We start from the raw sequence: 72,089 nt of genomic DNA on the forward strand, positions 1-72,089 counted from the left end.
TGTGACATCAAAGAATTTTAAAATCTAAATCTTTATCTGGATGAACTGGATGAAGTGAGGGGAATTGATGCATACAGGAACCTGCCTGAAAGGTAAGTGTTCAAGTACAAAGGAGTAAGGGAGATTCAGTGGCCACTTCACAGGATTCTTCAAGAGAGCCAAGCTGTGCTGATTAAAGTTTATTCATCCTTCAAGAAAAACTTTGGTTCAATGTAACTGCAAGAAGACTAGTATTGAAGAAGATTGAAGAACTAAGGAGTGTTAGAGCTAAAGATGCACTCCCAAAGACTCTAATCATCCCATACACATGGAGAAGAGTGCATCTAAGGCCCTACTGGCTGATGGAGTTTATGGATGACAAGGGTGTGAGAAGATTCTTCATATTAGAAGACCAACTGAGTATCTCTAGCAATGAGACTCTCTTGGAAATGCAAGAAAAGCTAGATCTCTCAGAATCTGATGAACTGGAATTCCACATGCAGCTCCAGAATCAAATTGAGGAAAATAACAGAAAGCTTGGAAGAAGATCCAGACCTTCAAGGAACTAGAAAAATCTGCTCAGGCTAGAGGAGCATCTTGAATTGACTGTGAGCCAAACCTTGTACATTTTGTTTAATTGAAGCACTTTCAGTTTATCTACTTATCTTTAAAGATGTATGTTCAGGATGTTTTGTTATCATCAAATATCTCTTAATTTATGGCTACAATTCCAGTAGACATAAATTCGGGAAGATTGTTGTGCATATGTTGTGTACGTGATGATTTCATAAACATAACATCTAAGTAGATTTTACTTAGTGAAATTATGTAGCACTCGACGGATAAGAATTATAGTCCCGACGGATAACTCATTATAGTCCCGACGGATGATTAACTTATTATCCATCGAGTGAGTAGCTTATGTAATAATAAGTTTGTAGCACATTTATGTATGCACCTTTGTATAGAATCTGTAGTAGCATATAAGTCATGTTGACTTTAACTAGATATGCAGAATAGGTTGATTAATTGTACATAAATGATGTCTTGTAATTCTGCATAAGTGAAATAGAGTCAAGTGCCAAAATAGCTACCGACAGATGATTAACAAAGCCATCGACGGATGATCAAATGACTATCAACGGATGTTTAATATAGCAGTCGACGGATGATCAATTAAACCATCAACGGATGTTCGGAAAGTCGACAGATGATCATATGAAGAATTCAAACAGCAGTTGAACAGTGAAAGCTGACACACAGTCGTCGAGATGTATACAAACACACTGTGGAAGCCCATTAACTGGGTAATAGAGGACGAAAAGCAGCAAAGCTTAAGACTGATAGTTTTTATATTTGTTCAGTCTTTTTGACTTTGTAATCTTGGTATTATATAAACCAAGAGTGTAGCAAATAGAAAAATAACTGAGATAGCTGAAAAATACAAAAACAGAGAAATCTTTGTAAGCAGAATCATTAGCATTTCATGTATTCTCAGTAGTTCCATTTGTAAGCAGCTGTGAGCATTCCTGCACACAGAGTCCTCTCGATATATTATATATATCTCTGGTGGAATTGTTTAAATCCACCAGAAAGTTTTTAAAGACTTTTGTTTTTAATTACTTATGTTTTGATTCAATTAAGTTTCTATTCCGCATTGTGCTAATCAAAATATTATATCTATATTCGAGTTGAACATTTTTATTTCGAGAAAAAGGTTCAAGAATTCCATTCAACCCCCTTCTGTAATTCTTGCTATATTGTTAAGGGAATAACAAAAAAGGGTGTTAAGATACTTGCACGGCACCAGTGATTATAGAATTTGTTATAAGCCAGTTTCTGACTTGAAATTTCACGGATATTTACTGAGTAACAAAGTTGGTGATGATTCAAAGTTATATGGCTACACAGATAATGATTGGGCAGGAACAGAAGATGACATGAAAAGCACTTCTGGTTATGCATTCATGCTTGGATCTGGTATTTTTTCATGGGCATCAAAGAAGCAAGAAACAGTTGCATAATCATCAGCCAAAGCTGAATATGTGGGTGCAGCAAGCGCTGCTAATCAAGCTATTTGGCTAAAATGAATACTTGGAGACATAGGCGAAAATCAAGGTGAAGCTGTACAATTATTCTGCGACAACAAGTCAGCAATTGACATATGACAAAAAATCCAGTTTATCACAGCAGAACAAAACACATAGCGATCAAGCATCACTTTATTTGAGAAGCATCAATAAATGGAGAAATTGAGGTGATTTACTGCAAAACAGAGGAATAAATGGCTGACATATTTACTAAAGCGCTATCAAGGACATGGTTTGAATATCTCCGAGATATGCTTGGAGTTGCATGGAAATGCATTAAGGAGGGGTGTTGAAATTACTAATGTATTTCCAGATAATCTAGAATTTTCCTATATAATAAATAAGGATGAATGTTCATTATTCAGAATACTCTAGAATGAATTTAGAGTTCCTAGAGATATTTATAAATATATCCTTGTATTCAATCATTTGCATTAACGAGAAAACCTTACAAATTCTTTAAAACTTGTTCTCCTTCTATCTAGACTAACAACCCTCTCACCTTCACAATACTTCTGGTTATTATCAGACTAACAGTCATATAGGAGTAATGGATTTAACCATTTAAATAATATGTAAGACCCTTAGGCTAGACTGGAAATCTAGGTTATGATTTTATAGGCAGCCAAGTGAAATAGGGACCAAGCGTCACTAGGCGGCGACACAGACTAGTCGCCAGGCGGCGACACTAATTGGGCGCCAGGAGGCGAAACGGACAAGTCGCCAGGCGTGGACTCAGATTGGGAGCTATGGCGACTCGGGTTAAAAATTGGTTGGCTGATTTATGTATGGGCTACAGTGAGCTGGTGTTAGGACAAAAACACGTGCTAATATTCACGCAAGTATACACGATCGCAAGTAATATAGAATTAATTCTAGTTCGTTCCCACAGAGACTGGTTTAGGTAAATTCAACTTATGCACTTATGTAAAAATGTTATGATTATTATTCAATGCTAAGATGATCATAATTTGAGATTGTTTATAACTACGATTAACAAAGAAATTATACTAACTAACATTAAGTAAGAGAATTAAAGGTTTGATTAACTATATGACACAAACATGGGACTCTAACTTCATTACTACTTTATTCAATAGCCTTTTCGTTCTTAACCTTAGCATGCAATGGTGATGACACTAATCAGATAACACAAAATTAGTAAACGCCAACTTTTGTTGTACGAATACCCTACTACCAGACATCCACAAAAGAGATAGAAGCTGAATAGACACCAATTATATTGAGACCTTATATGGCTATAGAATTTGACAACATAATGGTTTAATGCGCAATTTATCTATCATGATTACATAGGGTAAGTAAGATGGTTAAAATTACCTACAAATCATGCATAACAAATACATGAACCTATGCTAGCATGACAAGTTCTAAACCCCTAAATTCACTTTCGCTTCGATAGGGATTAACACCTTATCTTATAAGTTTGCGACGCTCATAAGACGAATAAGAACAACCAATACTAGGATATCATACAATCACCACACACTAAGGTATCATAATAATTAACTAAAGAAATCCATAAGTAAATCCGTTAGAACCCCACGATAACGATTAGCCCGTAACCGAACTCATCATCACCGTGGGTTCCGATGAAAGCATGGTATAATAACTAAGTTTTTATAAATACGAATATTAAAACCAAGTACGTTAACAAGAGTATAGGTTCACCAAGATTACAACTTAAAACAAAGAATCACAAGAATAAACTAGATCCTCTTCGCCTTGGTTGAATTGTGCTATACGATCTTCTTACGTCTTCTCCTTAAGCTCTGATATGTCTCTTTTTGAAAAACTATCTTAAGTTATCAATATATAGCATCCCTGATCAGCAGAGAAGTCTAGAAATCAAAATTGTAGTAGAAACAGGATTCTTGAAACCTGACCTGGCGCAGCCGCGCGCTTCACCAACACGGGCATGATTTCAATCTGTTCACCCGGCGCGGTCACGCGCTACTACAGCGCGGGCGCGCTGACCTTCTGGAAAAAGTTCTGATTTCTATTTTTCTGGCTGGTTTGAAATGGCAATCCACGAGCTTTTAATCAAGACACCTTCCTAACACCAAATTAGCACCAAAACAATGTTAAATCTCCTGATTCCTCCAACTATGCCTGAAATGCAAAAACACTACAAAAACACATCAAAAACATAAATAAGTCGAGTACAGAACACCAATTCAAGCCTTTATAGAGCATACTAAGTGGACATAAATGCCACTTAACACACCCCCAAACTTGATCCGATGATTGTCCTCAAGCATAAACAAGCTCAAAGAACAAGAAATAAAAAAAATGCATGAATGTAACTAATATGAATGCAATGATCCCCTCAGATTAACTAAACCAACCGATGAGCAACATCTCAAAAAATGCAGTTATTCGCACAAAGATCAATCAAATCTCACAAATCACTCACAAACGAGAAACGTGCGTGTATGCAAACGCTTATAGATATATTATTGCAACCAGATCAATAATCAAGACTCACTACTCATCAAGGAAATCACAAGGTTATAAATAGAATAAAAGCTAAACTCAAAATGACTGACAGTACTTCAATTCCTATATCGTAGTTATACATGGATTCATACTTTTATTCATAACACATAAACAACATAAATATGCTTATTTGACCGTGTAATGAGTGAGGTCCACAAAAGACTTATACAATAGTACCCATGTAGCGAGTGTTAGGTTAGTGGATCCCAGATTATGAAAGCCTTAGGTCACTAGGCACAAAGTCCCCTAAGAACTTAATAAATCGAGTATTAAAGAGTCCACTCGTGATCAATTATGCATAAACACATTTTTATTTCTTTTTTTTATTTCTCTTTTTTTTCACAAGATTTCTGAACGAGTGCGTTTCGCTCTATCTCGCTTAACCCTAGACTACTAGCCATTTGACACCTAGCCGCAACAACAAGCAATGAAATCTAATTTTTTTCTCCAATTTCTAAATATCCATGTTATTTTATCATTAAGAGAATATTCTAAATTCTAAATATAAACAAGTGATTAAACCTTGATAAACAAACAAACCATGACCATGATCTAGCCCTCAAGCAACCTATAAGACTTAGTGAAATTTATTGCTTCTAGCATGCAAATCAACTCGATAAAACTTAACATCACTCTATATGACATCACTACACTAGCATCAATATCACAAATCAGTTGAAAAAGTAAACTTAAGGGATCATGTTATAATGCAAATGCATGAACTATATGCAACAAATATTTGCAACTATATGAACTAAACTAACATGAATATGCAAACTATATGAGACTCACACATAACATATATTCCATAACTACTACCGCAAACTTAAAATATTCACTGTCCTCAGTGAAATCAGGGTCATCACCCTCACGGGGTGGTGTGTCGGGAGTGTCTGGAGGCAAGTACACAGAGTCCTCACCGAATACTGGCCACTGGATATCAACTCCTGTAGCTCTGAATGTAGTCCCAAATGCCTGGGTGAGGTCCTGTGTGAACCGACTATGGATGTCATGCATCGCATCCATCCTCATCATGAAGCACTTATACTGCGCTGAACTCAAACCAGCACTGCCCTGTGCTTCCTTCTGCTGCTGCTGCTGCGACCGTGAAGGACCAGCCTCACCCAACTCAGCTCTCCAAGCTGCTCTGCTCGCCTGAGTCGTCCTTCCAGCATTTCCCTGAGGTGTTGGATGTCCATCTGGTAAATGCTCATAAGAATAGCCAAGCCCCTTTGGATTAGGCTTACCACCGTACCACTTCTGCATACTCAACAACATCGAACTATCAATCAGGGCACTAGTAAGCTGCAGCTGCTCGTGTGCGGGCCAATGAACTCCAACCGCCACACATTACTTCGTCACAATAGACGCATATGGAATAGAACCCATAGTACTACTTTGTAGAAACCTCAATATACCCTGATAAATCACCATACCGAGATCCACATAATCTCCCTGAAGAATCCCCTACAATAACCGTCCACGCTCCACAGTAACATCATGCACGTGAGAAGATAGCTTGATGTTGGCACAAATAAAAGAATTCCATGCACGTGCAAACCTGTTCATGCACGAGCCAAGTAAAGTGGCATACTCGTTCGTGCCCTTCTTGAACTTCCAGTAAGTCTCTGGCACAGACAAAGAAGAAACTATCAAATCCAAGTCAAAATCATCACCGGTCTTCACATTCCATTCCTCCTGCTCTGGCTATCTCTCGGGCTGATTTATCACCCGACGAATGGCCTCCGCACTGGAATCCACAGTCAACCCCCTCACCACAGTAAAACCGTTCTTATTCGTCTTTGCATTCGCGTAAAACTCGTGAACCACACTCATAGGTACCGCAGCGGGTGCCTCACAAAAATTAATCCAACCCATCTCCACAATCATCTCCAGCAACTTACCATCCCTTCCCGATGGCAGAAAACCTCGCTCCTTGACTATGGGCTTCGAAAGCAGCCTCGTATACTCCGTCTCAGCCTCCGGAGTTGAAAACCTAGGCCTCACACCACCAACACTAGAAGAATCAGTAGTGTTGCAGCTAACTTGGGTTCGTTGTCTTTTGGGTGCCATTGAAAGTGAATTAGAGATAATAAGAGATGTGTGTATAAGAGAGATTTATGTTTGAGAATTTGAGAAGTGATGGAGAAGTTTGTGTATAAGTGTGTGTGTATATATAGGAATTTTAGAATAGAATTAGTTTTGGAAAAGAATTGGGAATTGATTATGGGAATAATGGGAGTAATGGGGTTGATTGAAATTGATTTGGAGAGGGAAATATGGGAGATGGTAGAGTAAAATTCGGTTACAAGCTGTTTTGTCTTTGATTTTTGATTTTTCCAATTTTTTTCAGCATCAGGGAGCCAACGCGGCCGCGCGCTACTCAGCGCGGGCGCGCTGTGCTTCTGTAGTTGGCACTAAATTTTTTTATTTTTTTGTGTTTTTCTCCTTGTTTTCTTCTTTCTCTATCTACTAATGTACAACAAACTTGGGTTGCCTCCCAAGAAGCGCTTGCTTAACGTTGTTAGCTTGACGTAGAATCCCGAGATCGAGTGGACAATAAAATGACACTAACCACCTCATAGTTTGCCATATCCCCATAGCAATGCTTCAACTTTTGTCCATTCACTTTGAACGCTTGGCCTGGATCATTTTAAAAAATCTCCACCGCTCCATGTGAAAACACAGTTTTGATAACAAACGACCCTGACCACCTCGATTTCAACTTTCCAGGAAAAAGACGGAGATGAGAGTTGAACAAAAGAACTTGTTGCTCCGGTATAAATGATTTGAGAACGAGACGTCTGTCGTGTCACCTCTTGACTTTCTCCTTCTACATTTTATTGTTCTCATACGCTTGAATCCGAAACTCATCGAGTTCATTTAATTGAAGCATCCTCTTCTTACCAGCTGCATCCAAATCAAGGTTTAACTTCTTTAAAGCCCAATATGCTTTGTGCTCTAGCTCCACAGGCAAATGACACCCCTTACCATAAACCAACTGAAACAGTGACATGCTTTGAAGAGTCTTATAAGCTGTTCAATACGTCAAAACAGCTTCATCTAGCTTCAAAGACCAATCCTTCCTCAATGGACACAACTTTCTCTAGAATACGCTTGATCTCTCTGTTAGATACCTCATCTTGACCATTAGTCTGAGGATGGTAGGCTATAGCAATGCGATAATTCATATTATACCGCTGCATCATAGCAATGAATTTGCGATTGCAGAAATGCGATCCCTCGTTGCTAATTATGACTCTTGGAGTCCAAAATCTTGTGAATATCTGCTTATGAAGAAAATTTAGCACTACCTTCACATCATTTGTCGGCAAAGCCTTGACTCCCACCCATTTCGACACATAATCAACCGCTAACCAGATATACTGATTATTACAAGATGAGACAAATGGCCCCATAAAGTCAATTCCCCAAACGTCGAAGACTTCAACCTCGAGAAACACATTAAGAGGCATCTCATCCCTCTTGGACATATTACCCACACGCTGGAAGTGATCACACTTTAAAACAAACTGATGCGCATCCTTAAACAATATAGGCCAGAAGAATCCCGGTTGAAGGATACGAGCTGTTGCCTTCTCTCCACCATAGTGGCCTCCATAAACAGTCGAATGACAGTCTCGTAAGATCCCCCCCGGTTTCGCTGTACGGAATACAGCTTCTGATAATCTGGTCAGCTCCTTGCCTAAATAAAAATGGTTCATCCCACATGTACCACTTCACCTCATGAAGAAACTTCTTCCTTTGAGCAGAAGACAAGTCTGGAGGCATAATATTACTCACAAGTTAGTTCACAATGTCTGCGAACCACGATTCTTCTTCTTGCACCCCAAACAACTGCTCATCGGAAAAAGACTCATTTATCAATATCTTATCCTGTGAAGTTATACTTGGATCTTCCAAATGAGAGTGATGATCAACAACTTGATTCTCGGTACCTTTCCTGTCCTTGATCTCTAAATCAAATTCCTGAAGTAAAAGAACCCATCGAATCAATCTAGGCTTCAAGTCCTTCTTCGAGACAAGATAGCGAATAACAGCGTGATCAGTGAAAACTGTCACCTTCGTCATAAGAAAATAAGATCGAAACTTCTCAAAACCGTAGACAATGGCTAAGAGTTCTTTCTCAGTAGGAGTATAGTTCAGTTGAGCACCATTAAGGGTCTTACGAGCATAGTAGACCACATGAAATATGTTGTTCTTTCTCTGCCCAAGAACTGCTCCAACTGCATAGTCACTTGCATCGCACATCATCTCAAAAGGCTCATTCCAATCAGGTGCGGTTATGACAGGTGCCGTGAATAAATTCTTCTTTATGATCTCAAAAGCAGCTCAACACTCATCATCAAACTTGAAAGGAACATCTTTCTCTAGAAGATTGCACAAACTTTAGAGATTATAGAGAAGTCCTTGATGAACCGCCTATAGAAACCCGCGTGACCAAGAAAGCTGCGGACTCCCTTAACAGAAATTGGCGGAGGAAGATTTTTAATTACCCCCACCTTGGCTTTGTCCACCTTAAGACCTTTACTAGAGATCTTGTGCCCCAGAATAATGCCCTGTTGTAATATCCCGTATTTTTAGAATTATTATAATTATTATTTGATTATATATATGTGCTTTTATGGTTTAGAAGGGATAAAATGGTGGAGATTTTATTCCTGTTTGAAGAGTTGGTTTGTTATTAAATGGTAATGTGCAAATTATTAAGTGTTATATTGATCCTTATTAATTTCTGAAAATATTTATTTAAATGTATTATTTTTTAAAAAAGTTATTGAAAGCCGATCTTATTGATATCGGTAAATTAAATTATTTTGTAATATCCGGGAAATATCATGCAATTATTTTTATTAATAAATAATTTTTTGTGATTATTGTGGGAGTTTTGGTGAATTATCTGATGATTGATATTTATATTTGGGTGTTTATATGTGATATAGTGTAAGTATTTTATTTTAATATGTCCAGAATAAAGTATAGATAATTATGGTATTTTTCTGGTAATTTTTGGATTGTTAAATGATTTTATTAGGATTTATAAATTTAATAATTATTTTTAGAGTAATTATAAAACTATTTTATAAAGCCGGGAATCATTCAACTTCAATCGTTTTTGCATTTTTACAACCCGAAACTCTTCGGAAAACTCCTTCCAAACCTAATTTGATAATTCCGGACATTTTTCGTGTTTTAACTTTTTCGATCCGGATTATGATTTCACCTGTGCGCGTCCCGGCGCAAAATTTTCGATACGATAATAATTTCGGTAGATCAATAAACCCGTATTCTCGGGAGACGATATATTTTTACATTATTTTCTCATAGGGTGTTTTATAAGAAGCCGGGTTTTAATAATTATCCAAATATGGTATTAAATTGTATCATTTTTATAGTTACTTAGCGGCTAAGTAATCTATTTTTGGATCCGATATACAAGTAAAAATTCAGTATTAATTTCTAGAATGTTCAAAAATCGTGAAACTTATATTTTATTAGTATTTGAATATTTCGAGAATTTTAAAATTATTTCAGAAATTTTTTGGGTTTTATTTACCCGCACGTTTGTTCGTTAAATCGTAAAATGCGGATATGACGCACGATTTATAAATGTTTTAAAAATTATGAAAATTTTATTTTATTAGTTTTTAAATATTCCGAGAATTTTAGAAATATTTCGGTAATTTTTTGAGTTAGTTTCACTCACAAGTGTGTTAGTAAATCACGAAATGCGGGTTTGATGTTAAATTCAAAAATATTTGAAAAATTATAAAAAAAATTATTTTACTAGTTTTTAATTATTCTGGGAATTTTAGAATTATTTCGATAATTTTCAGATTTATATCTACTCGTAAATTATATCATTAAAATCAGATTTCGGGTTAAATCTAGGGCTGCAAATGGGGGAAATGACGCGTGGCAGCTATTTAGCTTGCCTGCCACGCGTGGCTGTTAAAAGAAAACAAACAAAAAAAACATCACAAAAAAAAACCCACCCCCCACCTGCCAAACCCCCCTCCCGGTTTTCTCATTCACTCTCTCTTCCCCCTGTCTCTTATGTCTCTCTCTCTCGTATATATTTTTATATTTTTAATTTTCAAAAAATCATATCTTCTCAACCGTTCATCCAAATTTCAATTATCATATATATGAACGATCAGCGCTTCGATACCTACGCATAGGTATATATATTGCGATATTTTGAGAAGAAAATTTGCGGATCATATTTTCCGTTTTAATTTATTTTCGAGGCGCAGAAAAAGAGTTTGGAGGCGGTGATTACTCCACATGGCATTTCAGCGTGTGTACGTTTAAGGCTATTCATTTCGCATTTTTCTGGAGATATTTTCCGGACATCATATTTTCTCTTCGGGTTGATCAGAATTTATTTTGGGTAACGATTTCGAAATTTCGCTTTCGTACTTGCGTATGTTATAGCATGTTAGTGTTTATATATTTATTTCATAATTTTCAGAAGTTGTTGTAGAAGTCGCTTTTGGCTGTATTTTTCGTTTCTGGGGTGTTTATACGTGCAAATATAAATTATTGTGTGTTTTAAATTTATTGATTTTATTAGAGTACAGTTGGATTATGTTGTCTGGGATTGATTTTGAGGGGTATGACCCCGGGAAAAGTCCGTTTTACAAAGACGTTATTTCAAAAAAAAATTAAAATATTTATTTCAATTTAAAATTATTATCTTTTATTATTTTCAAAAATCATAATTTGATTCAATTACTTATAATTTGTTTTGATTTATTCTTATTTTATTCATAATAAATAGACCGATTGTCCGTTTAATACGAAAAGAACGCGTCTAGACTCAAAAAAATATTACGCTTTCAATAAAATACTTTCGAGACCCAAATTCTTTTGTTTCGAAAGGTCTCTTGTTTTGCAAGTTATTCTGAGTCGATTGTTGATCGATAAATCATATTTTTGTCCCGATTTCAGTTTTAAACATACCGAGTCCAACCTTTTGACACACCGAGTCTTTTGTTATATGAATATGTGATATGTGGATTATGTGTTTACGTGTTATATGAATTAAGTGTGTAAGTAGGTCAATGGTCTTGTGTTTGTCTATTTTCTTTATGTGCGGGCTATCGTATGGGTAGACAATAGGGTTTTGACATGCAGTTCGTCGAGTAATTATCGTTTAGACGATTAAAGTTGTATCTTTTATTTATAGATACATATCGTTCGAGTGATCAGGACAAGACGTTGGATAAAGAGTGAAATGGAATGGTGTGGGTAATCAAGCTTCTAGCAATCGCAGGAGCAGTGAATTGATGAAATAAAAAGACGGTGATGTCTTGAGATGCCAGAGTGAGATGTTTATGTTACTACGAGTGTGACTAACTGCTAAATACCAAAGGTAAGTATCCCTATCATCACTTATTGTTCAAGTGATATTTATTTTGAATCTAATTATGCTAGTATTGTTTTTCCTATTCTCAGTTCAGAATAGGTAAATGTTTTACATATCGCTGAATTACATGCTTACTGTGCAAATACTCTTCTGCTACTCTATGTTCAGAATAGCTAAGTGATTTTAATTATCAAATGAATGGATTTATAAATGTTTTGGGTTTTTAGAAAATGAGTTGGTTTTGCGAGTATTCCTGCCCAAGTAAATGGGGGAATAAAAGTTTATAAGGGTGTCGAGTATTATGACCCCTTTCAATAAAATGTTTTAAGATTGGATGATTGCGTAAGAGGCCGTGGCGGCGGTCCAACGGAGATTTAGGTATTATACAGGATATAATACCTTTAGGCTGATATGTGCCTTGGATGCCTCATTTGTTTAGTTGGATATGCTTCGGCATACCGGTGTTGCTCCGCGGCTGATCACCAGCGGCAACACACCGTCGTTCGAGGATTCCAATCTAAATTATCATATTGTTTTTGATAATCATAGAATAAATGATTTATCAACTGTTTCTGTTTTGGATTAAAGGCGAAATGCAGTTTTGATTCAGTTTCTGATTTTGTGGATACTTAGTTTGTTGTTAAATATCAAAGGTGGTATTCGTACAGATGATTGGTGTTGACTTCAGTATGGAATGTTGTGAGCATCAAAGTTCGTAGTTATATCTAATTTGATATGACAACAAGATAAGTATTAATATCAAGAGTTCGGTTTTGAATAAAGTTTATGATTCAATCAATAATCATTGCTTCTTGTTATTGTGGTTTACGATATTTCCGTATACACGGTTTTACGAGTTTTATTCTTGTCGAGATTCAAAGTATTGCTGAAGCATTTTCGCTCGAAAATATCAAAAGGATTTTAAATACATTTAAGGAACCAATTATGGGATTCCTTTACTAAAACTTTTTTTTGTTCAACAATTATGATTTAAAATGTTCTGCTCTAGTGCAGATGTCGGTTTTATATCAAAAAGACCATATATATGCTATAATGAACTTGCTGAGCAATTCTTCCGCTCATACTTTCCTGTTTTTAAATTTAACCACCAGTGAGGATTAGCTTGCGCTGTTTAGCCGCGTAATTCGGGGAAGCAAAGAAAAAGCTCTTGGAAGGTGGTTGGTCCAGGGTTTGCGGGCTAGTGTAAGTTCTGTTATGAAAAGTTGTTTATATTATATTATATTATAATTGTGTTATTTTATAGTTAGGCCCAGTATATTTGTTTTCGAAGTCATACTAGTGGGTTAGTATTGAATTGGAATTTGTTGAAAAGAGTTTTAAAAGGAAGTGAATTATTTATGGAATTTGGAATTCGTGTTTCTAGAACTGTAACCTTAAAATATCTTAGAATAGTTTGGGGTCATAGATGGTAAATATCTTCCGCTGGCATTTGCATTTTGATTTAATAGGTTATTTGGATTGAGGATTTATAGTAACGACCAAAACCTCTGACCCCGGATTTGGGGGCGTTACAGGTTGGTATCATAGCTGAGGTTATAGTAAACTAGAAACGAGAGTGTGTAGGAGTGTGTATAGCTATGTGAGGACGTTTGAGCTCATATCGAGTTCCTGTTGGACTATTGGATATAGCACCAACGAGTAAGCTAAGATAGACACATTCGTTTGAGATGATTGTGTTGAGCTGGATAGAACTCCGGGAAACTGCAAACTTCTATCGTGGAATCTTCCGAGGCTACTATAATTCGACGACGACAAAATTATCGATATCCTTAAAACATGAAGAAGTGTCTAGAGTTGGATGACGAGTCAACTGAAGAGTTCAAATAGAAGATAAGTATTAAGACCTTGGCAATACCTTCTTTTTCTATAACTCCTTTTGACATCTCTCAAAAAGAAGTAATTGTTAGATGATACATTCCCTAACACTCATTTTCAATCATATCTGTGTTTCAAATGTGTTAGAGGCTGTCATGAAGCCTATTTTTCAGGTTTTGATAGCTCTGCCAAGTTATGATAATTTAACTTCCACTTTTCTTATATGGTGGATGGTTTATTGGTGATGTGACACCGCTTGCTCATTTGGAGTCATAATTTTGTTCTCTGGATTTTATTTCCTTCAGAATTATCAGCTTTGAAATCTTTTCTATTTTATTCACTTGATTTTGAATTCCTTTTATATTCTTTTATTCTGACTGAGATGAACAACCCTGACTATAGGAGACACAAGGTATACCTGTCTGTGTGATAGGAGTTGGATGGGACGCCATCACTTATGTGTGTTGTGACTACAAGGAGGTTAACAACCTTTAGTAGTGTCTTAATTTGGACACGCAACACCATGTTCGTTTGATCATATTGATCTCTCAGTTATTCTTTCATTTCAACAACACTTTCTTACAAATTCAGATTTTGGTAACCACAATCGTGAGACATCCGTTATGATACAAAATTCTTTTCTCTTTGAAATTTCATAATTTTATCATCTGAAATATACGAAGTTATGGCAATCAAGTTGAGCTGAGTTATCTTGGTCAAGTCAAAGTAAGGCTATGTGATGGGATTACGAATAACAATAGCAGATTGCGATGCGATTAAAATATCAGTGGCGTATAACAAAGTCAATCTGTTTCTTTATTTCTCTCTCTATTTATCTCTATCTCTCTTTCTTTTTCTTTTTCTTTATCTTCCTCTCTATTCTTCTTTCCCTCTATCAGTAAAAGTGATTCTATTGAGAAATTGGTCAAAGGATGTGGATGGAACAATGTTGTAGAGTGAAGCTCCCATGGTAACTGTGTGGTATATGGAATCGCAGTATTATTGGAAATTTTGAGAAAAGTTACATATGCAAGACTGGGAAGTTGGTTAGAAGACCCTTAGTGCTTTCTTCTGCTGATTCCGAGGACGAAATCCTTATAAGGGGGGTAGATTGTAATATCCCATATTTTTAGAATTATTATAATTATTATTTGATTATATATATATATATATGTGCTTTTATGGTTTAGAAGAAATAAAATGGTGGATATTTTATTCCTATTTGACGAGTTGGTGTTATTAATTGGTAATGTGCTAATTGTTAAGTGTTATATCGATCCTTTTTAATTCTTGAAAATATTTATTTAAATGTATTATTTTTTTAAAAGTTATTGAAAGCCGATCTTATTGATATCGGTAAATTGAATTATTTTGTAATATCCGGGAAATATCATGCAATTATTTTTATTAATAAATAATTTTTTTGTGATTATTGTGGGAGTTTTGGTGAATTATCTGATGATTGATATTTATATTTGGGTGTTTATATGTGATATAGTGTAAGTATTTTATTTTAATATGTTGAGAATAAAGTATAGATAATTATGGTATTTTTCTGGTAATTTTTGGATTGTTATATGATTTTATTAGGATTTATAAATTTAAAAATTATTTTCAGAGTAATTATAAAACTATTTTATAAAGCCGGGAATCATCCAACTTCAATCGTTTTTGCATTTTTACAACCCGAAACTCTTCGGAAAACTCCTTCCAAACCTAATTTGATAATTCCGGACATTTTTCGTGTTTTAACTTTTTCGTGTTTTAACTTTTTCGATCCGGATTATGGTTTGACCTGTGCGCGTCCCGACGCAAAATTTTCGATACGATAATCATTTCGGTAGATCAATAAAACCCGTATTCTCGGGAGACGAGATATTTTTACATTATATTCTCATAGGGTGTTTTATAAGAAGCTGGATTTTAATAATTATCCAAATATGGTATTAAATTGTATCGTTTTTATAGTTACTTAGCGGCTAAGTAATCTATTTTTGGATCCGATATACAAGTGTAAATTCAGTATTAAATTTCAGAATGTTCAAAAATCGTGAAACTTATATTTTATTAGTATTTAAATATTTCGAGAATTTTAAAATAGTTTCAGAAATTTTTTCGGTTTTATTTACCCGCACGTTTGTTCGTTAAATCGTAAAATGCGGATATGACGCACGATTTATAAATGTTTTAAAAATTATGAAAATTTTATTTTATTAGTTTTTAAATATTCCGAGAATTTTAGAAATATTTCGGTAATTTTTTGAGTTAGTTTCACTCGCAAGTGTGTTAGTAAATCACGAAATGCGGGTTTGATGTTAAATTCAAAAATATTTGAAAAATTATAAAACAAATTATTTTACTAGTTTTTAATTATTCTGGGAATTTTAGAATTATTTCAATAATTTTCAGATTTATTTCTACTCGTAAATTATATCATTAAAATCAGATTTCGGGTTAAATCTAGGGCTGCAAATGGGGGAAAGGACGCGTGGCAGCTATTTAGCTTGCCTGCCACGCATGGCTGTTAAAAGAAAACAAACAAAAAAAACATCACAAAAAAAAACCCACCCCCACCCCCCACCCCCCAAACCCCCCCGTCCCGGTTTTCTCATTCACTCTCTCTTCCCCCTGTCTCTTCTGTCTCTCTCTGGTATATATTTTTATATTTTTAATTTTCAAAAATTCATATCTTCTCAACCGTTCATCCAAATTTCAATTATCATATATATGAACGATCAGCGCTTCGATACCTACGCATAGGTATATATATTGCGATATTTTGAGAAGAAAATTTGCGGAGCATATTTTCCGTTTTAATTTATTTTCGGGGCGTAGAAAAAGAGTTTGGAGGCAGTGATTACTCCACATGGCATTTCAGCGTGTGTACGTTTAAGGCTATTCATTTCAGATTTTTCTGGAGATATTTTCCGGACATCATATTTTCTCTTCGGGTTGATCAGAATTTATTTTGGGTAACGATTTCGAAATTTCGCTTTCGTACTTGCGTATATTATAGCATGTTAGTGTTTATATATTTATTTCATAATTTTCAGAAGTTGTTGTAGAAGTCGCTTTTGGCTGTATTTTTCGTTTCTGGGGTGTTTATACATGCAAATATAAATTATTGTGTGTTTTAAATTTATTGATTTTATTAGAGTACAGTTGGATTGTGTTGTCTGGGATTGATTTTGAGGTGTATGACCCCGGGAAAAGTCCATTTTACAAAGACGTTATTTCAAAAAAAAATTAAAATATTTATTTCAATTTAAAATTATTATCTTTTATTATTTTCGAAAATCATAATTTGATTCAATTATTTATAATTTGTTTTGATTTATTCTTATTTTATTCATAATAAATAGACCGATTGTCCGTTTAATACGAAACGAACGCGTCTAGACTCTGAAAAATATTACGCTTTCAATAAAATACTTTCGAGACCCAAATTCTTTTGTTTCGAAAGGTCTCTTGTTTTGCAAGTTATTCTGAGTCGATTGTTGATCGATAAATCATATTTTTGTCCCGATTTCAGTTTTAAACATACCGAGTCCAACCTTTTGACACACCGAGTCTTTTGTTATATGAATATGTGATACGTGGATTATGTGTTTACGTGTTATATGAATTAAGTGTGTAAGTGGGTCAATGGTCTTGTGTTTGTCTATTTTCTTTATGTGCGGGCTATCGTATGGGTAGACAATAGGGTTTTGACATGCAGCTCGTCGAGTAATTATCGTTTAGACGATTAAAGTTGTATCTTTTATTTATAGATACATATCGTTCGAGTGATCAGGACAAGACGTTGGATAAAGAGTGAAATGGAATGGTGTGGGTTATATCAAGCTTCTAGAAATCGCAGGAGCAGTGAATTGATGAAATAAAAAGACGGTGATGTCTTGAGATGTCAGAGTGAGATGTTTATGTTACTGCGAGTGTGACTAACTGCTAAATACCAAAGGTAAGTATCCCTATCATCACTTATTGTTCAAGTGATATTTATTTTGAATCTAATTATGCAAGTATTGTTTTTCCTATTCTCAGTTCAGAATAGGTAAATGTTTTACATATCGCTGAATTACATGCTTACTGTGCATATACTCTCCTGCTACTCTATGTTCAGAATAGCTAAGTGATTTTAATTATCAAATGAATGGATTTATAAATGTTTTGGGTTTTTAGAAAATGAGTTGGTTTTGCGAGTATTCCTGCCCAAGTAAATGGGGGAATAAAAGTTTATAAGGGTGTCGAGTATTATGACCCCTTTCAATAAAATGTTTTAAGATTGGATGATTGCGTAAGAGGCCGTGGCGGCGGTCCAGCGGAGATTTAGGTATTATACAGGATATAATACCTTTAGGCTGATATGTGCCTTGGGTGCCCCATTTTTTTAGTTGGATATGCTTCGGCATACCCGTGTTGCTCCGCGGCTGATCACCTGCGGCAACACACCGTCGTTCGAGGATTCCAATCTAAATTATCATATTATTTTTGATAATCATAGAATAAATGATTTATCAACTGTTTCTGTTTTGGATTAAAGGCGAAATGCAGTTTTGATTCAGTTTCTGATTTTGTGGATACTTAGTTTGTTATTAAATATCAAAGGTGGTATTCGTACAAATGATAAGTGCTGACTTCAGTATGGAATGTTGTGAGCATCAAAGTTCGTGGTTATATCTAATTTGATATGACAACAAGATAAGTATAAATATCAAGAGTTCGGTTTTGAATAAAGTTTATGATTCAATCCATAATCATTGCTTCTTGTTATTGTGGTTTACGATATTTCCGTATACACGGTTTTACGAGTTTTATTCTCGTCGAGATTCAAAGTATTGCTGAAGCATTTTCGCTCGAAAATATCAAAAGGATTATAAAAACATTTAAGGAACCAATTATGGGATTCCTTAACTAAAACTTTTTTTGTTCAGCAATTATGATTTAAAATGTTCTGCTCTAGTGCAGATGTCGGTTTTATATCAAAAAGACCATATATATGCTATAATGAACTTGCTGAGCAATTCTTCCGCTCATACTTTCCTGTTTTTAAATTTAACCACCAGTGAGGATTAGCTTGCGCTGTTTAGCCGCGTAATTCGAGGAAGCAAAGAAGAAGCTCTTGGAAGGTGGTTGGTCCAGGGTTTGCGGACTAGTGTAAGTTCTGTTATGAAAAGTTGTTTATACTATATTATATTATATTATAATTGTGTTATTTTATAGTTGGGCCTAGTATACTTGTTTTCGAAGTCATACTAGCGGGTTAGTATTGAATTGGAATTTGTTGAAAAGAGTTTTAAAAGGAAGTGAAAATTATTTATGGAATTTGGAATTCGTGTTTCTAGAACTGTAACCTTAAAATATCTTGGATTAGTTTGGGGTCATAGATGGTAAATATCTTCCGCTGGCATTTGCATTTTGATTTAATAGGTTATTTGGATTGAGGATTTATAGTAACGACGAAATCCTCTGATCCCGGATTTGGGGGCGTTACAGGTTAGTATCAGAGCTAAAGTTATTGTAAACTAGAAACGAGAGTGTGTAGGAGTGTGTATAGCTATGTGAGGACGTTTGAGCTCATATCGAGTTCCTGTTGGACTATTGGATATAGCACCAACGAGTAAGCTAAGATAGGCGCATTCGTTTGAGATGATTGTGTTGAGCTGGATAGAACTCCGGGAAACTGCAAACTTCTATCGTGGAATCTTCCGAGGCTACTACAATTCGACGACGACAAAATTATCGATATCCTTAAAACATGAAGAAGTGTCTAGAGTTGGATGACGAGTCAACTGAAGAGTTCAAATAGAAGATAAGTATTAAGATCTTGGCAATACCTTCTCTTTCTATAACTCCTTTTGACATCTCTAAAAAAGAAGTAATTGTTAGATGATACATTCCCTAACACTCATTTTTAATCATATCTGAGTTTCAAATGTGCTAGAGGCTGTCATGAAGCCTATTTTTCAGGTTTTGATAGCTCTGCCAAGTTATGATAATTTAACTTCCACTTTTCCTATATGGTGGATGGTTTATTGGTGATGTGACACCGCTTGCTCATTTGGTGTCATAATTTTGTTCTCTGGATTTTATTTCCTTCAGAATTATCAGCTTTGAAATCTTTTCTATTTTATTCACTTGATTTTGAATTCCTTTTATATTCTTTTATTCTGACTGAGATGAACAACCCTGACTATAGGAGACACAAGGTATACCTGTCTGTGTGATAGGAGTTGGATGTGACGCCATCACTTGTGTGTGTTGTGACTACAAGGAGGTTAACAACCTTTAGTAGTGTCTTAATTTGGACACGCAACACCATGTTCGTTTGATCATATTGATCTCTCAGTTATTCTTTCATTTCAACAACACTTTCTTACAAATTCAGATTTTGGTAACCACAATCGTGAGACATCCGTTACGATACAAAATTCTTTTCTCTTTGAAATTTCATAATTTTATCATCTGAAATATACGAAGGTATGGCAATCAAGTTGAGCTGAGTTATCTTGGTCAAGTCAAAGTAAGGCTATGTTATTTCTAGAGAACTAACAATGAGATTTACAGAAGGGGGGTTGAATGTAAATCTCAAAACTTTTTCAAGTTTTGAGCAGTTTATAAAGACTGTGTGGTCAAGATGAACAAGTGTGTGAATTGCTTTAAGCTGATACAGACAGATATATATTCAAACACAAATGTAAAGAACACAATAAACCTTTAAAAAACTTTTCTGGTAGATTTGTTGTTCCACCAGAGATGGTATTTCAGAAATTCTGTGATCTAAGAATTTGATCACAGCTGCATCCTAGTACAAACTAGATAATTTTTCTCTCAAGATTTTTCTAAACAGCTCTGGAAAAATTCTTATCTAATTACTAGCTACTACTTGGTTTATATATCACCAAGTGTACAAGTGAAGACAAAGATAAAAATACAATGATAAAATAAGTTCTCCACTTGTTTCTTCTCCATATCACTCAAGTACTTTGTTGACTATTGCCTCTTTGTACTAGAGTAGAACGGCTGCTTTTTCTGATGTTCCTGAAATTAGGCTGCCACATTTCAGTTATCTCTGTTCACCCACGTGCCTCTGTTTGTAGGTACAACTACCACTTATCAACGGTTAATCAACAGAACATCCGTTGAAGCTTTCATCCGTTGATGCACTCATCCGTTGAAGGATGTTATCCGTTGAAGCTTTAGAGACATCCGTTGAAGCTTAGCTTCTCATCCGTTGAAGGTCTTTAAGTCATCCGTTGATACCACTTCATTTATACAAAATTACAAGGCATGAAATATTTACAATTGGCCTTCCTATCTGCATATCTTCTAGTAGTCAACATGACTCATAGTTTCTCTCAACTTCTAAGAGTTACATCTTAAATACAGAGACTGAAATATGCTACAACACTAGACTTATTTCTAAGTAAAGCTACACCATCAACGGGTAGCCAAAGTGGTCTTATCCGTTGAGGCTACAGACACTGAATTTCTACTTAAGTGTTTTGTTAAACATATCATCAAACTAATGCACATATATTCCTAACAATCTCCCCCTATTTATGTCTATAAGAATTGTAGGCATAAATTCAGGGTTAACTTGATGATAACAAAACACTTAACAGATATATGAATTGAAACTAATTAGAAATTTGAAAATGCTACAAAAATGTATGTACTAGGAGGAAATTGAAGATTTACAGTATTTCCAAGGGTACTCCTTTAGCCTGAGCAAATCATCTTTTTCTTCTTTGTTCCCTGGTTTTCTTTCCTAGCCCTTTGTCATTTTCCTCAATTTGGAGTTGGAGTTGTCTGAAGAATTCAGCTTCATCTTCAACACTGATATCCAACTTAGATTGTATTTCCTTGAGAGTTTCATTGCTGGCAATCTTGAGTTGGTCTTCAAGTCTGAAAAATCTTCTGACTCCTTTATCATCTCTAAATTCCATCAACCAATGAGGTGATTTGTGAATTGTAATTCCCCTTTCTTGAATGAGTAAAGTCCTGGGTAAAGCATTGGGCTCCCTCCAAGTTTTCCTTATATTGGCAATCTTGTTGAGAATTTCAGTCTTGGCAGTTCTGGTAAAGCCAGAATCCTTTTGTATAGCTGAAAAGACTCTAATCAAGGTAGAGTAGCCTTCATTCAGAATCCTGTGGAGAGGCCATGTTCTTTCCCCAGCTCCTTTGTATCTGAACACTAATCTCTCTGGTAGCTGTCTGTAAGCAGCTATTCCTCTTACATCCTCCAGCTCATCCAGATAGAGTTCAATGTCTGAAATTTCTTTTATGTCACAGATGTGAACATAATCATCTTTAGAAATGGATGGCTTAGGCTTAGGCTTTTGTTTTTGAGTGAATTTCTTAGAGGTTGTGGGAGGTGTAGATTTGGGTTTTCTTTTCTGTTTCTTTGGTAGTGGAAGAGTGGTTAGAAAGGTAGGCAATTTGATGGTGTCCCAATCAATAGGTTCCTCTTTTGGAATGATTGGTTCACCATGGATATTTATAGTGGGATTAGCAACAAGAGGTTCAGGTATGGAAGGTAGTGGTTTAGATATGGATTTGGTTACTTCAGTATTATCTTCACTCCTTCTATGTGCCTTGGCCTTTCTTCTGTTTCCCTTCTGCCATTCCTCTCTTTCTTCCATATTCTCACCAAATATACTCCCAAAAACCTCATCTAGGTTTGCAATCTTGTTTTCACCCCTGACTTCAATTCCTTTCTCTTCTTCAACTTGACTTGACTTTAGCTGTTGTTCAAGCTTTGCTTGTGCTCTTTTGTCAGCCTTTAGTTGCTTGACTTCTTCCTTCTTGGCTATTGAGAATTTGGGATGTCCTTGCATCACACATATGCTCTTTCCCTCTCTAGAGATAATAGCCCTATTTTTCCTTACAGCCTCATCCATGGTCTCTTTGAGATAAGCAATACTCCTACCTAAAAGCTTGTTCTCATCAGCTTTTGGAGGAGGAAAGTCCACTTCTTTTAAAGGATTCTTTGTAGAGTCCTTATTGGATCTTTTATTGGGCTTGAGAATTATAGCTTGTAGTTCTTTGGAAGAAGCTTCTCCATCCTTATGTCTCCCTACTGGCTTGAGCTCCATGTAGATTGGTTCAATCTTTGTGCTATATTTCACAGATGTTGATTTATCTTGTGTAGAGCCAAACAACAGTTGCAACCTTTCATCAATTCTCCTCCTTTGCTCTTTCACTTGAATTTCAGCCGCTGCTAGCTGAATCAAATCAATTCCATCAGGCTTTCCTTTGATTTGAATGATTGGAGAAGTAGTGATGGCAGGAACTAGCACTTTAGATATTTTGATTTTTGTAGATGGCTCTCCTTCCCCTTCCCTTTTACTCTCCCCCTTTTTGTTATCATCAAGGAGAGGGGTCAAGCCTTGTGCTTTTGCCAGCTGCATTAGGAGACTGGTTTGAGATTGTTGGTTGTGAAGAATGGTGGCCACAGAATCTTCAATTACTTGAACTCTGTCTTCCAACTTGGCCAGCCTTTTCTCAGTAACTGATTCCTTTTTCAATCTCAAAACCAAGTCCTGCAATGTACCATAGGGCATGACTGAATCCAATTTTTCAGAACTGTAGGATTTCAAGTCAGCAATATCCTTCCTGAGATCATCCATACTCAGATTCTGCTTTACTTGCTGCAACTTCATGAGATGCAGTGAGTCCAGGTAAGCTTGAAGGATAGCCTTGATACTTGCATGTGAAGTGTTCTGAATGGCCTGTTGAATAGTGTTGATTTGTTTGACTAAGGAGACATTGAATTCCCCTGATCTATACTCCTTTGTCAAAGCCCATTCAGGTAGATTTGGAATTGAACTAGGGCCTTCATCTCCCCCTAAGTTCATGCTTCCATCAAAAGAAACAGAGTCATCATCATCAGAATTTACTCCAAATTCCTCAGATGGCTCACCAGCTGTAGAAGGCATCTTGTTAATAGCAGCTTTATCCCTTTGAAGAGATTCTGTTGTGTGTACTAGATGTAGTGTCTTTTCTGCCTCCTCATTGCCCTGAGCAGCCAACATTTGATAGGCTGACACAGGATGAGTAAAAGTGTCAGCATCCAAGGAAATGTTATCAATTACAGCTTTGTAATGTTGCTGAAATTGTCTTTCCTTTTCAGCATCATCCACAATCATTGACTCACTAGCAATGGCTGGTTCCACCCTTATATCTACTGTACCTGCCTTTCTCTCTTTTTCTCTATTTTCTTGCATCAGGGGCTCCTCCTGGCTCACACAACTCACTCCCTCACCTTCACCTACTAAGGTGGTACTCCTCTCACTTACTTTTGCCATGCTGGAAGAAATAGCATGCATTTTTGAGCTCTCAATCTCTCCTTTTGCCTGGGAGCAACCCAGCCTCTCACTCAAATTTTCACTCCCTTCCCTCAATCCTAAGAGTGATTGCACAGTATTCATGTCTTCTTCACTTGGAATTGATTCAGTTATGTGTGGAGAGACTATCAACGGATGTGGAATATCCGTTGAAGGTGAAACTGATGTTATCAACGGATAACTGCTGTTAAGCTTATCCGTTGAAGAGCAACCACTTATCAACGGATGAGTGATATCCGTTGAAGAAGGAAAAGAAGTTGAAATTGAAAGTGATATAACTGTTGAATCTGTGTAGATTGATTTGAGATGTGGTGACACAGATCCTTCAATCATATCTGAAAGAATTTGCGGGTGATCCAACAAATCATCTAAGAGATGATGATCACCTGTATTTGAGTGGGGCTCCTCCCTGAGTTGTAAAGAGGGAGAATCAGGAATTGATGGGAATAACATATCCACATCCAGAGATGGTGATGAAGTGTTTTGGTGATTGATGTGTGATTATTGTGAGAGAATGGGGCTGTAACTCCACATTTATTAGAGCCACATCAAACTGAGTTTGAGAAGGCATAGATACAGATGGATGTATCTGTGCAGTGTGTGCACCCTGTGTAGAAGATTGGGTTCTAGCCTTCTTTCTTCTAATAAAAGCTTTTGTTGGTGAGTGTTTGGCTTCAGTGTCCCTCCCTCGTTTGTTCTGTGTTCCTGGTTGGGAACTATTTTCAATAGTAACATCCTTTTGGGAGGATGCAACTAGGGATGTGCTAGATACCTTTTCAACCACCACAGCTTTTTGAGAAACTGTGGCTTGGCTAGCTTGGGAAGCACTTAACTCTCCTTCCTTATCCTGGGGGTTTCTTTGATGTTCACCCCTCCCCTCACCACTCACACCCTGTTCACTCCCCTCAGGGTTAATGGTTGGTGTTACAACTGTTGTCTTTTGAGAAACAACAGAGGTGGTTTTCTTTGTCTTTGATTTTAAAAGTTTAGTTTTGGTGACCTTGGTAGAAATCTGTTGGGGCATTGTCACAGATTTCATGGCCACACTAGAAGATAAAGAAATAGAGGGGTTGGAAGAAGTAGGAGTTGTAGAAGCAATTACCTCACCTACCTGAGGTGCATTCATGATTGGTAAATATACCAATGGCACACTGCTGTTGAGATCCATTCTCAATAAATCTGCAAGAACTCTTTTCTCTTGTGCCCAGCACTTGAGTTTATTATTCTCATTGATTATGACCAAACCTTCAGCAACATGGTTAGCCAATAACATAAAGAATCTAGCATAATAGATGTTATTAGGTCTATTAGCTTTGTTACCTAATCTAGTACCCAATTCTAGCATCACATAGTTGCTAAAGTTAAAATACCTATCAGAAACAAGCATATAGAGCATATTAACAAGAGATGAAGTTATGGCATCAAAATTACTAATTTTCCCAGAGAAAACCTTTATAAAGGCATCCCCAAGAAAACTCCATTCTTTCCTAAGGCCTTTTCTTCTAATACTCCCTAAACTAGCAGAGTTAAGAGAATAACCTATGGAATCTAACATGCTGGATACATCATTATCAGTGTGTGGTGTCATGGCATTGTTCTCAGGCAATTTAAAACATGCTTGTAAATCATCACAGTTAATACAGTGATTTTTACCTTTGAGAGTGAAGGAGATAGTCATATCTATGGAGTTGAACTCAGCAGTTGTCCAAATCTCCTCAACTACTTCACAGTAAATCGTTGGGGCTTCCAGCATTGCATAGCTAAGTTTACAGTCTTTGATGAAGTCCATCATTTTGTGATAGTCTGAATGGGCTTCATTCTTTTCTACCAAAGCTATGAAATTGTTCTTCTCATAGATGAACCCAGATTGAGACATAATTTTCACGACTGGTGCCATTGTTGTGAGTAGAAATTGCAGAGAATAACTTGAAGGTTTTGCAGAGAGAAAGTGGTAAATGCTTGAAATTTTAAGAAAGCGTAAAGTAAAAATGAAAAATCAGAAGGGCTTATATGCTTTCAAAAAAAAATTTAATAAAAGATTAATCAATAAGTATATGTTAGTGAATTTCAGCCGTTTAAGAATAAACTGTAAGTATTCTAACAACTTACCTTTAAAACCAATACATACAGATGTATGTATGAGTATCAACGGTTAAGAAATTAGAATCAACGGCTGTGAAACACCTGAATTGACTGATGTGACATTTCAACGGATAAGGCAAATTGTCATCCGTTGAAAGGTACTTCAGTTTTATCCGTTGACGGATAAAAATTCCAGAAATGTATTTGTCTTTCAACGGATAATGAATATCCGTTGATAGAGCAATTTTGACTTTCAACGGATAGGAAACATCCGTTGTTGGAATAAACTTTGTTAAAAGTCAAATTTGTTCTAGCAACTAATATATTTCAGGCTTCAATACAAATTGCAATAAGGACATGAATTTTAAGAGTAATTAAGCATACCTAGCTCACTTACTAATCTTGTGAATGTTGATTCATCAAGTGGCTTGGTAAATATGTCTGCAATTTGTTGTTCACTTGGAACAAAATATAGTTCCACTGTACCATTCATGACATGCTCCCTAATGAAGTGGTACTTGATATCAATGTGCTTGGTTCTTGAGTGCTGTACAGGATTCTCTGTTATGGCTATGGCACTTGTGTTGTCACAAAAGATAGGAATTCTATCAACATGAAGTCCATAGTCAAGGAGTTGATTTCTCATCCATAACACTTGAGAGCAGCAACTTCCAGCAGCAATGTATTCAGCCTCAGCTGTAGAAGTAGAGACTGAATTTTGCTTTTTGCTAAACCATGATACAAGCTTGTTTCCCAGGAATTGGCAGGAGCCTGTTGTACTTTTCCTGTCTATTTTGCAACCTGCATAGTCTGCATCTGAATAACCAATTAGATCAAAGCCAGATTCTACCAAATACCTAAATTTGGTGTACCCTTGAGATATCTGAAAATCCTTTTGATAGCTATTAAGTGAGACTCCCTAGGATCAGCTTAAAATCTAGCACACAGACATGTAGCAAACATTATATCTGGTCTGCTAGCAGTTAAATATAAAAGTGAACCAACCATGCCTCTATAACTTGTAATGTCTACAGACCTTTCAGTCTTATTTAATTCAAGTTTGGTGGCAGTGGCCATGGGAGTTTTTGCAGATGAACATTCCATTAAGTCAAACTTCTTTAAAAGATCATGAATATATTTAGTTTGACTAATGAAAATTCCATTACTAACTTGTTTAATTTGTAAACCAAGAAAATAGGTTAGTTCTCCCATAAGGCTCATTTCATAATTACTTTGCATTAGCTTAGCAAACTTTTTACAAAGTTTATCATCTTTAGAACCAAATATTATGTCATCTACATAAATTTGAACAAGTATACTGGAGCCATTAACATTCCTAAAGAAGAGAGTTTTATCAACAGTACCTCTAGTGAAGTGATTCTCCAAAAGAAATTTTGATAAGGTTTCATACCAGGCTCTAGGTGCTTGCTTCAGTCCATAGAGTGCTTTCAACAGATAATATACATAGTCTGGAAAATTTGGATCTTCAAATCCTGGAGGTTGACTTACATAGACTTCTTCCTCTAATTTCCCATTTAGAAATGCACTCTTGACATCCATTTGATAGACTTTGAAATTGGCATGAGCTGCATAGGCTAGAAAAATTCTGATGGCTTCAAGTCTTGCAACAGGAGCATATGTCTCATCAAAATCTATTCCCTCTTGCTGAGAATAGCCTTTAGCAACCAATCTGGCTTTATTCCTTATGATAATGCCATTTTCATCCATCTTGTTTCTGAATACCCATTTTGTGTCAATAGGACTCTTGTTCTTTGGTTTGGGTACCAGCTTCCAAACTTGGTTTCTCTCAAATTGGTTTAGCTCTTCCTGCATAGCTAATATCCAATCTGGATCCAATAAGGCTTCTTCCACTTTCTTAGGTTCCTCCTGAGATAGAAAACTACTATACAGACATTCATCTTGAGTAGCTCTTCTTGTTTGCACTTTAGATGATGCATCACCAATGATCAGTTCAAAGGGATGATTCTTGGTCCATTTCCTTTGAAGTGGAAGATGTGCTCTAGATGAGGTGGCCTCAGTATTGTCATGATGTGAGACAGAGTGTTGACTAGTTGAAACTCCCCCTGAGTTGTTGGTCCTTTGCAGGGAACTTGGAGTTCTATCAACTGATGATGTAAATCGATTATCCGTTGATAAACTATGATCAACGGATGCTTCATTTAGTACTTCAACGGATGATACACCATGTCTTTCAACGGATACTGCATTGCCTCTATCAACGGATGCAGAATTCTGACTTTCAACGGATGCAGTATTTTGTGCATTATCTAAGGGCATGTGTTGAATCCCTTTTGAAGTGTTATCTCCATCAGTCTCCTCTTCACTATCATCACAATATATCTCAATGTTGTCAAATTTGAGTCTCTCATTTTGTCCCTCATCTGTTAGTCCATCAATCTTTTTATCATCAAACACAACATGCACAGATTCCATAACAATGTTGGTTCTTAGATTGTAGACCCTATAAGATTTTCCAGCTGAATAACCAACAAATATCCCTTCATCAGCCTTTGCATCAAACTTCCCTTTATGGTCAGATTGATTCCTTAGTATAAAGCATTTACATCCAAAGACATGAAGAAAGTTTAGAGTTGGTTTTCTTCTCTTGAACAACTGATAAGGAGTCATGCCTTTAGCTTGATTGATCAAAGAGATATTTTGAGTGAAACAGGCACAATTAACAGCTTCAGCCCAGAAATATGTTGGTAACTTTGATTCTTCAAGCATTGTTCTGGCAGCCTCAATTAAAGATCTGTTCTTTCTTTCAACTACCCCATTTTGCTGAGGTGTTCTTGGAGCTGAGAACTCATGCATGATTCCATTTTCTTCACAGAACAGCCTCATTGATAAATTCTTGAACTCAGTTCCATTGTCACTCCTGATATTCCTAACCTTCAGGTCAGGATGATTATTGACTTGCCTAATGTGATTGATAATGATTTCACTTGCTTCATTCTTTGATCCAAGAAAATAGACCCATGAAAACTTTGAGAAATCATCTACAATCACTAAGCAATATCTTTTTCTTGCAATTGACAATACATTGACTGGTCCAAACAAATCCATATGTAGCAGCTGTAATGGTTCATCAATTATTGTTTCAAGCTTCTTTTTGAATGATGCTTTCCTTTGTTTGCCTTTCTGACAAGCATCACACAAACCATCCCTTGAGAATTCAACAAGAGGAATTTCTCTTACTAGGTCCTTTTTGACTAGATCATTCATTGTCTTGAAATTCAAATGGGATAGCTTCTTGTGCCATAGCCAACTCTCAACTGAACTTGCTTTGCTGAAGAGACAAGTAATAGATTCTGCATTTGCGGAGTTGAAGTCAGCTAAGTACACATTTCCTTTTCTAACTCCAGTTAGAACCACTTTGTTGTCTTTCTTACTAGTGACAACACAGGCTTCAGAATTGAAGGAAACTGTATTCCCTTTATCACATAGTTGACTGATGCTCAGTAAGTTATGTTTGAGACCATCAACTAATGCAACTTCATCAATGATGACATTCCTTGTTGAAATCAAGCCATATCCCATAGTAAACCCTTTGCTGTCATCTCCAAAGGTTATGCTAGGGCCAGCTCTTTCCTTAAACTCTGTGAGCAGGGATAAATCTCCTGTCATGTGTCTTGAACAGCCACTGTCCAAGTACCATAGATTTCTTCTATTTCCCTGCACACCATAAAATCAATCAATTTGATTTTGGTACCCAAGTTTCCTTGGGTCCATTCTTGTTAGCCTTTCTCCTAGACTTCATTCCTCCTGCATCTCTAGACTTAGGTAACTTTGAGTCAACCTTGGTCTTGGATGTAGTTGGTTGAGGTGTAGGGTTAGTCACAGAATCATTTAGCACATTTGGAATATGATAAGGCATGGATTGTGCATACATGTTATTCCACATAGGCATATTGTATGGCATTTGAGGCATACTAAATGCAGCAAGATAAGGATTGTTAAAATATGGCATGTTTGCAAAATGTGCATAAGGATTCTGTTGAGACATAGTAGGCATAGCATGTAGAGATGATGCAGACATGTTAGGCATGGAAGAGGGTACAGTTATGGGGGTTTTCTTAATAGATTTGCAATTAGCAGATAGATGATTAACACTACTACAATGCACACAGCTTTTTCTAGGAGCATACCTATCAGGTGTGTAATTGTTATGTTTGTTAACACCTACCTTCCCATTTCTGTTAGATTTTCTTTTAGTTTCCTTTTTATCCTCAACCATCTTGACCCTATTATTTAACTGTTCTAAGGTCATGTGCCCTATATTCACCTTACTGACATCTTTGGATGTGCTTGCTTCTTCTTTAACAAAGTTCTTGGAAGTTGAACCAAACTTTTTGTTGAGTTTCTTTAAATTTTCACTATTAGAAACATCTGCCTGTTTTAATTGAGGAACCTTCAACGGATGTTCATTTTCTTCCTTCAACGGATAACCTTCATCATCCGTTGATTCCACATCCGTTGACAGCCCATCAATTAATACCAGTTTCTTTTTGTTTTTATCCCAGGCAGTTTCACAGAATGATTCAATTCCTTGGACCTTGGCAATTTGAGCACTAACATCCCTAGATGTTTTCCAGGCTTTAATCACCTCTTGCTCTCTCTTTAATTGATTAGAAAGTATTTCTACTTTCTTAATAGATTCAGCTAGTTCATTCTCAACAGATATACAATGCAGCTTGGTTTTCTCTAGGTCAATCAACTTATCTTCTAACATAGCATTTCTATTACTTAAAAACAGATTGTTCTCTTTAATCCTACTATTTTCTTTAGCAAGAGATTTAAGAGACACACGCAAATGATACAATTCAGTAGACATGTCATTAAAAGCATCATTGCACTCTTCTTTAGTAAGTTGTGTTACATCAGTAGTGATTACCTGAGTTGTTACCTGATTGCTTGATGAACTAACTTCATTTTCCTCAGAATCAGCCATGAGAGCTAAGTTGACATACTCCACATCTTCATTCTCTTCCTCTCCATCAGCTGCCCAATCTTTTTCTTGAGTAATGAAAGCCCTTTCCTTTTGCTTGAGCAGATCAAAATATTTCTTCTTGTAATCTACTTGGTCAAATTTCTTCTTTTCAGAAGTTGGCTTTCTGCACTCACTTGCAAAGTGTCCACTTATGCCACAATTGAAACACTTGAACTTTGATTTGTCCACCATGTTCTTATGAGGTTTAGTGGCTCTAGTGTTTTTCTTAAACTTCATCTTTGCAAATCTCCTGGACAGAAATGCAAGATGCTCATCAACACTATCAGAGTCATCTTGACTGGAGTTGTCTTCATTCTCAGCAACTTGCTCTTTTCCTTTGCTTGATTCCTGATATCTTGTACCATCTTTGGAGTTTGATGTAGATCTCACAGTTTCTTGTCTGCATTCCCTCTCATTTTCAGCTACCAATGCAACTGAACTTCCTTTCTTTCTCCCCTTCTCCAATACCTCATCCTGTTCCATCTCTAGTTCATAAGTCTTCAAGATTCCATATAATCTTTCAAGAGTGAAGTCCTTATAATCCTGAGAGTTTCTTAAGGAGACAGTCATGGGTTTCCATTCCTTTGGCAAGGATCTTAAGAATTTAAGATTTGAATCCTTCACCTGGTACACTCTACCATACAGCTTCAATCCATTCAACAGCTTTTGGAATCTGTTAAATGTGTCATTTAAAGATTCATTTTCTTCAAAATGAAAATACTCATACTGTTGAATGAGAAGCTGCATCTTGTTCTCTTTTACTTGTTCTGTACCTTCACACAGCAGCTGAACTGTGTCCCAAACCTCTTTGGCAGTTGAGCAATTTATCACATTATCAAACATATCCTTGTCAAGACCATTAAACAAAATGTTCATAGCCTTCTTATCCTTGTGGACTTCTTCTGTGTCTTCCATTGTCCATTCTGCTCTAGGTTTTGGAATGGATTGACCAACAGCAATTGTGGCCGTAGCAACTGTGGCTACTTTGTGGGGAATGTGAGGACCATTCTCAATACAGTTTACATAACCTTCATCTTGGGAGAGTAGATGAAGGTGCATTTTCACCTTCCAGTGGTGATAACTGTCTCTGTCAAGAACTGGGATTTTTACTCCAATATCCTTCTTACTCATCTTTGTTAGATTCCAAGATCTTTAAACTCTTTGTTTGTCAAGAGCCTGCTCTGATACCAATTGTTATTTCTAGAGAACTAACAATGAGATTTACAGAAGGGGGGTTGAATGTAAATCTCAAAACTTTTTCAAGTTTTGAGCAGTTTATAAAGACTGTGTGTTCAAGATGAACAAGTGTGTGAATTGCTTTAAGCTGATACAGACAGATATATATTCAAACACAAATGTAAAGAACACAATAAACCTTTAAAAAACTTTTCTGGTGGATTTGTTGTTCCACCAGAGATGGTATTTCAGAAATTCTGTGATCTAAGAATTTGATCACAGCTGCATCCTAGTACAAACTAGATAATTTTTCTCTCAAGATTTTTCTAAACAGCTTTGGAAAAATTCTTATCTAATTACTAGCTACTACTTGGTTTATATATCACCAAGTGTACAAGTGAAGACAAAGATAAAAATACAATGATAAAATAAGTTCTCCACTTGTTTCTTCTCCATATCACTCAAGTACTTTGTTGACTATTGCCTCTTTGTACTAGAGTAGAACGACTGCTTTTTCTGATGTTCCTGAAATTAGGCTGCCACATTTCAGTTATCTCTGTTCACCCACGTGCCTCTGTTTGTAGGTACAACTACCACTTATCAACGGTTAATCAACAGAACATCCGTTGAAGCTTTCATCCGTTGATGCACTCATCCGTTGAAGGATGTTATCCGTTGAAGCTTTAGAGACATCCGTTGAAGCTTAGCTTCTCATCCGTTGAAGGTCTTTAAGTCATCCGTTGATACCACTTCATTTATACAAAATTACAAGGCATGAAATATTTACAATTGGCCTTCCTATCTGCATATCTTCTAGTAGTCAACATGACTCATAGTTTCTCTCAACTTCTAAGAGTTACATCTTAAATACAGAGACTGAAATATGCTACAACACTAGACTTATTTCTAAGTAAAGCTACACCATCAACGGATAGCCAAAGTGGTCTTATCCGTTGAGGCTACAGACACTGAATTTCTACTTAAGTGTTTTGTTAAACATATCATCAAACTAATGCACATATATTCCTAATAGGCTATGTGATGGGATTACGGATAGCAATAGCAGATTGCGATGCGATTAAAATATCAGTGGTGTATAACAAAGTCAATCTGTTTCTTTATTTCTCTCTCTATTTATCTCTATCTTTCTTTTTCTTTTTTTCTTTATCTTCCTCTCTATTCTTCTTTCCCTCTATCAGTAAAAGTGATTCTATTGAGAAATTGGTCAAAGGATGTGAATGGAACAATGTTGTAGAGTGAAGCTCCCATGGTAACTGTGTGGTATAAGGAATCGCAGTATTATTGGAAATTTTGAGAAACGTTACATATGCAAGATTGGGAAGTTGGTTAGAAGACCCTTAGTCCTTTCTTCTGCTGATTCCGAGGACGAAATCCTTATAAGGGGGGTAGATTGTAATATCCCATATTTTTAGAATTATTATAATTATTATTTGATTATATATATATATGTGCTTTTATGGTTTAGAAGGAATAAAATGGTGGATATTTTATTCCTGTTTGACGAGTTGTTGTTATTAATTGGTAATGTGCTAATTGTTAAGTGTTATATCGATCCTTTTTAATTTCTGAAAATATTTATTTAAATGTATTATTTTTTTTAAAAGTTATTGAAAGCCGATCTTATTGATATCGGTAAATTGAATTGTTTTGTAATATCCGGGAAATATCATGCAATTATTTTTATTAATAAATATTTTTTTTGTTATTATTATGGGAGTCGGTGGATTATCTGATGGTTGATATTTATATTTGGGTGTTTATATGTGATATAGTGTAAGTATTTTATTTTAATATGTTGAGAATAAAGTATAGATAATTATGGTATTTTTCTGGTAATTTTTGGATTGTTATATGATTTTATAAGGATTTAAAAATTTAATAATTAGTTTCTGAGTAATTATAAAACTATTTTATAAAGTCAGGAATCGTCCAACTTCAATCGTTTTTGCATTTTTACAATCCGAAACTCTTCGGAAAACTCCTTCCTAAACTGATTTGATAATTTCAGATATTTTTCGTGTTTTAACTTTTTCGATCCGGATTACGGTTTGACCTGTGCGCGTCCCGACGCAAAATTTTCGATACGATAATCATTTCGGTAGATCAATAAAACCCGTATTCTCGGGAGAGGAGATATTTTTTCATTATTTTCTCATAGGGTGTTTTATAAGAAGCTGGGTTTTGATAATTATCCAAATCTAGTATTAAATTGTATCATTTTTATAGTTACTTAGCGGCTAAGTAATCTATTTTTGGATCCGATATATAAGTGTAAATTCAGTATTAAATTTCAGAATGTTCAAAAATCATGAAACTTATATTTTATTAGTATTTGAATATTTCGAGAATTTTAAATCCTAAAATGCGGATATGTCGCACGATTTATAAATGTTTTAAAAATTCTGAAAATTTATTTTTATTAGTTTTTAAATATTCCGAGAATTTTAGAAATATTTCGTTAATTGTTTGAGTTAGTTTCACTCGCAAGTGTGTTAGTATATCACGAAATGCGGGTTTGATGTTAAATTCAAAAATATTTGAAAAATTATAAAAAAATTATTTTACTAGTTTTTAATTATTCTGGGAATTTTAGAATTATTTCAGTAATTTTCATATTTATTTCTACTCGTAAATTATATCATTAAAATCAGATTTCAGATTAAATCTAGGGCTGCAAACGTGGAAAAGGACGCGTGACAGCTATTTAGCTTGCCTGCCACGCGTGGCTGTTAAAAGAAAACAAACATAAAAAAACATCACAAAAAAAAACCCACCCCCACCTGCCAAACCCCCCTCCCGGTTTTCTCTTTCACTCTCTGTTCGCCCTGTCTATTCTGTCTCTCTCTCGTATATATTTTTATACTTTTAATTTTCAAAAATTCATATCTTCTCAACCGTTCATCCTAATTTCAATAATTATATATATAAACGATCAGTGCTTCGATACCTACGCATATGTATATATATTGCGAGATTTTGAGAAGAAAATTTGCGGAATATATTTTCCGTTTTAATTTATTTTCGGGGCGTAGAAAAAGAGTTTGGAGGCGGTGATTACTCCACATGGCATTTCAGTGTGTGTACGTTTAAGGCTATTAATTTCGGATTTTTCTGGAGATATTTTCCGGACATCATATTTTCTCTTCGGGTTGATCAGAATTTAACGATTTCGAAATTCCTCTTTCGTACTTGCGTATATTATAGCATGTTAGTGTTTATATATTTATTTCATAATTTTCAGAAGTTGTTGTAGAAGTCGCTTTTGGCTGTATTTTTCGTTTCTGGGGTTTTATACGTGCAAATATAAATTATTGTGTGTTTTAAATTTAATGATTTTATTAGAGTATAGTTGGATTGTGTCGTTTGGGATTGATTTTGAGGGGTATGACCCCGGGAAAAGTCAGTTTTACAAAGACGTTATTTCAAAAAAAAAATTAAAATATTTATTTCAATTTCAATTTAGTATCTTTTATTATTTTAGAAAATCATAATTTGATTCAATTATTTATAATTTGTTTTGATTTATTCTTATATTATTCATAATAAATAGACCTTTTGTCCGTTTAATACGAAATGAATGCGTCTAGACTCAGAAAAATATCACGCTTTCGATAAAAATACTTTCGAGACCCAAATTCTTTTGTTTCGAAAGGTTGCTTGTTTTGCAAGTTATTCTGAGTCGATTGTTGATCGATAAATCGTATTTTTGACCCGATTTCAGTTTTAAACATACCGGGTCGAAACTTTTGATATACCGAGTCATGTGTTATATGAATTGTGTGATACGTGTATTATGTGTTTACGTGTTATATGAATTAAGTGTGTAAGTGGGTCAATGGTCTTGTATTTGTCTGTTTTCTTTATGTGCGGGCTATTGTATGGGTAGACAATAGGGTTTTGACACGCAGTTCGTCGAGTAATTATTGTTTAAACGATTAAAGTTGTATCTTTTAATTATAGATACGGATCGTTCGAGTGATCAGGACAAGAGGTTGGATAAAGAGTGAAATGGAATGGTGTGGGTTATCAAGCTTCTAGCAATCGCAGGAGCAGTATGTCAGTGAATTGAAGAAATAAAAAGACGGTGATGTCTTGAGATGTCAGACTGAGATGTTTATGTTACTGCGAGTGTGACTAACTGCTAAACACCAAAGGCCAGTATCCCTATCATCACTTATTGTTCAAGTGATATTTATTTTGAATCTTATTATGCAAGAATTGCTTTCCCTATTCTCAGTTCAAAATAGGTAAATATTTTACATATCGCTGAATTAAATGTTTATTATGCAAATACTCTTCTGCTATTCTATGTTCAGAATAGCTAAGTGATTTTAATTATCAAATGAATGGATTTATAAATGTTTTGGGTTTTTAGAAAATGAGTTGGTTTTGCGAGTATTCCTGCCCAAGTAAATGGGGGAATAAAAGTTTATAAGGGAGTCGAGTATTATGACCCCTTTCAATAAAATATTTTAAGATTGGATGGTTGCGTTAGAGGTCGTGGCAGCGGTCCAACGGAGATTTAGGTATTATACAGGATATAATACCTTTAGGCTGATATGTGCCTTGGGTGCCCCATTTGTTTAGTTGGATATGCTTCGACATACCGGTGTTGCTCCGCGGCTGATCACCAGCGGCAACACACCGTCGTTCGAGGATTCCAATCTAAATTATCATATTGTTTTTGATAATCATAGAATAAATGATTTATCAACTGTTTCTGTTTTGGATTAAAGGCGAAATGCAGTTTTGATTCAGTTTCTGATTTTGTGGATACTTAGTTTGTTATTAAATATCAAAGGTGGTATTCGTACAGATGATTGGTGTTAACTTCAGTATGGAATATTGTGAGCATCAAAGTTCGTAGTTATATCTAGTTTGATATGACAATATGATAAGTATTAATATCAAGAGTTCGGTTTTGAATAAAGTTTATGATTCAATCCATAATCATTGCTTCTTGTTATTGTGGTTTACGATATTTCCGTATACACTGTTTTACGAGTTTTATTCTCGTCGAGATTAAAAGTATTGCTGAAGCATTTTCGCTCGAAAATATCAAAAGGATTTTAAATACATTTAAGGAACCAATTATGGGATTCCTTAACTAAAACTTTTTTTTGTTCAGCAATTATGATTTAAAATGTTCTGCTCTAGTGCAGATGTCAGTTTTATATCAAAAAGACCATATATATATATGCTATAATGAACTTGCTAAGTAATTCTTCCGCTCATACTTGCCTGTTTTTAAATTTAACCACCAGTGATGATTAGCTTGCACTGTTTAGCCGCGTAATTCGAGGAAGCAAAGAAGAAGCTCTTGGAAGGTGGTTGGTCTAGGGTTTGCGGGCTAGTGTAAGTTCTGTTATGAAAAGTTGTTTATATTATATTATATTATATTATAATTGTGTTATTTTATAGTTGGGCCTAGTATACTTATTTTCGAAGTCATACTAGCGGGTTAGTATTGAATTGGAATTTGTTGAAAAGAGTTTTAAAAGGAAGTGAAAATTATTTATGGAATTTGGAATTCTTGTTTCTAGAACTGTAACCTTAAAAGATCTTGGATTAGTTTGGGGTCATAGATGGTAAATATCTTCCGCTGGCATTTGCATTTTTATTTAATAGGTTAATTTGGATTGAGGATTTATAGTAATGACCAAATTCTCTGACCCCAGATTTGGGAGCATTACACCTTGTCGCACAATAAAGTGACATTTCTCCCAGTTGAGAACCAGATTGGTCTCAACACACCTTTTAAGAACTGCGCCAAGATTTTGCAAGCACTCGTCAAAAGAATCACCGAAGAAAGAGAAATCGTCCATGAACACCTCCATATTCTGAATAATCATGTCAGAGAAGATAACCATCATGCATCTCTGAAATGTGGCAGGTGCACCACACAACCCAAAAGAAACTCTTCTGAAGGGAAAAGTACCAAACGGACAAGTGAAGGTAGTCTTTTCCTGATCTTCTCAAGCGATACAAATCTGATTATAACCCGAATAGCCATCCAGAAGACAATAGTACTCATGCCCAACCAACCTGTCAAGCATCTGATCAATAAAAGGAAGAGGGAAGTGATCATTCCTTGTGGCTTTATTCAACTTCCTGTAATCCATGCAAACTCTCCACCCCATAATTGTTCGAGTAGGAATGAACTCATTCTTCTCATTAGCAACAACTGTGATACCTCATTTCTTCGGCACACACTGAACTGGACTCACCCAAGAACTGTCAGAAATGGGATAGATGATCCCTGCATCTAGCCACTTGAGAATTTTCTTCTTCACAACTTCTTTCATTATCGGATTAATCCTTCTTTGTTGCTCAACCGTTGGCTTTCTACCTTCCTCTAGCAGAATTTTGTGTATGCAATAAGAAGGGCTGATTCCCTTGATATCTGCTATAGTCCATCCAATTGCCGATTTGAACTCTATCAGAATTCTCAAAAGCTTTTCATCATCACTACCTAAAAGGTCAGATGCAATAATAATAGAAAAAGTAGATGCATCACCTAAAAATGCATACCTTAAGTGTTCAGGAAATGATTTAAGCTCGAGTGTAGGAGCTTCCTCAATAGAAGGCTTGAGTCGCCCCTCACCATTTTTCAATTCTGACATTCCAAGAGATTCAAAAGGCATATCCAGCCTTCTCTTCCAAGGAGAAACATTCAGATATTGCAACTGCTCATCACCTTCGTCATCTTCGCTAACTGAATTCCCCAACAAGGCCTTCTCTAAGGCATCAGACCTTAGCATTTGATCAAGTTCTGAAGTAACCACAGAATCGAACAACTCCACTATTAAGCACTTCTCGTTTTCAGTAGGGAATTTCATGGCATTGAACATATTGAAAGTCACATCCTGATCCAGTACTCGCATGGTAAGCTCACCCTTCTGCACATCTATCAAGGTTCAACCGGTAGCCAAGAATGGCCTTCCCAAGATTATGGGAATATTCTTATCCTCCTCAAAATCAAGAATTACAAAATTAACAGGAAAGATGAGTTTGTCCACCTTGACCAATAAATCCTCCACAATGCCTCGTGGATATGTAATAGATTGATCAGCCACCTGCAAAGACATATAAGTAGGCTTTGGATCAGGTTAATCCAACTTCTTGAAAATAGAAAAAGGAATTAGATTGATGCTAGCTCCCAAATCACACAAACACTTATCGAATGATAAATTTCCAATAGTGCAAGGAATAGTGAAGCTTCCAGGATCTTTAAGCATCGGAGGCAACCTCTGTTGTAGCACAACACTGCATTCCTCCGTAAGAGCAATGGTCTCTAAGTCATCAAGCTTCACTTTCCGAGAGAGAATACCTTTCATAAACTTCGCATAACTAGGCATCTATTCAAGAGCTTCAGCGAAAGGTATGTTGATATGAAATTTCTTAAACACCTCCAGATACTTCTCGAACTGCTAATCCAACTTTTTCTTCCGCAGCCTCTTAGGAAAAAGAGGTGGAGGATAGATCCGTTTCTCCCCAATATTACCCTCGGAAGGAGTGTGTTCCACAGTAGTCTTCCTTGGTTCCACTTCTGCTTCATTCTGCATTTCTTCCTCAGCCACAACTTCTTCTTCCGAAACTTGAGATTTTTCGGGATTTACAACCTTCCCAGACCTCAATGTGATTGCCTTAACCTGCTCCTTTGTTTCCTTCTTGCCTGGAACTTCTGTGTTATTAGGTAGTGAACTAGGTTGACGATTAAGCAAGGCATTGGCAATCTGCCCAATTTGATTCTCCAAGGTCTTGATAGACACCGCTTGGCTCTTGCACATGAGCCTCAACTACTCCAATTCATATTTTTCATTAGATTGTTGCAGCTGGAGTTGTTTTCTTGGTGCATATTGAGGTTGCTAAAAACTAGGGGGGTTGTATTGCTTTGTTGCACACTGCTGATAAGGCTACTGTACCGTATTTTGAGTATTGCTCCAGCTGAAGTTAGGATGATTGCGGTTGTTGGGATGATAGGTGGCTGGAACAGGATGTTGCGACCTCTGATAGTTGCTCACAAACTGAGATGATTCACTAAAAATAGCACACTGCTCTGTCTCATGGGCACCAGCACAAAGCTCACATACTTTAGTGATCTGATTAACTCCATAATTAGCCAAAGAATCCACCTTCATCATCAAAGCCTTAAGCTGAGCAGCTATAGCAGTAGCTATATCTACCTCCAGAATTCCTGCTATCTTTCCTTGAGTTAGTCTCTGAGAATGATTCTGGTATTCATAAGCAGCCATCAGTTCAATCAATTAATAAGCTTTATCCTAGCTTTTAGCCCACAAGGCTCCACTTGATGTTGCATCAAGCATGGGTCTAGAAGTTGCACCCAAACCATTATAGAAATAGTTAATGATCATCCAGTCAGGCATCCCATGGTGAGGAAACTTCTTAAGCATCTCCTTATATCACTCCTAAGCCTCACACAAAGACTCTCCAGACTGCTGCGGAAATTGAGTAAGAGCTTTTCTGATTGCAACTGTCTTCTCCATAGGAAAGAACTTTGTAAGGAATTTTTGAGCGAGTTCTTTCCATTTGGTGATAGAGCCTGGTGGTAGAGAATGTAAACAACTCTTAGCTTTATCCCTCTGAGAAACGGGAAAATCCTTAGCTTAATAGCATCTTCAGTAATATTGTTGAATTTGAAAGTGTCGCAGATCTCGATGAATCTCTAATATGCATGCTGGGATCTTCCGTTGGAGAACCCCCAAACTGAACTGAATTCTGTATCATCTGAATCGTGCTAGCTTTGATTTCAAAAGTGTTAGCTGCGATGGCTAGTTTGACAATGCTAGACTGAATATCATTGATCTTTAGCTGAGAATAGTCCATAAAAGCCTTTGTATTCACTTCTGGTTCACCCAATACAACAAGAGCTTCTTCTTCTTTCTCAACTAAGATTTCTCCTTCAACTTTCTCCTCTACAAGAACTTCTTATACTACTTCCTCCTCTGCTTTTTCCAGTATTCTCTTTCGAAGTTGAGAACGTGTTAGCATACACGCTTTCTAAAGTACCTAAAAAAGCAACAATCAAAGAAGTAAGTAAATTATCTGAGTCAATGAACTTTAACGACCACTGATGTCAAGCACATAACCTAAAAATAACCACGAGTCTCGGGCAGCGGTGCCAAAAACTTGTTAGGACGAAAACACACACTAATATTCACGCAAGTATACGTGATTGCAAGTAATATAGAATTAATTCTAGTTCGTTCCCACAGAGACTGGTTTAGGTTAATTCAACTTATACACTTATGCAACAATGTTATGGTTATTATTCAATGCTAAGATGATCACAATTTGAGATTATTTATAACTACAATTAACTAAGAAATTATACTAACTAATATTAACTAAGAGAATTAAAGGTTTGATTAACTATATGACACAAACATGAGATTCCAACTTCATTACTACTTCATTCAATAGCCTTTTCGTTTTTAACCTTAGCATGCAATGGTGATGACACTAATCAGATGACACGAAACTAGTAAACGCCAACTTTCGTTGTACGAATACCCTACTACCAGACATCCACAAAAGAGATAGAAAATGAATTTACACCAATTACGTTGAGACCCTATATATCTATAGAATTTGATAACATAATGGTTTAATGCGCAAGTTATCTATCGTGATTACATAGGGCAAGTAAGATGGTTAAAATTACCTACGAATCTTGCATAACAAATACATGAACCTATGCTAGCATGGCAAGTTCTAAACCCCTAAATTTACTTTCACTTCAATAGAGATTAACACGCTACCTTATAAGTTCGCGAAGCTCATAAGTCAAATAAGCACAACCAATACTAGGATATTATACAATCACCACACACTAAGGTATCACAACAATTAACTAAAGAAATCCATAAGTAAATCCGTTAGAACCCCATGATAACGATTAGCTCATAACCGAACTCATCATCACCGTGGGTTCCGATGAAATCATAGTATAATAACTAAGTTTTTATAAATATGAATATTAAAACCAAGTACGTTAACAAGAGTATAGGTTCAACAAATAAAAAAACTAGCATCCAAGATTCCAACTTAAAACAAAGAATCACAAGAATAAACTAGATCCTCTTCGCATTGGTTGAATTGTGTTATACAGTCTTATTACATCTTCTCCTTCAGCTCTGGTACGTCTCTTTTTGAAAAATAATCTTAAGTTATCATTATATAGCAGCCCTGATCAGTAAAGAAGTCCAGAAATCAAAATTGTAGTAGAAACAAGATTCTTGAAACCTGACCTGGCGCGACCGCGCGCTTCACCAACGCGGGCGCGCTATCCTTCTGTTCACTCAGCGCGGGCGCGCGCTACTACAGCGCGGGCGCGTTGACCTTCTGAAAAAAGTTCTGATTTCTATTTTTTCTGGCTGGTTTCAGATGGCGATCCACGAGCTTTTAATCAAGACACCTTCCTAACACCAAATTAGCACCAAAACAATGCTAAATCTCCTGATTCCTTCAACTATGCCTGAAATGCAAAAACACAACAAAAACACATCAAAAACACAAATAACTCGAGTACGGAACACCAATTCAAGCCTTTATAGAGCATACTAAGTGAACACAAATGCCACTTAACAGCTGGGTGCTTAGATTGGAGTCCAAAAATGACTAGGGGCAAGTAAAAAACGCGGGCACATGTCTGGCATATGGGGGCTGATTTATATATATGATATATATATGTGTATATATGCTGGAATATGCACTAGTGGGTTGCTGGAATAACTACCTTACAGTTGGGGCTCAAATATTTGGTGGGAAATTCGAATTTGAGGGAATTTATAATGCTGGACTACTCGTAACTGCTAGCAGTTGGGGCTGCTGGGCCTGTTGGTGCTTTGGGGCTGCTGAGGGCCGCGATCAGGCACTCTTATATATATAGGCATTTTTTGAATGTAATAAAGGTAGAATTCCGTACAAGTTCATATTGTATTTTACACTTGTACTATATGTTAGGCAGTAGGCAAAGTCTGTAAGAATATCTTAGGGTTGTATCCTTATATTGGTGGTCAATAAAAGGTTGGGTATTCAGGATCATAAATCTGTTGTGTCTTTACATTTTCTTGGTAATTAGACACACTTGTACACTCGATTGGATCTTGGTTTTGCGTGGGTTTCATAGCTACATTCGCTGTGTTTGGATTATTGCGGTTGCTGGGCGATAACCTCTCGAGAAGACTGACTGCTTGGGCGTTGGGGCGATCGAGTAGGCCTCACGGATCAGCAAATTCAGGGTTGAAAATCTGACCCCGTGATACGTGATATCAGAGATGCATTAATAGGTTTATGGATTCAACATTATGGCTGGTGGAAATTCTACGGGAGAAAGGTTGGCTAGGCTTGAAGATTTTCTGGGGGTGCCTTTGTCAATAAATGAGATTCCTATAGCGAATCAGGTTCAGGTTCTAAGGGAGGGATTTGATGAATTCAAAACCACGGTTGATGATCCTGTGAGGGTTATGAAGGAGGGTTATGATGCCCAAATTCAGGCGTTGCGTGATGAACTGGTGTTGGTGAAGCGGGCCGCTATCGCTAGTTCCTTGAGTGGAAGGGAGGGTCTCTCAAAAGAAAATTCCGGAGCCGAAACCTTATGATGGGGCGAGGGTCTCCAAGGATCTGGAAATTTTCTTATGAGATATAGAGCAGTATTTTAGGGCTGCCCATATTGATGTTACGGAGCAAGTTTCAATCACAAGTATGTACTTGGTTGGCGATGCAAAATTGTGGTGGCGGACTCGTACTGATGGTGATGCGAGTGTGGACAGACCGGAAATAACCACGTTGAGGCATTGAAGAGGGAACTTAAGAAGCAATTTCTGCCACTTAATGCTTCTTGGCTTGCTAGGAAGAGTTTAAGGAATCTCAAACAAATGGTAAATGTTCGAGATGATGTTAAAAAATTCAGTTATTTGTTGTTGGATATAAAGAACATGTCGGATGAGGATAAGTTGTTCAATTTCTTGGCTGGACTGAAACCTTGGGCACAGGAAGAATCGAGGCGACAAGCTGTGAGGGACTTGTCGACTGCTATCGCCGCTGCTAATGGTTTGGTTGAATACAAGCAGACTAGTTCTCATAACGCTGAAAGGGGTAAAAACAGTGAAATGAATCACAAGGTTGAGGACAGAAACAAGAAGAATGACATGAAAAATGATAATGGCGATGCCAAGGATAGTAGGAAGCCTCAAGGTGTTGGTGATAAGGGGTGCTTCATATGTGAAGGGCTGTATTTTGCAAGACAATGTCCCAAGAAAGAGAGACTGAATGCTCTTCGTGTTGATGAAGAGAATGAGGAAAATAATGAGGGAAATGATGGGGTTAAAGTGAGGGTGAATCCTATGTGTTTGGTTGCACTAAGGACTGAAAAATCCGTGAAGGGTGATGGACTTATGTATGTCAAGGCCTTAGTGAATGGGAAGGCAGTCATGGCTATTGTAGACACGAGTGCCACAAACAGTTTCATTGGAATGGATTGTGCTACGGAGTTTGGGTTAAAGTTGGAACCAAGTTCAAATTAGATTAAGATGGCTAACGCTAAGGTGCAGAAAATTGGGGGTACTTCGAATGTTGACTTGACTCTTGGTAATTGGCAAGGTAACTTTACGTTTCATATTGTTGCCTTAGAAAATTTTGATGACTAGTTGTGCTATTATGATGCATTATGGTGGGATTATGATCATGGATGAGGCATGTCCATATTTTGTGAAAGTTGTTCCTACGCAGATTGACAAGGGTAAAAAGAAAATGAAGAAGTTGGGGGCTATTCAGATTTTGGTCGGCGATATGGTTTGTGAAGTTGGATCACATGTTGGTGACTCATCTCTACAAGGCAGTGAACTTGGTAATCTTCTGGTTGGGTAAGTCAATGTCTCCAAGGGTTGGAGGCACTGCGGGAACTTAAGTTAGAATGAAATTTGATGTGTGGGCGACTGGGCGTCTACACATGGTCATCGGATTTTGGTGACGAAAGGGGGGAAAATTTGGAGGTTAATCTGATCAACTTATGGTAACTGGTTGGGTTTGGCAGTGGCAGGAACCGCAGACGGATTTGCAACCTTGGTTCATGGGCATTGGTTTTGCTACTTGGAGAAACGGACTTCTCAGAATCGTTGATGATTTGATGAGGACATCAAACATAGGAGGTGTGGGAGGGTTTGTAAGACCCTTAGGATGGATTGGAAATCTAGATTCTGATTTGCTAGCCAGCCAAGTGAAATTGGGACCAAGCGTCACCAGGCGGCGACAAGGAATAGTCGCCAGGCGGCGACACTAATTGGGTGCCAAGTGGCGATACGGACTAGTCGCCAGGCGGGGACTCAGATTGGGCGCTATGGCGACTCGGGTTAAAAATTGGCTGGCTGATTTATGTGTGGGCAATATTGAGCTGTGAGCTTAGCTTGGAGTCCGAAAATGACTAAGGGGCAAGTCAAAAATGTGGGCACATGTGTGGCACATTGGGGCTGATTTATTTATGTGTATATATGGTGGAATATGCACTAGTGGGTTGCTGGAACAACTACCTTGCAGTTGGGGCTCAAAAACTTGGTGGGAAATTCAAATTTGAGGGAATTTGAAATGTCGGAACTGCTCGTAACTGCTAGCAGTTGGGGCTGCTGGGCATGTTGGTGCTGTTGGGGCTGCTAAGGGCCGCGACCAGGCACTCTTATATATAAATAGGCATTTTCTGAATGTAATCTAAGTAGAATTATGTACAAGTTCATATTGTATTCTGCACTTGTACTATATGCTAGGCCGGAGGCAAAGTCTGTAAGCATATCTTGGGATTGTATCCTTATATTGTTGGCCAATAAAAGGGTGGGCATTCAGGCTTCTAAATCTGTTGTGTCTTTACATTTGCTTGGTAATTAGACATACTTGAACACACGATTGGATCTTGGTTGTGCGTATGTTTCATAGCTACATTCGTTGTGTTTGGATTGTTGGGGTTGCTGGGCGACAACCTCTCGAGAAGGCTACGTCTGAGTGAAACTTGGAGATGGAAGTCTTCTTTCGTTTCTCGACGGTGAAGTATTGGGCGTTGGGACGATCAAGTAGGCCGCACGGATCAAAAAATTCAGGGTTGAAAATCTGACCCCGTGACATAATTCATGATGTATCCTGGGCAAAAATGTAACATTTCTAGGGGATTGTCTTGTTGCGACGCTGATAACACTACTTCTGGGTTGGATTAATTGTGTGCTGAAGCCTGTATTAAATGTTTTAGATTAAATTTACTAGTCAAATCCATTCATCAAAGGTAATAAGAAAAAGTTGCCTGTGAAAGAACATCTAGAATTATGACCCCAAAACTTTTTATTGATGCTCCAACTGCTTGTAAAACAAACGAATAGAAATAGTACATTTAAGCTTAGATCATAAAACATTAAGAAGTGTTAGTACTGGTGCACAGATAAGATTTTACAATAACTTAATGACTTAATTTTTAGGCTTTTGGGTAGCTCTCGTCTCTGGAGGGGCAAAGGGGCCATAGCGGCCATAATCTTCCGCCAAAAAGTTCATCACATCCTGTTCAGTTGTCTCTGAATTTTTGTTTTGGTCCTGTTCATAAATTTAATAGTTATTAAACTTTGTTGACGCAAGACTGATTTTTTTTTTTTACGTAAAAAATAAATTAAAATAAAACTGATGGTTCACCTGATGCTGGCGTGCTGCAAATGGCGCCTTTGAAGTATATTTATCTGAAAAAATCAATACTCAAATATAGATATTTATATGTCTATCTTTATACATAATAGTATATAAGTGACTAAGTGTGTTAATATGATAATATAAGGAAAAAGAAAGCTTCAATGTCATATACCTAGATCAACATGTGCAGAAGAGTCCCTCAAAGCATGGCAAACCAAGAGAAGACTCAATAGTAAACGCATAAGCTTGACGAACGCCATTTTGTAGTTGAAACTGCTTTCTAAAATACGTGCTAATTAGTATTGCTTTTATAGACTACAACACTTGTGATTATAGTATAGTAAGGCGTAGTCATTTGTAGATGTACAATGTGATTGCTGTATTGAATTATTATCTCTCACGTTTTTATATGAAACAAAAAAAAAGGTATGCTGAATATGCATAACTAGGTATAGTTTATTGTAGAAGAACGAGGAATATATGCATGAGATTAGTGTGTGTATTTGTTTTACAGGTTTGTCTAGTGTGTGCCCACGGACACATGCTAAGCACTAAAACTTATAAAGTTTGGAGTGTTTTGATTGGTATTTTTGTGTCCATGGGCACACCACAAAAAAACTGTTGTTTTATTACCAAGTTGCTTCTATCTTTTATAGCTGAGCTGATTTATTTAAAGGCCTTCTATATACACAAGTTGCTTTCTTTCCCCCCTTATTTTAGCAAGGTTTTGGAAAACGTCCTTTGCAGAAAATTCACGGGCACCAGCTTGATATAAGTAAGGATGATGGACATTTGTTAGACCGAGACTCAAAAAACAATTTTTTTTAGCAAGTTGCAAATTTAAAATTATGAATAGAATAACAAAAATGTCAATAAAACAAAAAATAGAGTTGTGAACCAGCAAGCAAATAGCAATGTACAACACTTTCAATTGATGCTAGAATTAGAGAGCTTGCTTCTTATTATAGCTCTCACAATTAATAGAAAATGTAGGGGATAGCTTGTGCTTGTAATGAAAAACTGTTTCTGAAATTGAATCGAAGCTCATAGGCATTAGTCTTGGTGAATTCATGGATCTAGCTTTCTCCTTGGCAGATTGAGTAGCAAGCAGCCTGCAGTCATGTAAATAGGACGAGGAGATCCGCCTTGAGCATAACATCATTTTCCAGTGGAATGTTGATTTCAGTGACAAAATTATCGTGTTGCTTTCTTTAGAATCTCATTCCTATTCCCAATAACAGGGTTGAAATCCCATGATCCAAGGGGGCAAAGGGGTCCCTATCGTAAAATGGCAGGGAGATTCTAATATGACACTATGCATGACGTAGCAAGTTGCCAACTATCATGTTATTATGATAAAATTTTAAGTTAAAATATTGGTTTAGGGATAACCTGGAAGTGAAAAGTACATCATGTTCAAACGAGTCCTGTAGTGTTTTTTGGCACAGAGTGAAAGATCCGATATTTAATAATGAGGTTTTGGCTTGGGCTAGCAGCCTGAATGCCGATTTTGTGTTAGATGGCAGTCTCAAATTAGAGGAGAGTGGTTCCAGCACAATTACTCGGATGTTTTTGGCCCAGGTCACTATAAGAAAAAAGTCCATAGACATCGCTTTTTGACCGATGTCTATGCTGTTTCCCAACCGATGTTGATGTCGGTGATGTCTATTCTAAACATCGGTGAATACCCGATGTCTATACTCGATTAGACATCGATTTTAGTTAAAAAACAGATGTCTATGTGTTGATTATTTACATAAAATGCTATAAGTAAATTATTTAATAACTAAATTACACCTAATTAAACATGTTAAACATATCATGAGCTATGTTTTTTGTCACAAAAACATCGATTTTAGTGAAATATACTGATGTCTATGTGATGATTTTTTACAAAAAATGTTATAACAAAATTATTTAATAACTAAATTACACCTATTAAAACATATTAAACATATATTGAGCTATGTTTTTTGTCACAAAAACATCGATAATTTTGACAGAGGTGATGTAAAATGACATATCAAACATCTCTTTCTTTAATGAAAGGTGATGTCTAATTTAGCGTATAGACATCAGTGTTTTCTAGAATGAAGTGATCTCTATGTATCATTTAGACTTGAACATGTTAGTCTTTAACATCAGTTGTTTGTCTGAAACTGATGTACATTGTATTTTTTTGACATCAGTTTTGTTTGGTTAAAAGTGATGTTTATAATGTTACTTGACATCAGTTTAATCTTAAACAAAGTGATTTCTATATTTCATTTAAACTTGAACTTGGATTTCTTTGACATCAGTTTTTTACCTTAAAGTGATGTACATTATCTTTTTTGACATCAACTTTTCTTAATTGAAAGTGATGTGTAAGAAATTTATAGACCAAATTGTGTAAAGTTTTACATCACTAATTGTGTAATTGTTGTCTGAGAACGTCAACCAAAATAGTAAAACATATGATCTGAAATCTAAACTATTACATTCTCCAGAAACCAACTGAAGACATTCAGTCTAATGAAAATTGTAAGATAGTTTTTTCAATATCCCGTTTTGAACACTCTTCAAAATCTGAGACATAAATCCTCTCTACACAAGACAGCAAGGGCCCATATAAGTTCCCATTATTTAGATATCTCAACAACTGCAGAGGACAAGATGAGAAAGCCGCTTTATCCCAAGCAAGCAAATACGATCCTCCACTTACTGGACAGATGCCATGTGCACGATCAAATCAACCACATGGGTGCTGCATTAACCATCCAAAAAGACATATGTAAAAGAATTTAACAGTCAATTTAGACGTATTTCAAGTTGTGCATACTGGGTCAACTTATTTGTTACTAAGTGTTGATTACTTATGAGTTTCTATTTACTTGTGTCGGAGTGCATTTTCAGAAGCATTAGAGGAAGAAGTGAGAGAAATCATCAATAACATGTCCTAAAACAACTCAAGAAACTTTGCTGCACTTCCAAACCAAGTCAAACAACAACATTCAGACATAAAAAATTAATATTATTCCAACGTTTAGACAATTATTTACCTAGGTAGCATAAGTTTCTTAACAAGTGCAGGCTCTCATTATTGTTTTGATCAACAAGATTATCGTTTATACTATTTGAGTTTCAGGACCAGCAGGTGAACTACAAGGTCAAATATGATTATTAACTGCAGACTATGAATTCCTGGGTTGAAATAACACAGATTATTAAAAAGAGCACAACATAATCGCCTCTCAAGTTAAAAGGTGAGGTGGAACTTGTCATCAAAATTGATGACCTAGTCAACCACCTGTTTATAACTGGAGTAGATTTAGAACAATGATTTCTGGCTGTTAGGAATTCTGTTGTTCTTGCGATAAACATACCCCAGCTGTAGACAAAAATGTTCGGAACAAGAGATCAGTATTTCAACCCCTACTTAACAAAAAACTTCAAACCACAGAGTATTGCTTCAAGCCATTGATTTATATAATGATTTTGTGCATGCAAGAGATAAAAGAAACAGAAAGTTCATCTCCAGAGATGGCAATTTCAAGATTGAACAAAATTATTTATCAGTGCCACAATTTGGAATGCATTTATAGAAAATTTGATAACATCGGACATACATTGAATATTTTCTATATAAAAATTATGCAGTTTCTAACATTGGAGTCCAGTTCTATCACTATCAACTATCAAGAAACAAGACACCTGCTAAACTGAAAGTTTACAACATAATTTAAATTATGATAAAGAGTGGATGCAAATAGCAAATTTTTTTAAGAATTAATGGTTGTATTCCAGATGTTATCTTTGCCAAACAAAGGGAGCTCACAATACAATTCAATTACCAGAAGTCACACTTTCTGCAACAACTAATTGTCATATCTCTTTAACACTTAAAATTGATGCAATTGTAGATAAAAGCAATTAAGAACTATCTAGCTGAACAAAAACTGTAGAACATTTCCAGTAGGATATGTATTAATCATACTAATAAAGAAATTATGAAGTATCTATCTTACTGCATCAAATTCAAGGCATGGAATCCATCCTTTTTTCATCATGTAATCAATTTCCCTAGCGATTGAATCATCGGTGAGAGGTGGAAGGTAGGAGAGAGTCTCAAACTTCTTGTTATCAATCGGATTCCAAGTCTGTTTACACACAAACGAGAGCCAACTATAAGTAGTACAAAAGGTGGTAATATAAGCAGCTTAAAAAAATTAAAAACAAAAATACAAGTTCCGATCAAAGTACCTTCATACAGTGAGTTTTAGATCCATTCGAAACAGTCTTCCTGTTCCACGCAACCGAATCCTTCATCTGAAACAACTTTGGCGGGCTAGGTTTTAAGCCAACATAGGAGGATCCAGCCACCGGAGCCGAAAAGCTTGCAGCAGACATAATTGATTTATTACCAAACTGATCTAGAGCACAACTGGAAACACAAAACTAGAGACTAGCACAAGAAGTGATTCTATTGATTTCATTTACGCGATATGTATTGTGCATTTTCACCCAAAAAAACAGGATACTGCTCCAACCCAACTTGGGTTACCCAAGTACCATAAAAACCAAAGTGGTCCCAGCACCTGAAATAGCTAGTAAACCCACATCAAGAAGAGCTTGTTTCCATCCAAATCGATATTGCGCCAAGGTCCCTGCATTAGAAACAGTGCTAATAGGAGTATCTGCTGCGGGTTGCAAAGCTTGATCTTTTGCAAAATTGATGACTTCAGATTCCCGTATACATTAATATACATTATGGCTAAAACTCAATTAACAAGACTATTACCCATCCCCTAAGAATTTTTCCAACATTACTAAAAAGGAAGCCTGGATTTGAATTAAATAAGTTACCTCCTGCTGGTTGACCAGTTGAAACTGGTGGGGTTTGATCCTGCCATCGGAAACAAGATGTTTTCATGATTAAGAATAGTAAAATTACTTATCTGAACTGTTGATGATAAAAACTGAGAGATATATTTAAAAATGGACTCTATAAGGTGTGTAAATGAAGAAGAAGAATATAGGCCTTCATCTATCTCCTCCTTTGTAAGGCCCTTCTTCTCAGAGAGGAACGTCTGTACAAGACAGGAAATCCCTTAATTTTTAGATGTAAAAGAAATTTGACAGCATTCTCCATTTGATCGTCCCGAATTGGTTCTGAGTTCACAAACACAAATAAAACCTTGGTATCTTGATGGACCTTGTAAACTCCAAGACTGTTATTAACAGAGTAGCAATGCTTAGATCAACAAGTCCCTAACTAGAATGAATCATATCAGCAAATCAATCAGTGGTCACATATTTCATATTGTGACTCGAACAGGTTACACTATTTCATGTACTCGGTCTTTCTTTAACAAAAGAAAACATACCTAAAGAGAACCCGTTCTTCGATAATTCCGTGAGTGCAGCGTCAACAATCTGTTTGAGACGTATCAGCTTAGACCCTCGCATGACAGCATTGCAAGTTATCAGTACCTTTGGTTTACAATCACTTATTCTTTGGGCAACAGATTCAGCAGAGAATCCAGCAAAAACAACCTGGAAAAAATCAAACTTGTAGTACTTGGATAAATGCTTGTTCAAAGGTATCACAGATTGTAAGCACCAGAAGTCTAGTAACAAAGGACATGGGTGTTTTTATCATACCGAGTGGAGTGCACCGATTCGAGATACTAAAATAGTTAAGATACTAAAATGCCAGAACTAAATGCATAACATAAAGATAAAAAGCTAAATTTTCATGAAAATAGAATCTTAGCTTACACAGGCAAAGAACATGCAAAGAGAAGACAAATGAAACAATCAGGAACTTACCAAATGCCTTCTATAACTTTACCGAAAAAAGTCATTGACAACTGCCTTGCCATTCCTTGACTCAAGTCATAGACGTTCAAGCATACCTTGTGACCTTCCTGAATCCAATAAGCAACTATAATTAAATGCTGAACATGTACAAATTAGTGACAACAATTTGTTAACAAAAACATACAGGGAAATTCATACAATTAGATATCCAACACAGTTCCCCTTGACATAATTAGCTATATACCACTGATATAAAAAAAATACTAGTAAACTATTAGTTATTTTAAAAAAATATATATATACTGGAATTAGCTACCAACATGCTCATTATCACAAGAAAGAATTGAATACCATGTAATCAGTAGACATGAAAGGATCGTTAACTTTACATAATTTACAAAAATTAAAAAAACAAACAAAAATACAAATGAACAACCAAAAACACCCAAATTACCTAAAGTTTTAAATCTTTTTCTCAGATTAGGTCATGTATACAACAAGAAGAAAAGTATAAGCAACAAGTTTAGACACTAAATTAATAAAAAAAATAAGGGTTTCGAATTAGATAAAACCCTAATTTACAAAATTAGGGTTTTGAATTCAAAAATTCTCAACTTTTAAAACTGGTGTTCATGCAGAGAAGACCAGTTCGATTCAAGTAGATACAACACTTACCGAATTAAATAGGTTAATTGAAATAGGCTTAACGGAGAGATTGAGAGCGGAGAGAGGTTCAGAGAGAGAGAGCTTCTAGTTCGAGAGAGAGAGAGAGAGAAAGAGAGAAAGAGAGAGAGAGAGAGATTGTGATGGTGAGATGATGGCCGGAGTTCAGAGAGATTGTGAGGGGAGAGAGGTTCGATCGAGAGAGAGAGTTGAGAGAGAGAGAGGTTTGAATTTGTTGTGTCTGAAGATTGATTTGGGGGGAACCAAAATTTGGTTAAGGGGGAAGAATTTTGAGATTGGGGGGAATGTAGAACTAAAAACTGAATGAAAATTTCACTAACGGGAGAAAGAAAAGGTGGGCGCGAATTTATTTTTTTTTGGTGAATTTTAGACATCGGTTTAATTATAACCGATGTCTACAAAGAACAAAGACATCATAAAAACACGGGGTGATGTCAATACTTTTTTTAACATCAGTGGCAAAGTTAACCGATGTCTAATGTGTGATGTCTATTGACATTATTCTTATAGTGAGTGTTAAGTAAAGAAATTATGATGCCTCGTATGGGGGACCTGGAGTATGTATGCTACTTTTAGGATAGTCGTGCAACAGGAAAGTGAGAACGGTTTGTAGGCCTACTCAGTGGTTGTCTGTTTGTTCTCTTTTCCCTCTTTGAGATCTGTTTCTAGAGTTTCTTCGCCTCTTATTTAGGGGAGTATTGGGTCTGTGTACTATTATATATCTTTCGTTTTTATAATGTACTAAGTGGCGACATCCTCATTTGCCTAACTCTTTTAATCATTGCCATGATATAGTGTTTGTATAACATATCAGAGGCTAGTTTCACCACTACAAATCACATCCACTCTGGTAATAATGAAGAGATCAATCTATCAGAAACTACTAGAGTGCCTTCGTCCTTGGGGGCGGCCATAATCTTTCGCCAAAATGTTCAGCTGCCTTTGAATTTATGTTTCGGTCCTGTTGAAAAATTTAAGATTAAAATAGTTATTAAACTTTATTGGGGGCAACACTGAATTATTTATTACGCACAATTAAGTTAAATCTGATGGTTCACCACCTGATGCTGGCGTCCTGCATATGGAGCCTTTGAAGTATATTTATCTTAAACAAGCAATATCCAAATATTGATATTTATATGTGAATCATCATACATAATACAGTGACTAAGTGTGTTAGTATCTTAATATAAGAATAAAGAAAGCTTCAATGTTTTTACCCAGACCAACATGTGCAGAAGAGTTCCTCAAAGCATGGAAAACCAGAAGAAGATTCAATAGTATACTAGCAAGCTTCACTAATGCCATTTTGTAGTTGAAAATGGTTTCAAAGATATGTGCTTAATATCTTGTTTTACAGGAAAAAGATATGAAACCGAGAATGCTTAGAGATTGGTTTTATAGGGCTACACCACTTGTGACTAGTATATTAAGGCTGACTCATTTGTAGATGTACAATGTGATTTCTGTATTGAATTATTATCTTTTACGTTTATGTATGATGAACATGCATAAATGGTGATGTTAATTTCACAAGAACATGCGCTATCTGGTTGAGATTAATTTTAGCAAGTCACTGGAAATCGTGGTTTACAGCAAATTCACGGGCACCGCCCCCTTTAGGTAAGTAAGGACGATTGGTATATTATAGGAATAATGTTAGAAGTGGAAGTTTATGAATTATATATATATATAACGATTGATATGTTATAGAAATAATATTAGAAGTGGAAGTGTATGAATTATATATATATATATATATATTCTGTTTAATCCTAGTACTTCCAGGAAAAAAAATATAAGAGTGGGGATTGGAGCCCTTAACTTATAATTTAGCCACCATAATATAAGAAATTATTGAAGCCCAATATTTCCAAGAAAAAAAAACATAAGAGTGGGGATTGGAGCCCTTACCTTGTAATTCAGCCACCATAATATAAGAAATTATTGAAGCAATGCTAGAATGTGGGTTGAGAAGTCACTACTGGAAAATAGTCAATAAACATCACTCTTTTAATATCAGTGGAAAAAATAACCGATGTAAAAAACAAGTTTTATATCGGTTATTTTTTCAAACCGATGTTAAAGACATGGTTTTACATCGGAGTTTTGAAAAACCGTTGTCTAAGAGTATTTTTTCAGAAAATATAAACTTATATTTCGCATCGGTTGTGTTTTAACCGATGTTAAATACTAACTTTCACATCAGTCGTTTAAGAACCGTTGTTAAAGTCTGTTATTCGCATCAGTTCTTAATTAACCGTTGTCTATGTTAAAATTTTTAAAAAAATTAAAAAACAGAAGCTGGGAAAAATTTCCCTCTTTTGTAGTTAGCCCAATAATTCCCCCTTTTCCCAAATATTCCCCCCTTTATTTTCCCCCTTTTTACTCTCCTCTCACCCGACATCTCTCTCATCTCTCTCCCTTCCCCCCTTTCCCCCTTTCTTTATTCTTTGTTTCACCGACACACAACTATCAACCCACAGACTCACTCATCTCATCTCTCTTTTTTCTTTTTCCTATCTCATCTCTGTTTTACCCCCTTTATCCCTCTACAAAACGAATCGAGCAATTGAGTTTAATTAGGGCTTACACAAAATGAGTCTCTTCCGAGCTGCAATCGAGTCAAAGAATCGAGCCTAATTGAGTTTAATTTTTAAGTATTTTTCAGATTTGTTTTTTAATTTTGGTTTTTTAATTGAGCCTAATTTCTGAGTACTTTTTCGAATTTGTCAAGTATGTTTGAGCTCTACAAGAATGTATAAGATCGAATCAAGCCATATGCAAGCTCATGAATCAAGCCCCAATTTGTAAATTTCCCCCTCTCTCTCTCGCCCAGTTCCAAGTGGTTGGTTGTGGTGGGTTTGGGCAGGCAGGTGGTGACTCCAATGGAGCTTATCAGCCGCGTGTTCAGATTTAGCTTCGTGCAGATTCATCTTAACTTCAGCTTCTTTAGCCTTTCTTTTCTCACGAGCTATCTGTTTTTCCTCTTTTGTTCTTGTTGTTGTTTTCTCTGCCTGCACTCTATACAAATATAAACCCTCTGGTTGATAACAATTTTACGGATATGTACATATGTATGTCTATTAAATAAATAAAATAACCTTTTCTTGAAGATGGGCTTTGGTGATGTCAACATGCTCCTGACCAGCACTCGCTGCGTTGCTCACCTTCTCCTTCACATAATGCATTTCAGTTAGTCTCACCAACAAATACAAGTACTATGTCTATTGCAGAGGAATATGCTATGGATTAATATACTTCACCATTTCTCGTTCTGAAATTGTTCGTGTTTATGATGACCTTGTATCTGTACTATAGCTATGGCTATAAAAGAGGAACTACTTTATTTTTGGTAATTCGTTGGCTGGTAGGTTCTTCGTGGCAGGCTAGATAAAATGAGTATGGATCAACTGATTCTGAGATAAGATCAATTTTTTACCCTTTCGGTGTTCTCTGAAGTAGAGTTTTCTTGTAGTGGTATGTACTTCTTCTCTTATGATTCTGAAATGAGATCGCTTCGTTTGGTCGAGACAAAGTGTTGTATAAAACATGCCTGTACCTTAACAAGACTAAGACAATTTGTCAACCCTAAGTAAGTTGTATTGTTATCTAAATTTGTATTTTGTACTTGTAACACTTAATGTTTGTAAAAATGCAAAGGAGCAGACTGGAGTCTTTTTCCTGAAACAGTATCAAGCCTAAGGATTCTATCTGGAAGAAGATCAAGGTGATCATGCCTCAAAGAATTTTGAAGAAACTTGGAGTTAAATATATCTGTTTGGTTAAATATACTCTAAGTCAAGATCTCTAAAATCACAGATTTAGTGTTATAGAGAAGTCATTCGAGAACTCCAAATGACTTATCGAGAAGTCAGGAAAGCTACTAGAGAACTCAGAGAGGTATCGACAAGTCAAGAAGACATGAAGGTTGGAGATATCGACAAGTCATTTCTTCACTAGAAAACTCAGAGTTATCAACAAGTCTACATTCATTAGAGAACTCTGAGTTATCGATAAGTCAAAGTTCACTAGAGAACTCAGAGATATCAATAAGTCAAAATTCACTAGAGAACTCTAAGTTGTCGACAAGTGAAAGTGAAGACATGATGCTGAGAGATCTCGACAAGCCAAAATTTCATTCGAGAACTCAGAGACCCCTATAAGTCAAATTCACTAGAGCATTAGAGATCTCATTTAGTCATTATACTTATCGAGATGTCAAGATCTCTATATGCCTAATTGGATATCTCGAGTGAAATTCTCAAAGTACAAAATCACAGACCAGCTCAATATTCAAGATAAACAATCAACAAACAATCCCACCAGCTGGATTGACAAGTCTACAAAAAGCAGCTTGAAGAATGTACAAGATCAATGGTGAAGATTAACTGACAGAGGAAGATCAAGATAATCATAGGATGCTAAAGATATGCTAAGCCAGAAATGGAAGAGTTACTTTTTTAAAAATAGAAATGACAAGTGACAGTTTAGAAAAGCTAATAGCATGTCTTATTGTACACTGTGTAAACTAGCAGTTAACTGAATTATAAAGTTAACACTGGTCCTTTAGTCAGCAGTAACAATTTAGATAGAAATCTTGTAACTCTCTCAAGAAGAAGCTAAGCTTTTTATCAAAAAAGAGCCTAGAATTTTGTAGCAAAATATTCTTAATTTTAATATAAAATTAAGTGGATTTTGAAGATTCGTGTTCTTTATTTTCTGCAAGCTTAATTTCTGCATGAACACATTTTACTACAAGATTTAATTTACTTTGTTCAGCCATAAACATTCAAGAAAAGCCTAAAAACATCTAAAACACATTCACCCCCCTTGTGTGTTATTCATTTCCTAACAAGTGGTATCAGAGCAAAATCTGAAAGTAAACAGATTCAAGATCTTGGAAGATTGAATACACAGAAAATTAGTAGCATCAAAATTTCTACCTTTGACAAAGCTAACTACACTCTTTGGAAAAAGAAAATTATGTTGTTTATCTGGATGGCCAATCCACTCTACATTCAGATATTCAAGAATGGGCCCTTCACTCCTATGGTTAGAGTTGAGGAATCTACAGATGGAGATATGGTTATTCCAGCTCATTATGTTCCCAAGGACCCTGCAGAATACTCTGAGCTTGAGAAAGAGAAAGTCTCCCTGGATAGTGGCTTGCAGTTAATCTTAATTAAGTCACTTGACAATGTAATGTATAAAAACATTGTCAACTGTGACACTGCAAAACAGATCTGGGAAAAGATAGAGATATTGTGTGAGGGAACTGAAGAAGTTAGGTCAAACCAAAGAAGAATATTGATTTCACAGTATGAGGGTTTTATGGCAAAGCCAAAGGAAGGCATTACTGATGTGTTTGAAAGATTCAATAAGCTGATAAATGACTTGCAACTTCATGACAAATATTATGAAGCTGAAGAAGTGAACCTAAAGTTCTTGCGTACTCTCCCTGATCATTTAGAACAGAAAATCTCAGCAATCAGGGAAGGGAGAGACTTGAGCAGAATAACACTAGAAGTTCTATATGGAATTCTCAAGACGTAAGAACTAGAAATGATTTATAGGAAATCATTGAGATCTGGCCAAGGACATGTTGTAGATGGCTCAAGTGCTTTAATTGTCAATGAAAGCTAAACATCTACTGATGAGCCAAGATCTCAAACTCCAGTTGCCTCAACAAGTGAGCAAAGAACAAATGATTCACAGGAACAAATCATTCTGGAATTGGAAGAAGATGAGTTCTACACTCTTGATGAACTGGATGAACTAGATCAGTCAATGGCCTATCTGGATAGAAAATTCGCTAACATTAGAGTAAAGAATCCAAGATACTTCAAGGGTAAAGGACTGTCTTTCAACAAAGACAGCAGCTGGAAAGAAAAAGGGAAGTACACTTCTGAAAGCAAAACTGGCTACAAAACTGGATTTATTGATAGATCTAAGATAAGGTGCTTCAACTGTGATGAGTTGGGTCATTTTGCTACAGAATGCAGGAACCCTAAGAAAGTAAAGAAGGATAAAGCTTATCTTGAACTTGAAGCAAAGTATGAAACTCTTCTGAAGAAACAGCAAAGCAAAGCTTATATTGCAGAAGGTAAAAGTTGGGATGACTCTGAAAATGATGAAGATGAAGAATTTGGAAACTATGCACTCATGGCCTTGGAGCAAGGAGAATCATCCTCATCTAAATCACAGGTACCAACTCTTACCACAATTGATTTAAATGTAAAGCAATATAAGGAAACTATAGAGAAGATGAACACATAAATGTTTCACATCCACACAAGCATGGTTGCTGCTAATGAAGAAGTTAGTAGATTAACAAAGATAAATGAGAAGCTTGAAAGTGAGAAGCAAGAAACTGAATTGTTGTTGGTGGAGCTTAAAGCTTTAAAACAAGAAAATGCATATCTAAAGAACAAGCTCAAGTGTGCAAATAAAATTGAAGCAGTGCTAAGGGAGAAGCTGGAAAAGAATGAAGTGAAGCTGAAATCTTTCAGAAATGCATCTGAACTGGTCGGACAGTACCATGAGAAAAATAAGCCATGTGCAAACATTGTTATTGGCCTTGACTATATGCTATGAATGACAAAAAGAAGACTGCAGGTGACAAAGGGAAAGCAAAGAAAACTGAAAATGCTCCATCCTTTTTGGAAGAGGTTAATTCACCTATATTCAAAGCATGTGAAGTCAACTTCAGTGAAGAAGAATTGATTATCAAGCAAGAAATTGCTGATGAGGACAAAGAGAAGAAAACTGAAGAATCAAGTCAGTCTTCCAATACTGAAGAGAAGCTCATGGATAAACAAAGTTCAAAGACACATGTTAAAGAAACCAAAATTGAAGATGCAAGAAAGAAAAAGAAATATAGAAATGGGAAAATTGGGATAAACAAAAGCAACAAATTTGCTTATGTTACAGATGCTCCAAGAAAGAAATATGAAAAATGTGGCTCTGTGAATCACCTAACTTACCTTTGTAAAAAGGCAGTTAGCAAGCCAACTGAAGGAGCCTGCAAATACAATGAAGCAAATGCAAGCGATCCCTACTCCTTCTGTGACAAGTTTGAATGCATTCCTTGCAACTTAAAAGTAATGAAAAGTTGTCACAAACTGAGAGTAGACCTCAAAAAAACAAAAACCGGGTCTACAACAGAAAGGGAAAATGTTCAACAATCAATGAACTCTATTTTATATGAAATTACTCATTCTACTTCTGCTAAACCAGTTAACAAGAAGAAAGTACCCAACATTGCTTGGGTTTTTAAACACACTTAAAACTCATTGTGTGCAGGGCAAAGTGAAAAAAGTCATCTGGATCATAGATAGTGGATGTTCCAGAAATATGACAGGTGATAAAGCCCTGCTATCACAGGTTGAGGAGAAAGCTGACCCTTTGGTGACCTTTTGAGACAACAACAAATGATTCACAATGGGATATGGAAAGATTGTTTCTGAAAATGTTGTCATTGATGATGTAGCACTGGTAGCTGGTCTTAAGGTGAATCTTCTAATTGTTAGCCAATTTACAGATAAAGGTTTTGAAGTTTATTCAACAAAAAAGAATGCACTTTTATCAGCAAGGAAACTAGTGAAGTTGCTCTGAAAGGAGCAAGGAAAGGAAGCTTATTTGTTACAGACTTGGACTCAACAAATAAGGATGGCATTTGTTGCTTCTACACCAAGGCATGAGAAGAACAAAGCAAGCTTTGATATAAAAATCTGTCTCACTTGAATTTCAAGGCAATTAATACATTGGTCAAAAAGGAGTTAGTAAGAGACATGCCCAAACTGGAATTTGCTCAAGTTGAAGTTTGTGAAGCTTGTCAGAAAGGAAAAATGAAAAGATCAAGTCACAAGTCAAAAACTGTGAATTCTGTAAGTGCACCATTGCAGCTCATTCACATGGACTTGTTTGGGCCAGTAAATGTCTTATCTATTTCAAGGAACAAATATGCACTTGTAATGGTGGATGATTTCTCAAGATACACTTGGGAAGAGTTCATGTACTCTAAAGATGAAACTCCACACATCATAATTGAGCACATCAAGAAGATAGAAAAATAGGCTGAAGATTACAACTGTGTAATAAGATTGAAAAGTGATAATGGAACAAAATTTAGAAATACTACCTTGAGTGAATTATGCAAAAGTAAAGGCATTGTTCAATAATTCTCAGCTGCTAGAACACCTCAACAAAATGGAGTAGTTGAAAGGAACAACAGAACATTAATTGAAGCTGCTAGAACAATGCTGCAAGATGCCAGATTGCCAACAAGTTTCTGGGAAGAGGCTGTTAACACTGCATGTTACACTAAGAACAGATATCTCATCAACAAAACACATGGTAAATCACCTTACTCAATAATGTCTAAAAGAAAGCAAACACATGTCAGAGCTGAAAAAGGTACTTGAGTTACTCCATTGATGCTTATTGCCTAATTTTATTTGTTTCATGATTTTTTACCTTTGTTAGTTGTCCAAAAAATGTTATGATGGAAAAACCAATGTGACAATGATCAAGAGCAACATTTAGGACTACATATTTCTCTGATATATTTGTCAATGACTATTGTGAGGTGTACAAAAACAACATTAAAGAATACACGGATCTTTCGATAATTAGACTTCTAATGGGCTTACAAAATAGTGCAATAAGGAGGATTCAAAATATAAGAGATAAAAAGGCTAAAAGTTATGCTGGAAATCCCATATGTCATAATGCCATGCGAAAATTTAACAAGTAAGTTAGTGTAAATTATGTTCTATGTTTTTGGCTTGATAGTTGTATAATTATTGTTAATTTTTTAAATGACCATGCATTTATAGGGTTATGGGTTATAGCAGTGGTTGTATAGTGCAATGGTCTGGCAAAAGAAAATATTTGGTCAAAATGACATATGGGGACATGAAATAGTAGTTGATCTTGATGCTAGGACTTGTGCCTGTAGGAAATTTGACTTAACTAGACTCCCTTGCTACCATGCATGTGCTTGTATACAATGGAAAAATTTAAAATTGATAGACTATATTCATCCTACATATGGGAAGAAGATGTATTTAGTCACTTACAGCCACACCGTTGAACGAATTAATAGCTTGGACTATTGGGAGAAAACTGGTAATCCTGGCCCTTTACACCAACGATCAAGGTTGAACCTGTAAGGTCAAAAAAATAAACAAAAAATTATGTCCCAATTGATGCCACCAAATTGAGAAGGCAAAACACAAATGTTTTCTAGCAGCTATTGCAAGGAAAAGAGTCACAATGCCTGAACATGTCATGTTAAGGTACATTGTTGGATTTATTGTTTTGTTATCATTATTTGAATTTTTTTTATTATCATTATTTGATATGGTCTTGAAGTTTAACTATATAAATTTATTCTCTGTTTGTAATGCTTTGTAGAAAGTTGATCAATCAAATGGTGTTGTGAAAACTAATTTTAAAAAAAGAAAGAAAAGAGTGTAGTGGAATCAAAAGACAATAAAATTTAAGGTACGCCGAATGCATCTCCAAAACCCTCTAACCAAGTTCCTACAATAATAGTTCCTAAATTGTCAAATGCTGGTCAAGGTGGAATATTTGGTTCATACACTCAACCAGCTATGATGGATGATACACCACTATGCATACAATCTCAAAGGTTCATGGTTAGGGGGAGTCATGTCACCACTTTGAGGTAGATTGAAGCTGAGGCTAATGCAAGAAAGACAAATTTGGGTAAAAGACCTCCTTGGAAGTAGTAAAAATTGTGGGAGAATGACGCACTCGAAAATATTTTTTTATCATGTATTTTTTTGTAGCTAGTGTAATGCTAACTATATTTTTGATAAAATTTGTTGTACAAATTTTATTCAAATATTGATGTAGTCATTTTCTTTTGCATAGTTTAATGAAGGTATTACTTTTGCTATTTTCCTATTTGCTTAATATGTGTACCTATATTGGGGTTTACAAGTTTGAATGTTTTGTAACTTACATTTTTGTCTAAATATAGAAGGGGTTGAGCATGGTTTTAATGCATTATGTAGTATAAAACAAACACTGCTACCACTATTTTACACACCAAATATCACATATCACACACACTTTGTTTGTAGTCATGGCTGGGTGAAGTAAACCATCTTCTCTTGTAGCCAAAGTTAACTATAAAGGAGTGTTTGATAGGTCTAGAATGAGAGCATATGTTGGTTGTGTGATGAGAAATATGAGAGGGGACTGGATCAGGGGGCTGCAGGTATGATAAGCTTGGTGGTACCAATTGGTGCAGAGCTTTGGTCCATTTTATGTGGGCTAAAGTTGGATTGGGAGAAGGGTGATACGAAATATGTTGTTGTGGAATGTGACTCTCAGGAGGCAGTGAATATGGTTACTAATCCTGATCCAGATTTTTGACTTGCTGATTTGGTTGTGTTGATCAAAACTCTGAAGAATGAGGCATGAAACTCATGCCGCATTGAGCATGTCTCCAAAGCTGGAAATAAGGCTGCTACTGTGCTTGCTAACTCCCAACTTGATGGTGAAGGTGGAGTGATGGAGCTTGCTAATGCCCCTGGTTTCATGACCTCTATTTTTGCTGCTGATATTGCAGAATTTTCATGGCCTCTGTTCTTGCTGCTGATATTACAGAATTTATCTACTTATGCTCTGTTTCATTTTCATTTCTATGTATCATTTTCGTGTATCTATTGATGGTGCTTTCATTCACCATTTCATATTTTAATGTTGGATTCTTCAATGATCTATCTACTATCGTTTTCTTGTTGAATATCAAAAGTGCAAAATAAATAATAGCAATTTATTAACATAACAATGCTCATAAGAGCTACATTGTGAATTGAACATGACAAACATAATGCTTTCCGAATAAATTATAGACAATTAACGTAACAAAAAAGACCAAACAAATTTCATTAACACGCTAATTTGTCGGGGGACATTTGCTTCAATTGGGGCACCATTTTGCTGGATTATCTTCACCTTCTCTTTCTCTTCTTCTTCGTTTTTATTCTTCTAAGCAAGCCATGTATCACTTTACGCCCACGATCGCAAATCGGACCATCAACCCATCGAAAATATTTGCAACCCCTTTTCCTATAAACACAACTCACAAACCTTCTCACATCATTCCTCTCCGTCCAAGCCATCCATTCAACCACCCACATTTGATAATTACAATATTCCCCCATTCAGTAGTTATCTTAATTTCCTACTACTTTCATGAACAATAACCCCCCTTTGTTATTTGTTATTTGTTATGTTTATTGAACAACAAACAATAATATAGCCATCAACGATATAACTGTTAGGGGTGCCAAAAGACAAGAGCTACCCCTACTTTTCAGTTGTGCTTTAACTTTGTGAAACCAAAATTAACGAAGTACACAAACTGCTAAAATCTTGTAACACACATTGCTACATATTACAATAGAGGTACACAAAGTGCGTGAAAACTTTATAAAAGTTGACTCCTCTGGACAACCAAAGACTTTGTGAACCCGTCCTCAAATTTTTTTCATTTCTGGAAACATATTTTAAAAGTCATTCATTTCTTTACCCTTTTTGAAAAAATATATAAATTAATTATGTTTCCAATTTTCCTCCACTGCCCATTTTATATACTAAACAGTGTCCCTTTCGTCCATATTCATATGTCCATTTTATCCTTTTTAAAAGTCAATTTGACCAATAATTTACTTAACATTAAAAATTATTGATTAATTATTTCTCAACTATGAAATTACATTTTAAAATAGACTAAATATACTTTTCATTAATGATATAATTTTTATTATTTTTAGGAATTATATAATAGGTGTAAATTTCAGTCAAAATTTTACTACAAGAAAAACGGCTAAATACAATCGGTCAAAAAACGATTGCATTTAACTAAATACAACCAAATCTGGTTGCATTTAGTTAAATACAACCAGTTTTTGAATCAGTTGTAAATGCTCGAGTAATATTTAGTAACGCAGTTGTATTTATACTAAATACGACCGCTTAAATACAACCGCATAAATAGAACCGCTTAAATACAAACGTATTCAGTTAAATTTGATTTTTCAATTTTAATTTTGAAAATCCCGCCCAAAAAAATTAAATTTTGAATTTTTTTGAAAAACCCGCCTAAAATATAAATTCGACCGTATATGGTTTAAAATATTATTCTAAATTAGACCGAATGCGGTCGAATTAATGAGCACCAGTTTTTTTTTAAAAAAAGAATCTCGTCAGAAAATTCTCCTGTGAGTTTAGAAAATCCGGCAACCATTTCGATCAAAAAATCAATGATTCTTGGCTTGCCCAGCACCTCCTCTCACTTGAACGGTATCGACGCGAAGCTTGGCTGATAGGTCCCGTAAAGGGGCTATATTAAGCTAGAAGGGGGGTTGAATAGCTTAATTAAAAATTTAAAAATTATTATGGCGTTTTAAAATAATTTATCCCTTTAAAAAAAAATTACCGAGTAATTATGCAGTTTATATATGCGGAAATTAAAGTACAAGGAAAGAAAATACCACACGGCGATTTTATCCTTGTTCGCGATGGCGCAACCTCTAATAGATTCGCTCACCCCTACGTCCAGTCCCCAAGCTCCTCTCCCGGACTCGGGATTTTCCCTTATAATAAACTCGCTCCTTTAGTAGGCGGAGAAGCCTTTACACCCTTATAAATATTTGTCTTGGTGCGTAACACTAGGGTCACCACCTCAAAATAAATGTTATACCTACATAACTTATTTTAGACAATAACTCCCCCTATTTCTTCAAAGTTGATGTAGAACCCATGTGTGGACTTGGCTTCCTTAACTTTTGTTGGTCTTGGATCTTAGTGATCCGGTCTTGGGTCTTTCCTCTTCTTCACGGTGCAAATACTACTAACTCCCCGTTAGTACGTATAGGACTTGGGTCTTAGAACGAGAATGACCTCACGTCACTTCACCTCACTACAAAACTAATAAGACAATTCACAAAACAATAAGTATAGAGAAAAAGATGGGTTGGACTAGTATGTTACAGTACTAGCCCGCAAGATAATATAATATTCAAATAAGAATATTAAATATCAACTATTTATACTTGACTTAAGATATAGAATAATATGTCAAGTATACTTTCGATTACTCCGTCTTTATAGAATATATGTTTATCGGAGTAATATAAGAAGTCTTTTATATATATAAGCAATATAGCTTATGACTTCTTTAGTATTCTTCTTTTCTCGATTATGTATTTATAAATCGAAGAATACTTTAGTTACAATCTTGGAATTGTAACTTATCCTTTCTAAGCTCGTAGGCTTAAGGATTTTAGTATACTTATATTTTGACAATTATAGAGCCAAAGTATACTTTTAACTTTGTACACAATTTATAGGTTCTATATAAGACAAGATCGAGATAAAAGAAGTGCAAGTAATTGGCTTTGGATTTGTGCTTTTGAAGTTTAGGTGGACGATTACGAAGCTTACTATTTATCGATTTATAATCCCACGGAACACTAAAGATGTTAATGAGGATTATACGATACTTTTCGTAATGGTACTATATACACGAACTATGCGTTGTCCAAGATCCAAATAAATGAAGTACAAGTAATTGGCCAACTCGTGTGATTAAATCCACCTTTGAATCTTAGACGGATGATTATGAAGTTTACTATTTATCGATTTATAATCCCACGAAACACTAAAGATGATAGTGGGGATTATATGATACTTTTCGTAATGATACTATATACACGAACTATGCGTTGACTAATATACAAATAAATGAAGTGCAAGTAATTGGCCAACTCGTGTGATTAAATCCGTCTTTGATATTTGAAAAAATTACAAAGCTTGCTATTTATCGATTTATAATCTCACGGAACACTAAAGATGTTAGTGAGGATTATACGATACCTTTCGTAAATATTTTTATATTCACGAAATATATTGGCCAAGATCGAGATAAATAAAGTGCAAGTAATTAGCCAACTCACGAGGTTTGTCAAATATGAAATCTCAGTCGTGAGGAATTATAGAGATTTAAGTACTTGTATTTTATAGATCTTCCTATTTTAAAGCTTCTTTTTGAAGATCAAATACTTTATTTGAATTCCGAGTTCGAATCTTTGTTCTCTTTTCTTAGAGAACCTTATTTATAGAAGATATAGTATTAGAGCTTGAGATGAAGTAGATAAATTAAGCTCAAGTAAAAGAAACTCAAAGAAGAAGCTAAAAATTACCACTTTTGGAAAATAGTCGGAAAAGTTCGCCGGAAAAATTCGCCGGGGGTTCGACCGGATTTTAGCACTATGGTCGAACTTGGGCAGCCCCTTGGGAGGCCGGAGAGTGGTAAAGGATGAGCTCACTTGGTGGGAACAAGCTTGGTTGGGTGAAGCTAAGCTTGGGTTTCAAAAACCTTGTATATATGTATATATATTTAAGAGAGAGAAGGTTTTTGATAAGAAGTGTGTGTATAGAATTTGAAAGAGATGAAGAGAAGCACTTCTTAAAAAAAATCCCAGCAACTTTGTGGCTCTTTAGCTTAGTTTGAATGGGTTAGGGTGGGGGTTTATTTATAGGAGAAGTTAGGTGGATTGAATGGTGGAGATTTGAGGAAAATGGATGGTGGATGTTTTATGTCACATGGATTGATGACTTGGAAATTAAATTGTGTTTCTTTGACATAGCCATATAAGATAAACAACTTTATGGGATTTCAAAACTCAGCTGATATATTTAATTAAATATATATTTTCCTTTTCTTTTAATCATTGTTTAATCATTTTAATTAAGCATTAAGCACCATTAAATATGACCACCCTAAAAACTCTTAAATAAATATCATAAAAATATGATAATTACCTAAATATTATAAAATAATGTCCTGCAAGTTTTGGTCAACCTTGGTCAATGGTAACTAGGTCAAACATGGTCAACAGTGGGACCATCTGCCTCGATTTTTACCATGCATAGAAAATACCGTTTAAATGATCCATGCCAAATTTCAAGTCATTATAGTGAGTGGAAGTATTTTTTTAAAAAATTCAGACTGTTGTGTCAGCCTTTTCATCCGAGTAAAAATACCATAGGTGTGGCGCCCTCCAAACCCGGGTCAGAAGTTTGGGGTCCACAACACATACACAATATATAAACTTGTATATGAAATACTATTTGCAGTGACCCTGCTTTACATAACCACGGATCGCAACAGGTTAAAGTATGAAGACAAGCCACAACCTTAACTTTTATTACAACGTACCAAATCCCAACTAATTTAACTTACAACTGTTAAAGAAATTATTCTTACAATCTTATCATCTCATTACCGTAATAAGCTCCTGCTAGCTCAATCCAACTCAATCTGGAATCCTAGCTCGTACATTAAACTGGAAAATATCGCTATCAACCGTATCCTTCTTAACTGTAGAATACATAAAAAGATTCGCAAGGGTGAGCTAACTAGCTCAGCAAGTCATAATAACAATAAATGAGGTTAAACAATGATCAAATGAGATGATTCAGAGGAATCAAGTTTCTTGTTAAACAATCATTAGAATTGGATATTCATTTTAAGTTTTAAAACCAAGGTTAGGATGCTGATCAGTCACGTACTAACCCCGAGCAAGGCACAAAACTCTGCTCTAATTACCGGATCCAAGGCACACATTGGCCTACCTTGACCACGAATCTGGTCTGACCACGAATCTGGTCCATATAAGAAAACTATCCAATTCTAAAACAGTTCAGTATGATAAACAATATAATTCAATAAAACAAGATCATAACCAATGATGATAAAATACTTGAATAAAAATGTAATGCAATTCATGGGTATCACCAGGGTATATCAAGGTATGTAAGAGGACTGGTTTTCATCCTGTAACAGAATCAGGGATTAAATGAGCAATGATTTCACAAAGTTTAGTTATTTGATGCTATAAGGTATGATTGAGTATAAAAGTTTATGTATATTTAAGCAAGTATGTTCCACTGTTTAGGTGTATGGTGGATATACCTTTCTTGGGTAGTTTTGTATTGGTGTGGTTTAGTGTTTAGTAAATCAATAATGGATGGTTTACAAAAAAATAAGGCTTACAGCTCAAAGATCAAGTGAGGTGATCAGGGTACAGGATGAATCATTTAAATTACATAACATAAAACAAAACTATTTTGAATACTAGCAATATCACTGGAGAATTTAGATATATTTGCAATATATCTCGAGAAAGGTTCAAAAGTACTTTCCTTGTAGAGCTTTACAATTATTATTATTTGACTTCGACCCGACTCGAATGCTCAGGCCTTATTGTCTATCCACTAGATAACCCTGGATTCGACCTCAACACTTAGTCCTTCGATTGGAACCTTACTGAGCTTATCGACTGTCCATCAAATTATATTTTGTCCAATGCCAATTCTCGGGCCTTTCGACTAGAACCTACAGAGTCGAAATACCCTAATTTAGACTTTCGATTATGCTTGACATATCCTCGCTAACAATCTACCCGTGCATTAACAAAATCCGACTCGTAACACATACATTATTGTATTACAGGCATCAGTTAGGGTTCACGTTTCATCACAACATACAATCAAGTTCATATAAATTATAAGTATATATATATTCATTCGACGTCCCTTCGCCTCACTCTTCTCTATTCTTAATCGGTGAAGCCTCACTACTTGCTTCTACATCCACTGATACACTCCCGTGTATCCGTAGTTCGATTTCCCGGAAATCGGGCAGCACTTCCTTTATTTATCGGACTAACCCGTCGAAGCAATTCGACGTCAATCACAACAATCAAACAATCCAATCATTACAGTTCATAATCCACAATCCGCAATTCACGGCTCAATATAACTTTTAAAACTAAATAGTAGTTTTCGTTCCGAAAATAATTATAAGAACTACTTAATTTATTTTATAAGTTTAGGACTCTGAACGTATCATCATGGTCCATCGTTGACTCGCCAAGGCTCATCGTCGGCGGCGATACAATTTATTGGTACCCGATTTAATACGGGTTTCCAAATAAATTGCACCGATTAATAAAAATTCCCGCACGAAAATATTTTATTTCACGAAATCTAATCAAACAAATTTCCTGTAGAGGATAATTAAGCTAATTAATAAAAATAAAACAACTGCATACGCGCCTTCCTACGCGCACAACACAGACAAAAATCGAAACAACAGCCAGCAACAGAACAGGCTAAAAATCACTGTGACAGCCACACACCGCCATCCTCGCCGGAAAAAGGTGAGGGGCGGCGGCAGCAAAGAATTTAAGTGAAAACGATATCCAAACCCGCACATACATGTAGTTATATACATATACACGCATAACAATTCGGGAACAAGAATAATCGAGCACAATCGGCCGGAAAACCGGCGGTAAACTCACCGGAAAAGTAAGGCGGCAACCGGAACAAAAGTAACAGGGAGGCAACAGAGAAGAAGAGAGAGGGGAAAGAGAAAATAAAGAGAGAAGAGATTATGCGAGAGGGAGAGAGACAGTAGGCGAGAGAGAGATGCAATCGAGAGAGATAATTCTGGAATATTCCAGACTTAAAAAAATATGAGTTTCATAATTTTTGAAGAATTCTGGAACTAAATACAGATTTTATAATTAAATGTAATCAGAAAATCATATTGGGCTAAATAATTGATGAAATATTGATTTTTAAATTTTATAAAATCCTAAAAATAATTATTGTAATTATAAAACCATTAAAAAAATTTAGAGACAATCCACATATTGATACATATAAATTTCCATTAAATTTACTTTTAAAAGTAGAAACAATTCAATAAAATTCCATAATTAATTACGGGGACTGTAATGTCTGTAAATATTATGATATTATAAAATCTGTGATGTGGCAATACTGTGCAGTATTGTGAGTACATAAGTTTCTAAATATTGCTTTCTAGTGATTATGTGAATTAAGTAAATACGAATATATTTTCTTTCGTGACGATTCGAATCTTCGTACAAATATTTGGATATGGAAATTCTGTGCTTAGATGATTAGATAAAATGGTCCTCACATCCCTCACAAGGTGGCCACAGCTGCCACTGCCACAGTTGCTGTTGGACAGTCTATTCCCAAGCCAAAAGCAGAATGGACTTGTGAAGATATTGAAGAGGTTCACAAGGACAAGAAAGCCATGAACATTCTGTTTAATGGCCTATACCAAGATATGTTTGATAATGTCATTAACAACCAAAATGCTAAGGAAATTTGGGATACTGTGCAACTTATCTGTGAAGGTACTGAACAAGTTAGAGAAAACAAAATGTAGCTTCTCATGCAACAATATGAATATTTTCATTTTGAAGAAGGAGAATCACTGAATTATACCTTCAATAGATTTCAGAAACTGTTGAATGGATTGAAGCTGTATGGCAGAGTGTACCAAGTCAAGGATTCCAACTTAAATTTCCGAGGTCTCTACC

The 72,089-nt window shown here is 35.8% G+C and overlaps 1 protein-coding gene and 1 non-coding gene across 2 annotated transcripts; one reads left to right on the plus strand and one right to left on the minus strand.

Moving 5' to 3' along the window:
* The first annotated feature begins 40,839 nt into the window (after positions 1-40,839).
* LOC141702008 (small nucleolar RNA R71) lies at positions 40,840-40,946 on the plus strand. The gene has a single exon (XR_012566978.1). It is a non-coding gene; the product is annotated as a small nucleolar RNA R71 (small nucleolar RNA).
* A 15,462-nt stretch (positions 40,947-56,408) lies between these two features.
* Positions 56,409-56,810, minus strand: LOC141702007 (late embryogenesis abundant protein 18-like). The gene is made up of 2 exons (XM_074505722.1): positions 56,724-56,810; positions 56,409-56,636 (listed from the first exon to the last, which is right to left on the minus strand). Exons 1-2 carry the CDS (start codon positions 56,808-56,810, stop codon positions 56,409-56,411), a joined length of 315 nt encoding a protein of 104 aa, XP_074361823.1.
* Between the last annotated feature and the right edge of the window lie 15,279 nt (positions 56,811-72,089).

This window comes from Apium graveolens, unplaced genomic scaffold (assembly GCF_009905375.1).
Source record: "Apium graveolens cultivar Ventura unplaced genomic scaffold, ASM990537v1 ctg4518, whole genome shotgun sequence".
Taxonomy (NCBI): domain Eukaryota; kingdom Viridiplantae; phylum Streptophyta; class Magnoliopsida; order Apiales; family Apiaceae; genus Apium; species Apium graveolens.

Coding starts and splice junctions, on each gene's coding strand:
- LOC141702007 (XM_074505722.1), bottom strand. CDS start 56,810: ATGCATTATGTGAAGGAGAAGGTGAGCAACGCAGCGAGTGCTGGTCAG. Junction 56,637..56,723: donor AAGCCCATCTTCAAGAAAAG/GTTATTTTATTT, acceptor TATAGAGTGCAG/GCAGAGAAAACAACAACAAG.